The 71,134-nt window shown below is 40.3% G+C and overlaps 7 protein-coding genes across 7 annotated transcripts; 5 read left to right on the forward strand and 2 right to left on the reverse strand.

Annotated features, from left to right (window-relative positions):
* Positions 1 to 10,039: 10,039 nt before the first annotated feature.
* On the forward strand, positions 10,040 to 11,277 carry K441DRAFT_700596 (uncharacterized protein; the record flags this gene model as incomplete). Its single annotated transcript, XM_067653261.1, has 3 exons — positions 10,040 to 10,267; positions 10,502 to 10,895; positions 10,937 to 11,277. The coding sequence occupies 3 exons, from the start codon at positions 10,040 to 10,042 to the stop codon at positions 11,275 to 11,277; spliced, it is 963 nt and encodes a 320-aa protein (XP_067497937.1).
* Positions 11,278 to 12,673: 1,396 nt separating this feature from the next.
* K441DRAFT_313560 (uncharacterized protein) lies at positions 12,674 to 13,576 on the forward strand. Its single transcript, XM_067641119.1, has one exon. The coding sequence runs from the start codon at positions 12,827 to 12,829 to the stop codon at positions 13,553 to 13,555; it is 729 nt and encodes a 242-aa protein (XP_067497938.1). The 5' UTR covers positions 12,674 to 12,826; the 3' UTR covers positions 13,556 to 13,576.
* A 1,427-nt stretch (positions 13,577 to 15,003) lies between these two features.
* Positions 15,004 to 16,613, forward strand: K441DRAFT_708866 (PLP-dependent transferase). The gene is made up of 4 exons (XM_067653812.1): positions 15,004 to 15,459; positions 15,540 to 15,570; positions 15,619 to 15,680; positions 15,713 to 16,613. The coding sequence occupies exons 1-4, from the start codon at positions 15,136 to 15,138 to the stop codon at positions 16,421 to 16,423; spliced, it is 1,128 nt and encodes a 375-aa protein (XP_067497939.1). The 5' UTR covers positions 15,004 to 15,135; the 3' UTR covers positions 16,424 to 16,613.
* A 2,515-nt stretch (positions 16,614 to 19,128) lies between these two features.
* Positions 19,129 to 22,273, reverse strand: K441DRAFT_646873 (HET-domain-containing protein). Its single transcript, XM_067646833.1, has 2 exons — positions 21,966 to 22,273; positions 19,129 to 21,884 (listed from the first exon to the last, which is right to left on the reverse strand). Exons 1-2 carry the CDS (start codon positions 22,246 to 22,248, stop codon positions 19,444 to 19,446), a joined length of 2,724 nt encoding a protein of 907 aa, XP_067497940.1. The 5' UTR covers positions 22,249 to 22,273; the 3' UTR covers positions 19,129 to 19,443.
* Positions 22,274 to 25,557: 3,284 nt separating this feature from the next.
* On the reverse strand, positions 25,558 to 28,358 carry K441DRAFT_646876 (chloride channel-like protein 3). Its single transcript, XM_067646834.1, has 2 exons — positions 28,169 to 28,358; positions 25,558 to 28,110 (listed from the first exon to the last, which is right to left on the reverse strand). Exons 1-2 carry the CDS (start codon positions 28,238 to 28,240, stop codon positions 25,945 to 25,947), a joined length of 2,238 nt encoding a protein of 745 aa, XP_067497941.1. The 5' UTR covers positions 28,241 to 28,358; the 3' UTR covers positions 25,558 to 25,944.
* Positions 28,359 to 29,070: 712 nt separating this feature from the next.
* Positions 29,071 to 29,873, forward strand: K441DRAFT_313621 (uncharacterized protein). Its single transcript, XM_067641120.1, has 3 exons — positions 29,071 to 29,180; positions 29,237 to 29,689; positions 29,753 to 29,873. The coding sequence occupies exons 2-3, from the start codon at positions 29,237 to 29,239 to the stop codon at positions 29,816 to 29,818; spliced, it is 519 nt and encodes a 172-aa protein (XP_067497942.1). The 5' UTR covers positions 29,071 to 29,180; the 3' UTR covers positions 29,819 to 29,873.
* A 17,109-nt stretch (positions 29,874 to 46,982) lies between these two features.
* K441DRAFT_589049 (TPR-like protein) lies at positions 46,983 to 48,488 on the forward strand (the record flags this gene model as incomplete). Its single annotated transcript, XM_067644745.1, has 1 exon — positions 46,983 to 48,488. A coding segment is annotated over one exon (1,506 nt), but the record flags the coding sequence as incomplete, so codon positions are not given.
* Positions 48,489 to 71,134: the final 22,646 nt, after the last annotated feature.

A 71,134-nucleotide genomic window follows, 5' to 3' on the forward strand; every position in this document is an offset into this window, starting at 1 on the left:
TTAGGTAGAGCCTCGCGCAGAGCTTTAATAAAGCCTTATATAGAGCTTTAGTAGAGGCTTACGCAGAGCCCTACGCAGAGCTCCGCGTAGAGCTTCATGCAGAGCTTCTGCAGAGCTTCGTGCAGAGCTTCGTGCAGAGCTTCGTGCAGAGCTTCGTGCAGAGCTTCGTGCAGAGCTTCGTGCAGAGCTTCGTGCAGAGCTTTATGCAGAGCTTTATGCAGAGCCTCCGTACGCAGAGCTTCGTGCAGAGCTTTATGCAGAGCTTTATGCAGAGCTTTATGCAGAGCCTCCGTACGCAGAGCTTCGTGCAGAGCTTCATGCAGAGCTTTATGCAGAGCCTCCGTACGCAGAGCTTCGTGCAGAGCCCTCCGTACGCAGAGCTTCGTGCAGAGCCTCCGTACGCAGAGCTTCGTGTAGAGCTTCGTGCAGAGCTTCGTGCAGAGCCTTGTGTAGAGCTTTGAGGAGCTTTAAGCAGAGCTTTGAGTAGAGCTTCGAGTAGAGCTTTAAGTAGAGCTTTAAGCGGAGCTTTATGTAGAGCCTTGTATAAAACTTTGTATAGAGTCTTATATAGAACTTTATATAGAGCCTTATATAGAGCTTTATATAAATATATAGGCGTATAGATATATATTTTTATACTAGTAATTAATTATAGAATTTATAGAAATAATTATATAGGAAATTATATAGATATTTATTTATTTATAGTAAGGCTAATAATACTATACGGCTCCTAGATCTAGGGCCNAGGACTAGGTAGTAAGGTATTAATAAAAAGNTCCTTAGCNCTANTAGCTAAGCTATAAAACTAGTACCTATATAGAACTATAGGGGTTTATAAGAGAANACTACGCGCNATACTANAATATAAAGTNGTAGTTCTACTAGTANACTTATATATTAATATAACTACTATATAGAGAATAGTTATAGTATAAGGCTACCTAGTAAAAGAAAATATATGCTAAATACTAAAACGTATATAAGGAATAAGACGTATATAAGGATTGAGGACCCCTTAAAGAGGCAATACGCCTAATTATACTAGCTAGGAAGCCCTCTACCTATAAGTAGTAAAGAGAGAAAAGAAAATATAGAAACTATTAGCTTACTAGGCGGAGACCTAACGTCGTATTAATAGAGTACTACTATAGTAATAGAGGATAAGAAGCTATTAGTATAGATAAAGATCTACTATACTTATTATAAAATGGGTAGACCTTAAATAGAAGGAGGTAGTGAAAATATAAGACGTAGCTATATAGAATACCCTATAGTTAATACTAATACTCCTCCTATATAAAGGACTAATAAAGGTAAAATCTATAGCCGCCTTCCTACTATAGATAGAGATTTTAAGCCTAAATATATAGTTAGTGAGTATCTATATTCTAAATACTATACCTTAATACACTTATAGATAGCCTATTTAGTTAGTATACTATATACCACTTTTCTATAGCTACTACTTAGTAAGGTACTAGCTATTTACTAATATAGGTATAAATAATAGTTCTAAATAGTATATAAGATCTAATAGGAGGATACTAAAGGATATACCCCTTTTAGCCCCTTAGAGACTAAATACCGCCGCCTAGCTATAGGTAGTACGCTAATTAATTACCAGATACTCCTACTACCCCCCTAGATCTTTTAATATACCTAAAAAGTATAGTATATAAGGTAGACCTAAAGATATAAAGATATATTAGTTTAGTAAAGGTAGAATATATAAAACTAGCTAAAAGGAATTACCTAGGGTTTTCCCTTTATAGGAAAAGGCTCTATAAAGGGAAAACCCTAAGTATTTCTTTTTAGCTAGTTTTATATATTCTACCTTTACTAAACTAATATATCTTTATATCTTTAAGTCTACCTTATATACTATTTTTTTAGGTATATTAGAAGATTTAGGGGGGGGGTAGTAGAAGTATCTAGTAATTCGCTAGCGTACTACCTACGACTAGGTAGGGGTATTTAGTCTTTAAGGGGCTAGAAAAGGGCGTACCCTTTAGTATCCTCCTATTAGATCTTATATACTATTTAGAACTATTAAAGAACTTCTTAGTTTATAAGCTATCTTATTACTACCTATAGGCCTCTACTTATAGAGAGTATTTAGGTAATATTGTTTATACCTATACTAGTAAGTAGCTAGTCCCTTACTAAGCGGTAACTATAAAATAGTAATATATAGCGTACTAACTAAATAGGCCACCCGTATATATATTAAGGTAAGGTGTTTAAAATATAAATACTTATTAGCTATATATTTAGGCCTAAAACCTCTATCTATAGTAGAAAGGCAACTATAGATTTTACTTTTATTAGTATTAACTATAGGGTGTTCTTTATAGCTGCGTCTTATATTTTCGCTACCTCCTTCTATTATCGCTTCTATTTAAGATCTGCCTATCTTATAATTAGTGTAGTAGATTTCTATCTATATTAATAACCTTTTATCCTCTATTACCATTATAGCGCTTTACTAAAATAGCGTTAGGTCTCTACCTAGTAAGCTAATAGTTTCTATATTTCCTTTTCTCTCTTTATTATTTATAGGTAGTGGGCTTCCTAGCTAGTATATTTAGGCGTATTACCTCTTTAAGGGGCTATCGTTTTATATATATATCTCGTTCCTTATATATATTTTCTTCTACTAGGTAGCCTTATACTATAACTGCTCTCTATATAGTAGTTAAGTTAATATATAAGTCTAGTAGTAGAACTACTACTTCGCGTTCTAGTATGGCGCGTAGTATTCTTTTATAGGCCCCTATAGTTTTATATAGGTACTAGTTTTATAGCTTAGCTAGTAGCGCTAGGGAGATTTTTACTAATACCTTACTGCCTAGTCCTAAGCCCTAGATTTAGGAGCCGTATAGCACTATTAGCCTTACTACTACTATATATAATAGGCGTATATATTTAAAAGAGGGTCCTTATATTAAAGTAGTAATTTATAATACTACCAAAAATACTACTACTTCTCTATAAGTCGCCTATATAATATACTCGTTTTAGTTTAATCTAGAGTCTATCTAAACCCCTAGGACCTTAAGGGTAGCTTCTAGTTTTACTTCGCAGCTCTAGATATTTACTATTAAGGCTAGGTCGCTACTTACCCTTTTTTTCCTTATAAAGTAAATAAGCTAGTAATTATNTAGTACGAATTTAGCGCTATATTGTTTTGCTTATATAATATACCTATTATATGCCTAGTTTAGCCTAGTATAGTTTTCTACTACTATATTTCCCTATATAATTAGGTTTATATTATCTATAAATTCTAAGACTATTCTATCCTAGCTATTATTATTATTATTATTTATTTATTCTATTTATTGCCCAATTTAGTCCCTTTACTAGGTCTATATAGGCTTCTACCTTCTATTTATAGGAAAAATCCCTAATAAGGGAAAAACCTAGGTGTGTCCTTTTAGTTAGTCTTACGCGCACCGCCTACGCCTAGCCTATTTACCTTTATAATATATTTACCTTTTATACTATACTTTTAAGGTATCTTAGAAGGTCTAGGGGGTAGTNGGAGGATNTAGTAAGTCGCCTATAAGCCGCCTTTAGCTTAGTAGGGTTGTTTAGTCCCTAAGGGGCTAAAAAGGGGCATATCCCCCTATGTCCTCCTATTAGATCTTATACGCTATCTAAAACTACNAAAGAACTTCTTAATCTATAAACTATTATACTGTTTTATATAGGCCCCTACTTATAAATAGTATTTAGGTAATATNATTTATACCTACCNTAGTAAATAGCTAGTCTTTTACTATATAGTAGTTATAGAAGAGTATTATATAGCGTACTAACTATATAGGCTATTTANACGTATAGTATAGTATAGTATTTAGGATATAGATNCTTACTAGATATACGTTTAGNNNTAAGACCTCTATCTATAATAGAAAGGCGGCTATAAATTCTGCCTTTATCTATCCTTTATATAGGGAGAAAGTTAATATTACTTATAGGGTGCTCCACGTAGTTCCTCTCTACGCTATTACCGCCTTCTTTTAGTATCATTTCCACTTAATATCTACCTATCTTTCGATATATATAGTAGATCTCCACTTAAACTAGTAGCCCCCTATCTTCTATTATTATTATAGTACTTTACTAGCGTGGCGCTAAGTATTATAGTAGCTCTTATACTTCCTATTCTCTCTCTACCACTTATAGATAGAGGGCTTTTTAACTTATAAGCTTAGGCGTAATGCCTAATTTAGCAAAGGGTTAGTTTAGTTTTATTATTAGGCGATTATAGTTATAATAGGCATCCTGTACTTTATTTGGGTTAATATAGATAGCTGCTAGGTGCCGTATTATCTTATTAACAGATATAAATTAAATAGGGAAGTTATTCTTAAACTTGGCCGCTAAGTGCCGTTGGGCGTCCCTAGTAGTTTAACCAAAGATATAGAGCATTTTGGCTTCTTTAGAAAGGAAATGGTTATAGTTAACGCGGAGCTTTCCTTATACTTAAATCCTCTAATTCTTAAAGGTAGGGTCTATCCCGTTAGATAGTGGTAGGGGGTTAAAAAGCTTAACGGACTTTAATTGCTTTATTATTATATCTATACTCCCTAGTATATCGTATTTAGTAGAGTAAATAGGTTGGCTAGGGCTTTAAGAAGGGGAAGCTGGGCTATTTTATAGGGCCGTAAGGCTTTCTAGGATCTCTTATAGGGTCTCTTATATATTTCTTACTTTAAGACAATCAGCTTTTTAGCTAGCTGCAAGGGCGTAAATCTGCTTGCGTATGTCTACGACGTTATTATTATCTTCAATTTCTGATCCTAATTAGATCTTAGATTCCTCTTAGGTAAAGGCAGCTCTCTTAAATAAGCTTGCTTTAGGTGCCATTATTAGCTTCCTAAAGTTCGTTAGTATTATACGCTTTAGTTTTAATTCTGGGGGTATAGGTTTAGTCCTGTCTAGCTTATAAGGGGGGATATTATTTAGGCCTTCCCAGGTAATATAGAGTTGTTTTAGTATCTAAGTATAGCATGTTAATGCGTCATTGTAGATAAAGTTTCTTTGGGGTGGGATATTATTAAGGCCTTTTTAGGCAAGGTAGGGAGAGCTTAGTATAATGTTACGGCTCGTATAAATGCCTCTAAACCGAAGCTTATAGAATGCTGTATTACGAAGATACTAAGCTAAAGAGAAGGAAAAGGGGTCGCTAGGACCGATGTAAATAAATATATAGGGTAAGCCGCTAAGGCGCTAGCTTTAGGCGGGCTAATCGCAGGTCGGCAGAATATGGCAGAATTTGGCAGGTAATGTGCGATAGCGCCGTTATAGGTAGTAGCTTTTATACTTCTGCCGCTTCTTATATACGTTTTATAACTATCTTTTTTAAAAGCCTTTTTAGGGTTAATAGCTTTCTAAAATAGAGTAGTCTTTTTTATACCTTTTATAAGACGACTATAGTTATTACTTTAAAGTATTTAGGTAGTTCGCCTCTCTAAAGGTAGGTAGTTATAACATTAGCGAATAGTATTACTACCGCTTTTACTACGGCTTTAATTACCTTATTTAGGATCTTATTTAGCCTTAATGCTTTATTAATAAGGAGCTTTTATATAGCGTCCTTTATTTCTTTTACTAATATTATATAACTTATATTAATAGGTAAGAGGTAAAATTAGCTACTAATATTCTATAGGTCTGTTTAGCCCACGCCTAAAAAGAACTTCTACTAATATTTTAATATTTTCCTTATTATTATTTATATACTAGTCCTATTCTATCTAATAAAGTATAGGTAGGTAAAAGTCCCCTAGCGTCTCTTTAGTAGCTTGCCTATTTTACTTTAATATATACTAGAGTCCCTTATTATATAGTTTAGTAGGGTTTAAGGTAATTTCTTNTAGNAATTAGCGCTAGCTATTTCTACNCTCCTTTTATATTATCNTCTTAGNCCTATTCTTTAGGGCCTTATAGCTCTATTAGTAGTAGGCTTTANTTATTATACTATACTATTACCTTGCTCTTTTTGCGCCTATAAGTAGTTAGGCCGTTTCTAGCGACTATTTACNGTAGGCGTATTTTCTAGGCTAGGCCTTTAGGTAGTATTCTTTTAAGTAGTTACTTATAATCCTTTAGATGTTCTCTAGTAATACCTAAGGTATAGCTACTAGCCTATTAGTAACTTCCTAGGTATACTTTTTTAAGTTAAATTTCTTAGTAATGTATCTTTAGCGGGTTTATTACGCTAGTGTGGCGATATTAAGCGTTATCCGTATAGGTATATAGTCTAAGATAATTACTAGCTTATCTACTTTATAAGGAAAAAAAGGGTAAGTAGTAACCTAGCCTTAATAGTAAATATCTAAGGCTATAAAGTAAAACTAGAAGCTACCCTTAAGGTCTTAGGGGTTTAGGTAGACTCTAGGTTAAACTAAAATAAGTATATTATATAGACTACTTATAAGGGAGGAGTAGTACTTTTAGCAGTATTATAAATAACTACCTTAATATAAGGACCCTCTTTTAAATATATACGCCTACTATATATAGTAGTAATAAGGTTAATAATACTATACGGCTTTTAGATTAAGGGCCTAAGACTAAATAGCAAGGTACTAATAAAAAGCTCTTTAGCGCTACTAGCTAAGCTATAAAACTAGTGCCTATATAGAACTATAGGGGCCTATAGAAGAATACTACGCGCCATACTAGAACGCGAAGTAGTAGTTCTACTACTAGACTTATATATTAACTTAACTACTATATAAAGAGCAGTTATAGTGTAAGGCTACCTAGTAAAAGAAAATATATACTAAATACTAAAATATATATAAGGAACGAGATATATATAAGAAGCGATAACCCCTTAAAGAGGTAATATACCTAAATATACTAGCTAGGAAGCCCTCTACCTATAAATAATAGAGAGAAAAGGAAATATAGGAATTATTATCTTACTAGGTAAAGACTTAGCGCTATACTAGTAAAGCACTATAATAGTAATAGAGAATAGGAGGCTACTAATATAGATAGAGATTTACTATACTAATTATAAAATAGGTAGATTTTAAATAGAAGTAATAATAGAAAGAGGTAGTAAAAATATAAGACGCAGCTATATAGAATACCCTATAGTTAATACTAACTCTTCTTTTATATAAAGGACTAACAAAGATAAAATCTATAGCCGTCTTTCTGCTATAGATAAAGGTCCTAGGTCTAAATATATAGCTAATATCTATATTTTAAATATCTTACCTTAATATATAATAATAATTATTTATTACTTAACGTCTAATTTAAATCCCTATTAGGCCTATACAGACTACTTCTTAGTTACCTTAATATATATACCGGTGGCCTATTTAGTTAGTATATTATATATTACTATTCTATAGCTACCGCTTAGTAAGGGACTAGCTACTTGCTAGCGTAGGTATAAATAATATTACTTAGATACTCTCTATAAGTAGGGGCTTATAAATAGTAGTAAAATAGCTTATAGGCTAAGGAATTCTTTAGTAGTTCTAAATAGCATATAAGATCTAATAGGAGGACATTAAATAATACGCCCTATTCTAGCCCCTTAAGGACTAAATACCCCCGCCTAGCTATAGGCGGCTTACTAGCGAATTTCTAGACCCTTTTACTACTCCTTTTAGATTTTCTAATATACCTAGGAAGTATAGTATATAAGGTAGACTAGAAGATATAAAGATATACTAGCTAGGCGAAGGCGGAANNAATAGGACTAGCTAAAAGGAAATACTTAGGNGTTTCCCCTTATAGGGCNTTTTCCTATATAGACCTAAAAAGGGACTAAATTGGGCAATAAATAGAATTAATNATGGTAATTATATAGGCGGTTATATAGCTAATTANAGAACCTTCGTAGTATATTAGTGCTATATTAGTAGAGCTTTAAAGCTCTATATAAGGTTTTGAGTAGAGCTTCGAGCAGAGCCTTGTGCAGAGCTTCGTGCAGAGCTTCGTGCAGAGCTTCGAGCTTCGTGCAGAGCTTCGAGCAGAGCTTCGAGCAGAGCTTTGTGCAGAGCTTCGAGCAGAGCTTCGAGCAGAGCTTCGAGCAGAGCTTCGAGCAGAGCTTCGAGCAGAGGCTTCGAGCAGAGCTTCGAGCAGAGCTTCGAGCAGAGCCTTGTGCAGAGGCTTTGAGCCAGAGCCTCGTGTAGAGCTTCGAGCAGAGCTTCGAGCAGAGCTTCGGAGCAGAGCCTTGTGCAGAGCTTTGAGCAAGAGCCTCGTGTAGAGCTTCGAGCAGAGCTTCGAGCAGAGCTTCGAGCAGAGCCTTGGTGCAGAGCTTTGAGCAGAGCCTCGTGTAGAGCTTCGAGCAGAGCCTTCGAGCAGAGCTTCGAGCAGAGCTTCGTGCAGAGCTTCGTGCAGAGCTTCGTGCAGAGCTTCGTGGCAGAGCTTCGTGCAGAGCTTCGTGCAGAGCTTCGTGCAGAGCTTCGAGCAGAGCTTCAACAGAGCCTTCGACCACGGCTTTGACCAGAGCTTCGAGCGGAGCCTCGACCAGAGCTTCGAGCGGAGCCTCGACCAGAGCTTGACCGAGCCTTGACCAGAGCCTCGACCAGAGCCTCAAGCAGAGCTTCGGCCAGAGCTTCGACCAAGAGCTTCGACCGGAGCTTTAAGCAGAGCCTCGTGCAGAGCCTTGTCGCAGAGCTTTATATAGCAGTTTGTATTCGTGCAGGCGTTCGTGCAGACGTCGTGCAGGCTTCGTGCAGGCTTCGTGCAGGCTTTCGTGCAGGCGTTTATGCAGGTAGCGGAAGAGCAATAAAGCAGGTAATAAGGCCCAGAGTTAGTCTAGATACAATACATTAGCTATTTAGGTATTTATCTACTATAAATATTAATATAGAAGGTTAAATGTTAAGGATTAGTAATGGTTAATAGCTCTAGCTAAATATTTACTATTTTAGTGGTAATATTTAAGGTAAAATATAGCAGTAACTATAACGCCGTTTATAATAATTTTAGTAGCGTTAGAATCGCCTTATAAAGCTCTAGAATATAACATTGGCCAATTATCTATAAAGGCGTTAGTTTATTATTAATTAATAGTAGTAAAGTTTTAAGTAGAGCTTTAAAGGGGAGATTCGCTTATTTAAGGCGAAATATAGTAATAACCACCAGGCCGTTTGCAATAATTTTAGCAGCATTAAAATTGCCCTATAAAGTTCTAGAATATAACGTTAGCCAATTATTTATAAAGGCGTTAGTTCATTATTAATTAATAGCTAAATAATTTAGTATAGCGCGCGAGTTTATATAAGAATTATATATAAATTGGCGCGAGGGACTAATAAATTTCCGAACCGTGTACCAGACGACAACAACATAAGATGATTAATCTGTTATGTAAGCAGCTTATGATTGGTTGATCGTCTGGGACCGAGATAAGTCAAAACCCCATTAACCACGTTATTATAATAAATTGCTAATAATTTTTAAATACGAATTTTTAATTTTTAATTTTGGTGTTTTTTTATACTTATATTAAAAAGCATAGAATTATAGCTAAAAAGGCTGTGGTAATTAGTGCTTTTTTTTTAAAGGAAAGTACATAAATATTAAATATACATTATTGGAAATACATTGGAAATACTTAATAGTCTTATAATTTAATATATTAACTATAGCAATATTTAATAAATATACTAAAACTATTTTTTAAATGCCTTCTAAACTGTGAGGTGACAGGCTCCGCACCACCCAGCCACGGCACAAACCCTAAAAGGTAAGCGAGTGACTGGCAAGATGCCAGGCACGGCTGTGCGGAACAATACATATAGGCGAGGTGACTTCGTCACCTGACATAAACCTATTTAAAAAAATATATATATATAATTTAGCCTTTTTAGATTTTTTCCTACCTTTCCTACCTATAATTGGGGTTTTAGTATTATAGTATCTAAATTTAGATAGTTTAGACGCTGCTTTTAGAGGCTCTAACACCGCGTTAAACCCCGCAACTCCTTACCGCCCTTACCCCTAATTACTACCCTAATCTATAAAGATACGAGAACGAGTTGGGATTCGCATGGATTCTGATGGAGTTGATGCCTGGGAAGCCACTCGCGGATCGATAGAAAGTGGTGTCGCTGACTGCAAAGGAAGAGCTAGTGAAAAATCCGCTGGGTACGCTGCAAAACTCTATCGTAAGAAGTTTGGTATTATCGGGAATATCTACAACTCCCATGAAACCACAGGCATTGCACAAGCTAAAGCACTGAAACCGAGCCCAGAGGAGGAGATTGCAGTTCAGAGTGTAAGAAATACCCCACGAGATGGGGAAATTACCCTGGAACAAGGAAGTCACTAATGGAAACAGGTCGACGGTCAACTACTTGTGGAAAATACAGCGCCACTTTACGTGCGATTGAAAGTGCGGTTGATCCTAACGATCAAACGGTGCAATTTCCTACCGTATTTAAGTCGAATAATAGCTAAGGCAGACAGCGATACGTTAAAGAAGCTCTACACAATTAACATGCGCTTTCAGCTGGCCATGACCAGATCCTGTACTATACCACATGAGAGCCTACAAACTATGGAGCGAACGGAGATCGTCGATGGCAGGATCGTTGCACCTGAGTTCTTCATGGGAGGTCCTGGGAGCCAAGACATCTTAAAAGGCCATTTCAAATGTAGCCGGGAATGGCTTGTCGCGAAACTCAATATGGTACTGAATGACTGTTGTCGAGTTTGCCGCGAATCGAAGGAGGAAGATGATTTAGAAGAGGCAGAGCTGGTGCAGCAGGTCACCCTTAGATTGACCAAGGGATTACCGAAGCCGTTCGCAGAGAATGATAAGACTCACGAACCAACTGTGCTATTTCACGACGATCTGTCTGCTCGGAACATCCTGGCTGATAAAAATAGAGTAGTGGCTGCTGGTTAGACTGGGAGCTTGCTTCAGTCTTTCCACTATACAAAGCATGTCAGCTCCTCAAGTTCCTCGATGACACCAAACAAATGCAAATGCCCGCCCAGGAAGGATTTCGATGCGACAAAAACAGAGAGATAGGCGAGGAATTTTGGGAGTATATGCAGGACTACGAGAAAATCCAATTACGCCAGGTATTCTTGGAGGAAATGGAGCGGGTTGAGCCAGCCTGGGTTAAGGAATATCGTAGATCCACAGTGAAGGCAGACTTCGAGTCTGCAGTGGATATAGCAGACAGTGGGTGGTACAAGAAAGCGATCAATGGATGGCTGGACCAGTTGGACGCGGGCGGGGGGGTGGTGAGTCTGAGATGGACGCGGTTCAATGCGTGATTTAGTTAAGGCAGCAAAGGAAATAAATAGATGAAGCAAGAACTTGTGTAAGAGCATTGTAGGAGAGTCGGTATCATACCAAGTAATTAACTTTTCTCTGCATGTTGAAAGACGCTCTGGAGAGGGGTTTGGACCCTTAGATGGCAGAATGAGATACCCTTTTCACCCCTCTCCCAGAGAACGAAGCTCTTCCTCGACCTTACTCATCAAATTTCAATTCACACCAAAGTTAGCTGCTTGCTCTCGTAACTTGGGCAGGGAGGACCTGCGGTGGCCTATGCGATTCCTTCTCCACAATACGGAAACCCAGTGCCGAGAAGGATTTAATTTAATATCTACCGTGCGTAGCTAGGACAGGGAAGCCGTGTGTTTTTGCCGTGGATCTTGTGGTGTGTGTTGTAGTTGCACGAATAATTTGCGGCATAGCTTCCTTGCCAAGCTTGTTGGGAAACTCCACCATCAAACCTCGGCGGTTAGGGTTTGTCTCTCGTGACTGGGGTTTTAGCCTCATCACCTTGCTGCAGCCCTCGAGATACTTCCCCTGCGTCGGACTGTTAAAAAGGTTCAGAAACTATAGAGGGCAACGCAGCCATGCGGCTATGCAGGGGATCAAGAGCCGCAGTGCTCGGGGGTCCAGTACCATGCGCGTGGATGGCGTGATCGTTCGTCCCTTGTTGCATAAGCAAGCATCCCACTCTGAACACAGCCTCATTGCGCTCCGTCGCTTCGTCCTTCCTTCGCTCCAGTAATTTCCCAGGATTTAGTGCACGCGGCGCAGCCTTTGGGCTAAATTCGCTTCAGCTCAGGAGACGTGCAGCTCATCACATCTTTCCCGGCATCATCATGAATGTAATAAAGCGTGCCGAATTTGCATTGGGCCGCGCGCCTGATCTGATGCACCGAAAGGGAGGAATATTCTGCTTCTGGTCGTGGGCGTATGGAATGAGTCCGTGGGCGTCTCATACTTGTCCGAGCAAGCCCCCGGGCTGAAGCCCAGGCTTCGGATCGCGAGTCTTGTCATGTCTCTGCCACTGCCCCTTATAGGAGGCCGGTTTTGTCAACTCCTTTCCTATTCGTCAAAAAGCCCGTCTCCGTTTTTGTTCGTTCTGAAGCGGCTTGAGGCGTATGACTGCTCCCACGGCTTTTTAGTCGAGCCATCCACAAGCTCCAAGGCATCCTTGAGAGGCTGAGGTGAAGCTGGCTGGATTCATGACGCTTTTTTTGAGATTTCAAAATCGTCATGGCGGTCACTGCCGTCGGGCCGTGGGGTCTTAGACGTGCTTAGAGTATATGTTCCGCCTAATGCCCAGTCTCTTTTCTTCGTGGTTTCCAAGGCTTCTTTCCTCCTCTCTCTTATTACAGGCAATGAACGCGTCTTTCAGCTGTGTTGCGCAAATATTCTCGTATTCCAGTTTTGGTTGCCTTAGCCTCCACCTTCATTTAAGCCCTGACACAGTACCTACATACCAAGTGCAGACCAAATACAAGTATACAAGTACTTGCCAAGTTCCCGCATTCTAAGTACTCAAAGTCTTCCACCAGAGCCACAATGGCGCCTGTAGCAGCAGCAACCTCTTCTGCGGCCACTACCACTGCCTCTGCCTCTGCCACTTCAACAGCAACTCCCTCACATAGCGGTAATGACAACATTGCCAGCATTGTTGCGGGAGGAGTTTTCGGCGTCTTCCTTCTTGCTGCCATTGTAATGCTTATATTTTGGCTCATCAACCGTCGACGCGAACATAATAGCCTTCCGCCATCCCACCGACCCACCGCAACCTATCGGCCTTTCTTGAGGAGCAGCTCCGCAAACTCACAGTCAAAGAGCCTCCTTGCGAATGCGGAAACACCACAGCTAGACGATAAATCCTCCATGTTCAGCCGGGACCGCTCGTCCAGCTCAGCAACACTCGCCATTTATATCCCGAATGATGAGCAATCAGCCCGGCGGAAAAGCACCAACTCTCTCAACTTAGTTCCTTTGCAAATCACCCCGATCTCCGAGATTAGCAATCCTATAGACAGGGCTATGAGCAATGGAAGTCGAGGAAGTAGGGTGAGCCGAATAAGCAGCGGGAATGGTAGTGATGAGGAATCTGGAGAAGCCCAAGATCTTGGGGTTGCACGGACAAGGCCACGAAGCACATCCACGGCCAGCACGAGATATTACGACCCGAACCCAACGCCTGTAGTTCCCGAGGTTCCCACTCTCTGGCTAGGGGAACAGCGGTTGAGCGCTCTGAATGGGAGTGGAAGTTTTCAGCGTGTGCGATTATGACCGCGTCATCTTCAATTACTTTTTCTTTTATTTAGACCTATTTCACGGTTTTTCTTTGGTCTGCACTTCCCCAAAGTGGATATATGGTTGGACATATGGTCGTGGGCAGAACAGGAGAACGGCTATATTTCCCTTTCTGAAGGGGGATGCATCTGTTTTTATCGGCCGAGCATTACATTTCTCTTTTTGTTTGATTACAAGGGCTTGCTTTAAACGCATAGCGATGAATACCCACATACCCCCTGCGCAGTTTTGCAGCAGCGAGCGAGTAATAATAAAAAGTTAGGTCTGACGTTCGATTAATCCTAAATCCACTCTTATATTTTGGGTTAATTTCTGCCCGTGCCGCTGAAAATTGCAAAGAACCTCGGAAACACCCAAGGAGGAATACCCCTCACGACTCTCACGAGGCCCCTGCTCTGCGTCTTGCCCAAAGACAAAAAACCTAGCACTGCAAAGAACCCTAGACCACAAGAACGTCAAAAGTTGCCCAGTTCTACAGCTATATTAGGCCATAAAATATCCAACTAACCTAAAATTTTAAGTTGGTCTAAGATATTATACTGATATAATTATATTGTTAAATATCTTTAACATTGTTGTGTACAAACAAGACGACCATTTTGCAGTGCCACCTTTGTTGTTAACTGCTTGACATCCAGTAGAACCCGGTGCCACAGTATGTCTCACGATAATCACTAGTTATGATCATATCAGGCCCTGCATCCGTAATCTACCCGCTCACGCCACGCACACATAGCCAACCTAAAGTAAGCGTCATCGCACTTGAAGCCCCCTTCTACTAAGCCAACTAATCAAGCAGCGCTTCCCCGGATTTCAGAGTCCCAAGTACCTGGTATTCTGACCCCGAGTGGCCGGTACAGTCAGATTAGGCCGCCGGGAGCGGTAGGAGACAAAACTAGCGGCAGGGATGGGTGCACAGCCACTCGGTCGCCTATAGTTGGGGGTGTATGCGCAATGGTTCGCGGCTTACACGTTGCGGCGTTGCTTGCTACTGACGCATGAAATCCCGCAGCATGTCACCAAGAATAGAGGATAGCAAGATGCTGGAGGCCGCGAAACTCTGGGTTGGCTTTATGCTGGGAGCGTGGCGGGACGTCGGCCTTTCCTCGCAGTGGCGATTGGGGGCCAGGTCATTCTGCGAAAGACGTGTGCCCGCCACCAGCTAACTATAATTCAAACACTAGTAATAGATAAGGAATTGGAGATTGTGAGGACACGGGAAACTGGCTGCCCGTGGTTTGCCGACGCAAGTTTGCCGTCGGGAAACCGTCTTGGCTTTCCACTCCCCGCTTCTAGGCATTCTTATCCTTGCGGGGTGATGTCACGGAGACTCGATCCTATTAATTCTATTGGCCAGCTCCTATCGATAACAGTAAGACGAAATGTACCGGCGGAAGGGATACTCCAACATCGGCGCCGCCCAACTCCAAGCAGATGCTGAGTCCTCTTTACTCAACTACGGCACCAAACATCACCCAGAAATTATCACCCATGCTAAAGAGCACTACATCTACACGGCCACCGGGCACCGCATGCTAGACTAGACACTCGGACAGATGTCGTGCCTGATTGGGCATGGCCATCCTAAGACCGTAGAGACAATCACCCAGCACGCCGCTGGCCTGGACCACCTCTTCAGTGGAATGCTCTCCTCGCCCGTGATCCAATTGGGGGAGCGGTTGACAGACCTGCTCCCAAAAGGCCTGGATAAAGCGTTCTTCCTCAGCGCTGGCGGTGAAAGCAACGAGACTGCTATCAAGCTTGCGAAGTTTTACACAGGCAAGTTGGAGGTTGTGGGACTGGGCGGGAGCTGGCACGGCATGGCGGGCGCTGCGGTGGGCACGCAGTATCATTCTGGGAGGACGGGGTATGGTCCTTTGGTAAGCATCCCTTCTCCTCCCCTAAGATTCCCTACTCCTGCCGCTACGCGTAGAACAATAGCAATTGACACCCTCCCCAGATCCCCAGGACCCACCAGCTGCCCTGCCCGAGTGCCTACCGCTCGCCCATCTGCTACCCCGATGGCTCCTACGACTAAGCAACAGAAGTCGCGTACGGCTTCTCCGTGGTCGACCGCGCCTCCTGCGGCTCGCTGGCCGCCGTAATCCTCGAGCTGATCCTATCATCCGGCAGCATGATCGTGCTACGCCGGGCTACCTCAAAGCGCCGAAAGCGCACCGCGAAACCCGCAGCATGCTTCTGATCGTCGGCGAAGCGCACACGAGGGTCGGGCGCGCGGGCGACCTGTTCGCTTTCATACACGCGGACAACGACGTCGTGCCGGACGTGCCGACGCTCAGCAAGACGCTCGGGAACGGCCTGCCGCTCAGCGCGGTGGTCGCGAGCGATGCGATTGCGACCGTGTGTCGGGACCGCGGGCACCTCTTCTACACGATGCACGTCAACGACCCGCTGCCCGCGGCTGTCGGGCTGAAAGTCCTCGACGTTGTCGTGCGGGACGGCCTTGTCGAGCGGTCGCGCCGCCTCGGTGTGCGGCTGCAGGCTACGCTGCGTGAGTTGCAGACGCGGTATACGTGCGTGTGCGATGTGCGTGGGCGCGACTTGATGGCTGGCTTGGAGATCGTTGTGGACCGCGAGACGAAGGCTGAGGCGACCGAGTTAGGGTATATGATTGCAGCACGCATGACGGAGCTGGGGCTCTTGGCGCAGCTGAGCACCAACCTGAGCTTTGCGGGATGCTTTGGGATTGCACCGCCTATTACCATGACTGAGGAACAGTTGGAGGAAGGTTTGGCGATTATGGAGGAGGCGTTTCGGAGTACGGAGGGCACGATGCCATTGTATGGGGTGGATGAGAAGGCCGAGGCGAATTCGCAGGAATAAAGTCGACAGTGAGAGGTGTTTAGAAAGAATTGATGTAGGTATACCATACTTCCCATTTCGTTCTAGCTTGGACTTCATTGAAATCCTCTCATAAATACATACATTATCGTAATCAGTTAATCTAGATATGATCGGTATCCCTACGGTCACAGAGCCATGATCAATTTGTCAATCTCAAAATCAACCTCCCACGCGGTCCGAATTGAGCGTGATTCGTGATCAATTTAGATACTTTTAAGTCTCTTTTGATAGCAATTAAATACCCTTTTGGTAGACAATATAGATCAGTATGGTCACGAATCTAGTGCATATAGACTGCAGAGCTTCGATGCAGAACTCTCTGCTCAAGATCTGATACAATAGTTGATTGCGATTTTGTCGAACAAGACGATCAAGAATGAAAACCCCGGTTTATTGCGAGAGGCTCTGGAGCCTCATTAAATACACGAATTGGGTGGGTTAAGGGCACCCCTGAACTGGGCTTGATAGTAGTGATCGACGCCAGGCCGACAGATTTTAATTTGAAGCATTATATACTAAACATTTTGATCACCTGATAACCAAATCGCCGCGTAGTACAGTGGAATTAGTAAGTACCCAACCCCAATTCGATACGATACGCGCGCAAGAAGAGAACATATTAGATCGGACGGGATCCGGACAGTAACACTTGGCAGTAACTTTATTGTCCGAATCTTCTACCAAACTAGTGGGTACAGTCTGTACAGGCTCCAGTGTCCCCCTCCCTATGTGCGCGCGCAACACACACACAACAATTCCGCTCCATACGCACTAGAGAATTCCAAGTTTAACTCTTGTAATTAAGCTTAAAAAATTAAAGGCTTTGCTCCTTGCGGGTGCACAGCTCTTTTGGTAAGCGCACAGTACCTACGCTGGATGGTGCACTTGACTAGTGATTACCGAAATTACTGCGTGTTGCGCGCGCATACAGGGGGGGGACGCTGGAGCCTGTACAGACTGTAAGGGAAGCTAAGGCACTAGCCTCCCCCACCTACCCCTTGCCTAGAGTAGTTAAATTCAGCCCTTCTGCTTCTATCTTTGCCCCTGTCTCTGCTCCCTCCTGTGCTTTTATATGAGGATATAGGCAGAGACGTAAGTGAGTGGAGACGCATATAAACAGAGACGCGAGCAGAGGCGCGAGCAGAGACGTGAATGAAGACGCAAGTCAGTGATTAATTGGACTGGGGTCTATTTGGAGCTCCAGTGTGGATTCAAGTTCGATGTGGATTTGGATTAAGCCTTCTGATTGGTGGGTTGGAGTGGTCCTTGGCTAATTTGACTCCTGGAGCTCCAGATCTATACCCAATTCGCACTGCGGCTGAGGAGGAATAGAGCGCTAAGGAGTTAGTGCACAATATAAAGCCAATCGGCAACTCTCTCGACTCTAGCCATAGAATTTAGGACACCTAGTCATCCTGCCCCTGCTACTATCGCTTCACCACCCTGGCGCATCAGGTTGAAAGCGCGTGTTGATCACGCTAATCAAAATGCATAGATTTATACCTAAAAAGGGTAAAAATACGTTGAAATGGCCGTGTGTATTACTTTAAAAGGTATAAACTCTGCCGTTTGATCACCAAGATCAACACGCGCTTTCAACCGGATGCGCCAGGGTGGTCTATATTTAGTGCTATATTTAACTTTCCTACCTCTACTACCCAACGACATCATCCTTGCCCTAAAATCAATTAATTTAAAAGGCAATACCAGATGCTGCAGCGGAGGCACCTCAGAGGGAGCCAGTGAGCCGGGGGAGCCAGGTGGGCCGCATGAGCCAGTGGTAATAGAGTCATGATGGGGGTGCATATGCTGCCCTTAACATGCGATTAAGGTAGAAGATTACGAAGCTTCTTATATGGAAGCTTTGTAGTTTGGGGTTAATTTAGTACGTCCTTCCTTACCTTTTTCCTTACCTTCTACCAAGACTTACTATTTATAGTACATATCTGATCTGGAGCCATGTTAGAGTCCTGGAGCTCCACCGCCTCCCCAGCGTATGGAGTGGATTTGGGGGTCAAATCCACTCCAATCCAATCCAATAAGATCACTGACGCAAGTAGAGACGCGAACAGAGACGCGAGCAGAGACGCAAGCAGAGACACCGGCAGAGACACCGGCAGAAGTAGAAAGGGGAACGTTAAAGCTTAAGCACTGTTCACCCAGACCTACCTTCCTACTTCTCTGCTCCTCCTCCCATACCTCCTGCTTCCCCCCTATCTCTGCCTGTGTCTCTGCTCGTGCCTCTACTTATATCTCTACTTATATCTCCTTACGTGTTTCTTTACACGTCTTATTAGGTAGCAATGTAGAGACGTAGAAACGCAGAGACGTAGAGACGTAGAGACGTAGATGTAGGCTAGAGGTATGGAGGCGTAGTGGTAGGGAGGCGGGGAGGCAGAGGCGTATAGAGAACACTAAAAAAATAAGCTCTACGCCACTGATTTTACACCGGCAGAATTGAACTTGGCAGAAGGTTCGGACAATAAAGTTACTGCCAAGTGTTACTATCCAGATCCTGTCCGGAAAGGATTTAGGAACTCGGGGACTCGAGGAATATAATATGACTACTAGCTTAGAGCATTTTGCCTGAGCCCCGGTCTTGCATGTAGTTGGGATTGATATCCTTCAGTGGTTTTAGTATGCATAGAGAATATGATAGTCTGCCAAAAGGATTTACGGGTTGCGTTGAGACGAAGATGGTCGATGTGAATTAGTCACCTATGGCCAAGACTAAATGACGCCGAAGGAGAATAGCAGTTCTGCCAGACTTCCTGAAGATCAAGGATATAGAATGAAAGAAAACTTCCGCCACGTATGCGTATACAGTTCGATGACCAAGAGAAGAGTAGCGTGATGGAAGGATGAAGTAGTGACAGAACCCACCATATGCAATGCTAAGAGTTCACAACTGAAAATGCACTCGTCTAGAAAATGGCCTCCAAAAGAGTGGTTAAACATCAATAGATCCCTGAGAAGTTCCCCTCAGCCAACCCTACAACTCAAACAATCTCAACTCTAATAATCTTCGATTCCCTCGTGAACACCTCCTTATTCTTAACCCAATGCTCAATATACTGTGTCCATCGCCCGATCCTTTCAAACGCTCCCGGTACCCTAGACGACGGCCTCAGTATCAGACCCCTATGTCTCAGCTGCGGGTTTTCGTCTTCGTCGTCGAATGTCTCGGTGAATGTGCCGATGTAAAGGCAGTACACAGTTCCGCCCTCTACATCTTTAGCTGTCTCGATGGCGTGCTGGTCTTCGACAGTATCGTAGCTTAGGCGCAGCGAATTGAACACGTTGTAAGGCTCGGCGGTAACGTAGGATTGAATAGAGGAGGAGATGCTTGTGGTTGAGCGGGAGGATTGAGACGATCGGGGTCGGGATCGGGATCGAGCTCGGCTTAAGAGGTCTAGGATGAGCGGTTTATGGAGGGGTGAGGTGAGGTAGGAGGAGACGCTTGAGGAACGGCTGGAGCGGCTGGAGGATGGGCTGGAGGATACAGAAGAAGATGTCGGGCTTTGAGGCTTTATGATTGGAGATGGAAGAGTGGAGGAGAGTGTGGATGAAGTGAGAGGAGCTAGCATCTTATTTGGCGCGATCATAGCTTGAGGCCTGTTGGGTGGAGAAAGGAGATAGGGAGAAATGTTGGTGGACATTGGGACGCTTGGAGCCTTCGGGGGTATAGATGGAGGAATGTGGATTTCAGCGCTGCTATGCTCTTCGTCTGAGTCAGAGGAGTACGGAGCATAGGAAACCCATTGACTCGTATCAGCGTTTCCTGTTTCTCTGTAATCATCTCTTATATCTTCATCTGAGTCTTCATCTGAGTCCTCATACGACTCCTTATCAGATTCTTCATCATCGTCATTATCCTCATTCTCAGCGTCATATTTTGCATCATCCTCTTCAACAGCAGTGTACCATTCTTCGCTACTCGAGTCACTTTCGTCGTCAGATTCTGTATCATATTCTGCATCAAAATGGTCCTTCGAAAAACCTATTTTCACAACGGCGCAAACAGCTCCTTCCAGAACAATACTCCCACCAGAAATCGCGCCATATATGTTGCCTTTATCAACCGTACTAGAAGCACTGATGATAGACAAACGAGAGTCTTGCTCATAGGTCACCGTGGGTGCCCAGCTTGTTGGTTTTGGTTTCGATTCAGCTTCCCAGTCCATTCCAGATGCGTTACACCCCCAAGTCAACGCCGCCCATGACCAGGAGGGAACACCAAATGCTTTCGAAAGCTTCTGGCGCATAGGACCAGCGGCTTGCTTGTTGTCTCCGGCCGCCCACAGGAGACCTCGCGGCAAGTCACTTTCCCACACACCGGCCAAGTACCTCTCTTGCTGAGGAAAGTTATTCGCGAATCTGCTCGCAAGTCCGAAAAGTGAGGGAAGCCTATCAGACTCGTACGTCAGATTTAAGAGACTATGTTCCTCTACGATTGTTCTCCATAGCCCGTGAAGTTCTTGCTTGGTAGTCAATTCGCCAAGACTAGCAACCCGATTTTTGAAGGCACTCCAACTATCCTTACCGGGAGGTTTTCCGTCCAGAGTTTTGCATTCACAGAGCTGCTCAACCTTGCAGACCCAGACCATCTCGTTGGCATGCAAGTGAACTGTTCGTGGGGAGAGAGCTTGCTCTTGATAAACCCATGCCCGTTGCAGCAAAGGCGCTGTTTCTTTATGCTTTCGGTCCCATCGCGCTGTTCCCACAACTTCATGGGAGGAGTCGAGAGCTAGGCGGATTCTTATAGCCTGACTTGTCCTTCTACTATTGGTAGGTACCCGGAACGATCTAACTTCACACTTTCTGATCCTAGATATCGTTTCCTTGGTCAGCGGGTCCGTCTCTTTCGTAACTGTGTCAGCCCACTCTAGCGTATCTCGTGAAGTCCACCTCGCGCCTAGACACCCTTCAAATGCATTAAGAGACCGTGTCGTTGCTATGTTGAGGTAACATCCTGAATAGATATCAGCCATCGCGGCAGATTGCTGTTCCCAGTCGAGCTTGTCACCCTGAACAATACACAGTGAATCTATCCAGAGATAACGTATACCAAGCCAGCGGGTAATATTGACAGCGTCTCGGAATGTTTGCGGAAGATCTTGGAAATCTATCCCTCGCATTCTCTCGAAAAGTGTGTCTTTTGTCGTGGTGAGAAGTTCCTCTTTACCCCAGCTGTGACTAAGCGCCACATAATGTCCTATCCTACCAGAGGATTCGGCGAGGAGGATCCTGTTATCGGATAAGTCAAGGACCCGCTTCGGCAAAGGTCCGGCTTGATTTGGTGGTCTGCTTGTCTGACAGAGTTTGTGGTTCCTGTCACAATTATCGAGCCACGATCTTATTTTCTGGGCGCACTCCTCTCCTCTCGGTTTCGTTGGCACTTCTCCTGCCGGACCAATCGCTGACCACGAGGCTGAACGGGCTGGTATTAGACAATTTGATCAGCAATGTTACGGTGACAAATAAAGAGGCTCAAAGAATGGTAAGTCGAGGAGTAACATACCGCCAGGTGGCGTAAATAGTTCAACATCGAATTCCTCCATGAAACCCCTCCCTTGACTATCCCAGTATCCACCATCCACACTGCATCTCAGCTTCAGACGCAGACTTTGAGATCCAACCCTGCCTTTCCGTCCTTCCTTTTTCTCTTTCCCGCAAGCATCGTGATTCTCGTTATCTAGAATTGCTATCTGATACTCTAGCTCCCGGGCTTTAGGGGGTTGTATTGATCCCATATCCGTCAGGCCACCCTGACTTATCAAGGTGTCTATTGCATCCCTGAGCATACGACATGTCCGGCATCCTCTACCATGTTTGGCTTTGACAGCGGATGAGCGGAGTTCCTGTGACCTGATCCAATAGCGCGGTACTTGGCCGATGGAATATGCGTAAGGATCTTTGTAAAGTTTCGGGAGCTTTTCGAGTTTAAGATCGTAACATAATAAGCAAGATTGCAAGAACGGCATGATGGCGCAAAGAGGGATCGGGTGAATTCGAGTACGAGAAGGGAAATAAATTAAAGAATGATTTTAGGGTAAGCGAATAGTAGGAAGTTATTTCATAGACATGATGAGCGCAAGATTACAATAAGTTAACAACGTCTATCGTAGAAACCAAATTATTTAGGGGCAGAATTAAAATTATGAACAGCGAAAGGACGAACTTGACTGAAAACCAACGTTATCGCCACGAACATCACCGACCTATCGTGAAAAGGGCAGGTAAAGTTGAAGTTGCAGACGTTGAACGGCTGGCTTGGCAGCGACACGCCTGAGAGTCACATGCCGCATGCGTTGGCATTGCATACCAACTGCTATGCGTTCCATTCTTCCATAAACCACAATATTAGATATCGTGGTCCAATACAGAACTGGGCCTGTCCAGCTCGTGATCGTGGGGGTCTTCCGCATCTGATTCTTCAATCTCAGCTACGTGGATTAGCGAGCAAGATTGGAAGCCCCCAAATCTCCATACTCTGGGGATTCTAAATACCAATAGGGCCCCCCAAACGAGGCACCATAAACGAGACAATCGCCCCAGTTGAATTGGACCACGAACTCAATATCCAAAAGCAGGATTTCTACAAATCCGCTGAGGGCATCAAGAAGACCACGAGGATGATGGACTCCTCAACCCGTCCGATTGGGTCTCTTTACCGCGGTGTTCCTTGTCGATGGAGGCCGTCTACCTTTTATCAGACACTGTGAATATTCATACAGCGAAGTTAGCGCCGCTATGCTTCTCGTCGGATTCCATGCACTGTCCAGCCTCGGAACGGGCTTCGAAGGCCGACGTAGCACGGTGCAAGGATAGCACGGCGCAAGGACAGCAGTGCGTATACAAGTCAGTAGGGGAAGTGCACTAACGGCTTCTAAGAAGAAGTAATGACGCCGCAGCATGAATAGCGCTCGACTGAGGCGAACAGAGCCAGTGAAAGAGGTTACGTGAAAAGACACCTCCGGGGGATAAGCTGAAGACCATGAACTAATCTTGAAGTGACTACCGTTCCAGCAGATGCAGCCATGTATCGTTCGTTTCCTGTTCCGCCTGTGCGCAAATATAGCGCACTGCGCGTGCTTACTCTGGATCCTTTCGTTTTCTGCGCTAACGGATACTGAATATGTGTTCATGATCACCATATCCCTGCTCGTGAGAAGTTTGCCAAAACAATACTGCAACAATTCAGATAACTGTTATCTCCACCAAAATCCAAACATAGAAGCCTATCTCAATGTGTCGAAAGCCAAATAGGGCCTAGTTCAGGGGTTCTATAAGGGGGTCTCTCCACTCCACATAAATAGCCTAGATCCTCATCAATTTAATCCTCACACGAGTTCTAACACAATGTGTCTGGAGCACACGAGCGAAGTTCAAAGCTGTCGGTCGAGGAGTACAGCGGCTAACTTCACCTGGATCTAAACTCTAAACTCGCAGGCCAAATCCACCTTAGCAACTCCGTAAACTTCCACAATGAAGCCCAAAAGGGGATTAAAACGGACTAGCGGCAATAGCACCGGAAATCCACCTGGCTAAGATGAGGACGAGAACAAAACCCAAATAAATATAGGTGAAACTTGTAAGAGACAAGGACAAGATAAAGGAATTGACCTCACCAAGCCTTCTTGAAAAATCGGCTCCGTTTAGATCGACTTGTCGTTAGCCTCTTTGATAGGAAGTTCTGCGGTGAAGATGACAAGAGCCGAAAACGTTTCACCGAACTCTTTGCCATACTCTCCGTTCTCGTAGACATATTGGCCACCGGCTTCTCCAACTCGTCAGACAAAGAGAACTGGAGGGTCAATTTCTCTTCTCCTGATGCCACCGCATCACCGCCCGTGAGTTGATCGGCAACCCTAAGCAGCGTCGACGTAGTTAGCCTACTGCTCTCCTCAATGATAACAGTGGCACAGCTCCAACGGCACAAAGTGAGGAAACAATTCTTTTCAAAAGGTTCACAACAATTGGTTCAAAGACTCCGTTATGCCGTATCCGCCGTGCCAATTTCTGAAGCCGCAGGTATCACCAGAACGAACTAACTTGCAAGTCAAATCATTCAGACCCCTCAACAACACCTGTTCTGCAGGAGATCAGGAGAGCGGAAAGGGACATGTCAACATGGTAAAGCATTGACGGTGATCCAGACGCACCGCACACTGGCCAAGACACCACTCTGCAGTCCTGAAGCCCAAGGAAGAGATGCAAACGCATGTTCCGCTAAGTAGGAGGTCCGCCAGCTTCAGTCGAGCGAGCACGGATGTGTTACTGTGCACAGATACCGATTAGGCCTGCTCCCGCAAAGGCAGCTTAAGAATGAAGCACGGCCGTCACGCCTTGTCCTTTTTGGAGCTTAACTATTGCCGGACGGCAATAGTATGAGGGATGAAATAAGAGAATGTGAAAACGACACTCCAGGAAAAGGGCTTTGGAGGTGCTCCGGAACTGTTTCTTGTTCCTACCAGTTATGCAGTACTCGTCAGTAGCTTAGGATGATTATGCTGTAGAATGTCAGGCCGGAATGCTGATTGGATCACAAGGCAAAATCTACGATCTACGCGTAGTGTCGTACTTTTCGGCTCATTTGACCCCATAGATTTCCGGCATTTGTATCTGAAAACCAAGAAGCATGAGTATTTTATTGTATGAAGGGTCTAAAAGACCAAGGGTCTAGCATAATAAATTCACTATAGCTAACCTAAATAAAGGGCGGCATCATTAGATCATAATGGTGCGGCTCCTCCTGTATTGACGTGGCCGATATCGAGCTGAGTCCTTTCATGGTGGTGATGCGTTTTGGCTGGCGGTATAGCCCAGCTTATAGGGATTGCGTAGAAAGAATACGTGTTGACTCTGAATATCATTATCCAGAAGGCCTTCTTGGTTGCATTGTGGTCATGCTCACCCAGCGGTCAGGGCTGAGGATTGTTATTAGGTACTGACTTGATGCACTTGACCTTGTTGCTGCTCCCATCCTATATGACACACAGCAGCTAATTTAATTTCTGCACGTCTCAGAATCCACACTCGGGCTGAACGTTCATTGGTAATAGACGCACGACTTACCCAGAGTATCAGCCAATCAATAGCACTCATTAACGTGATGATACTACACCTTCCAATTCTAGAAAGCGACGGGTACAACCTAGGTTTAACGCGAAAGTGGAGCGGAAGTAAAGCAAAGAAAAGAAAATGCGAACACTGCAGACGCAAACCTAGACTAAAATGCACGTTTTACTACCAAGAAAGAAGTCATTATATGTAACTCTGCGTGACGAAATCAACACTCCTGCAATAGCCTTTCAGAGCAGGGAGAAGCAGCAACAAGTACTTTGCCAGTAGCCTCGCATGGTCTTATATCCCTTCCAGCCGCTCAGCACCACGCATTCGCTGAAGAAGCTCAACGATACCCGAACCACAACCACACCCAAAACGTCGCTCTAACCATCATAGACCCCAAACGCCAGCATCGCAAATTCCCCAACCCCCTACTTCTCCTCCTTCAACCGCTCCAAAAAGCTCACCAACCGCTTCTTAATAACGACGCCAACCAGCCTCCCCGTCCCCTCCTCCGTAACGCACAGATGCCTCAGCCCGAGCTTCCCAAACAACTCAACCGCATACTCCAGCGGCGCCTTCACACACACACTCAGCGGCGTGCGGTCCACGAACCCGGAGAGATCGAACTCGCCCTCCGCCTGCGCGTCGCCCAGCAGCCGCACCTCAGCGTCCGCCGCATAGATGGCCCCGAGCTGCGTGAGCCCGAACTCGAGCTCGCCCTCCGCGATGTAGCCTTGCAGCATCCCCCGGCCGGCGGCACTGCTGCTGTCGGGACTGCAGAGATCCTGCACGAGCACGAGCCCTGCATCCATGAGCCCGCGGCGCCTGAGCTGCTCCAATTTCTGCTCCAGCAGCCTGCGCGGGACGCAGTTCGACGCAGGAACGCACACCGTGATCTCGTCCATGGTGCGCTTCGGCGGGACCAGCGCCTCGACGAGCAGGTTGTGCTTGCGCACGATCGCGAGCGCGTGGTCCGGGTTCAGGAACGGGTGACCGAGGATCGTCTGCGCGAGGTCGTAGACGCCCTCGGCCGAGAAGGCGTCGGCGGTCCATTTCGCGACCATGATCGCGACCATGTGCGGCACGACGTATTCGAGCGCGCCGGTGAGCTCGAACATGATGACGCAGATGGAGAGCGTCATGCGTGAGACGCCGGCGAGGAAGGCGGCAGCGCCGACCATGGCGAAGATGCCGGGGGAGATGGACGGGATGAGCTGGCCTAGGAGGCGCCCGAAGAGCGCACCGGCGTCTAGCGCGGGGATGATAACGCCCGAGGGGACTTTGCAGCCGAAGGTGATGATGGTGAGGAGTAGTTTCACGACGGTCCCGTAAGTGAGCCAGGCAATGTAGGACCCGTTGACGCTGCCGTCGGGGCTGCGGGCCTCGTTCTGACATACCCAGGTGCTGGCCGAGGCCTCGCTACGGCAGTCGACGAGCAAGTTCTTAATGATGATGTCGCCGGGCTCGCGGGTCAGCGGGTTCGGGAACTGGAGCAGCGTAGTGGCGAGCACAACGAGGGAGACTTCGAACACGGGGTGGTTTTTGATAAGGGGATAGGCGCGGAACCATTTCGACCACTTGAAGTTGGCTTGGCAGAAGACGCCGCCGAAGACGCCACCTGCGATACCCAACACGACGAAGACAGCGTAATGCACTGGCTGGTACGAGGTTCCGTAGTTTGTTTCGAACAGCACGAGTTTGCCGGTCCCGGTCGGGTTGAGCTGCTTGAGCACCATGGCCGCGAAGAGCGAGCATAAGAAGGCACGCCAGAGCACCTTGCGTGGGAAGTAGGTGCTGATTTCCTCGTAACTAAACAGCACGCCGCCGATGGGTGCGCCAAAGGCTACGCTGAGGCCAGATGCGCAGGCCGCGGAAAGCAGTTCTCGCAGCTTGCCCTCGTTCTCGCGATATTTGGGGAACCACATGCCCACGATGTAGCCGACGCATGTCGAGATGTGCACGAAGGGGCCTTCTTTGCCGAGACACATGCCCGTGGCCACGGCGAAGATAGCCCCGAAGGCTTTTACGAGCAGCACTTTAAAATCGAGGAAGTTCGGGATCACGAAGCCGGAGAGGATAGTTTTGATCTCAGGGATGCCAGAGCCGGCGGCCATGTACATCGATTTACCTGATACTGGCGGCTGCAAGGGTGCATCCACATCTTGGACTTTGCCTTTATCCCCCTGGCCGGGAGCTATAGCGGGTAAGGAGCGTTTCGTGAGCATGGTCGCGCTGGAGCTGATAATGCCAAATGCGAGCGCCCACGCGACGTAGATGGCGAACGAGCCCCAGTAGCTGCCCGTCCAGACCTTGAAGTTTTCGCAGCCATCAGCGATCTCGGACCGCATGCGCAGCAGCGGCGTCTTGTGCTGGCAGCATGCCTCGCGGTTGAGCAGCGGGTTAGTGATGCAGAACCCGAGCTTCCAGTCTGATACAGTTGCTTCGGTGATGTCGACGACAAAGGCCACGCACGCCGTCAAGGTTCCAATAATGGCAGCGGCGATCCAGCCCGAGCATGCTTCGAAAATGGATATCAGTCTGTAGCGCAGGCCCTTGCGCGAGTTGATGTAGCGGAAGCGGTACGAGTCTTTGACCTTTCCACACCCGTTAGTAAGCGCAAGCACACATACAAATTTGTCCTGCAGGGCGCACCAGGTCGTGAAGCCAGTCAATGGTCGTGTAGTCGTTATATGGCAGCCGCTCGCCCACCGTGCTCCCTGACATATGCTGCTCGTCCTTAGTCACGGCCGTACTGATGATCGACCGTGCTTCCTCGTCCTGCTGCTGCAGTTGGCTCAACCGCCGCTTGTTGGCGACGTGGTAGAGCAACCGAGTCCGCTCATTCGCGGCGTCGGGATGTTGCGGCATGTTGGCAATTGACTGTAGGCACGCGAGCTGGGCCCGTGGGCTGAAGATGAGAGAAGTTCTGAAGGCATGGCGGGGAGAGAATCTGGGGTACTGAGATAGATCTGAGCCCGGCGGTGACGCACTACTGCAGCTGCAGCTTGCTTGCTTTATGCTAATCGAGATATGGATTGGGAGAAGCTTATCGCGCCGCGGAAATGGATGTTTCCACTTTGATGTGAACAATGAGGTTGGGAGAGATAAGGAACGCCACAAAACGTGACTTGGCGTTGGGATCAAGGGTATTTGGGGAATGCTTGAGCATGGCTATTATTCGAGCTTATAACTTACAAGATTTACAGAGATGAATACATTTTATGTGTCTTCAGTGATATAGAACTAATTAGGCACCCAAATATCTCATAATCATTTAACCGAACTCAGTTAGATCAGCACGTGCTTGGTTATGGGGCTCTACCAACCTTCGTGTTTTGTGGCGAAAACGCCTCTGTCCGAACTTTCTCTCTTAATCAGGGCAAAAGCAGTTTACAAGGGTATAGTCGGAGCGGGTCGGCCGCCCTCCCTGCTAATGCCGGATAAAATGGGAGCTTGAGATGGTTTTATGTACGCATCGTTACTAGATATTTCTGCGACTCAAACGCGAATAGTATCCCACCTCTCGCCGCAATTAACGGCGCAACCATTAGCCGCCTTGTATTCTCAGCCTCGTTGACCTGAAAAATGGACCACAACACTCTCTGCAACTCAGGCAAAGAGCCCTACCAGATGCCGTTCGCATTCTCAACGCCATCTTGTTAATGCAAGTATTTTTCTTTCCATATTTAGTACTCGAGCTTCAAGGCTTACCACGATAAGATGGCGGAAGCTTTAGCCGTAGTCGGCATTGTTGCCAATATAATCCAGGTCGTTGACTCTGGATCCCGGGTCTTAAAACGTCTTGAAGAGTATCAGTCCAAGCTAGGAGAGATTCCGGAAGCCTTCCGCCACATCAAAGCTGAGCTGCCCGTGCTGCTAGACGCACTTCAGCAGACGAAAGCGGCGATCGATACCGGATCTCTACGAGATGAGACTAAAAATGCTCTCCTTCCTGCTGTCAAAGGGTGTGGGTTACAGATAAAGACGCTAGATAATGTGATTGCGGAGGTACTACCCGCATTAGATGACTCTTGGGCTAGGAGAAGTAAGAAGGCATTCCAGAGCCTTCGGCATGACGCAAAGGTGAAGAAGATAACAGGAGTGGTCCGGGGGTATATCCAGACGCTGACATACCACGCCGCCACTTCATCCTCACTTCTTAAAGACCCCTTGGCAGGTATGACGCTCGCGTGGTCTAGGTCATGTATCTACATTCTGACAGTCTGTTGTTATTAGACCAAACACAGCCTCGTCCGGCCCCATCCTCCACCGTCCCGTTCCGGCGTGATCCACACTTTATAGATCGTAAGATCCTTACCGAAATTAAATGCAAGAGCCAGCAGTCTGCGTCTAGAGCAGCACTTGTTGGCCTTGGAGGCGTTGGGTAGACACCAAGCATTGCAGGTTTGCACCGATCGGTGGCTGACCCTCCGAACAGGAAGTCCCAGATTGCCATCGAGTATGCCTACCAGGTGCGGGACGAGTCGCTGACAACGTGGGTGTTCTGGGTGCACGCAGGCACGCAAGCGAGATTCGAGGAGGGGTACCGGAGAATCGCTGAGACGACGAGGGTGGAAGGGTGGGACAATCCCAAAGCGGATATTCTCCGGCTCGTTCGTAACTGGTTGTGCGACGAGTTGAATGGGCGATGGGTGATGATCGTCGACAATGCTGACGACTCGGGCGTTGTTGAAATGTAATGTATTGCTTCAATTGCTTGATTCATCTATCTAGGAAAGGCTAGTGGCTATATAGTATAATATCGAGGAGGCTGGCTTTACCAGCCTCCTTACGCCACCAGAAGGCCGATTCTTAACACTCCCGCTCGAACTAATGGTGTAAGAATAGACAGCTCCCGCTTGATCCTTTGTATAAGTTTTGTAGATAGATAAATAGTAAAAAGGGACTTCCCCTTTTAGGCCTTATTAAACCTTAAAAACTCTTTATGAGGAAAATAGGGAAAGAGTGCCTAAGGGAGGTCCCATTTGTGTCGTGGTACGTAATTGCAGTCGCCGCCTTTAATTAAGCCAATAGTGATTTTCTATGCCCGGCATGGAAAATCCTAATTGGCCTATTTCAATATTTATGCGTTTTTAACCCTAATGCGTTCCTAAAGGCAATAAATTTGTCTTTTAGTAGAGCTTTAGTAAGCCCATCTGCCACCTATTTTTCCGTTGGAATGTACTATAGGTTTATATCCCCTTCGGCCTGTCTTTCTTGTACGTAGTGGTGTTAAATTAAGATGTGCTTTATCCTAGAGTGGAATTGGGGGTTCTTAGCTAGGGCTATAGCTCCTTAGTTATCTCCGTAGATTATAGTCGCTATAGGCTCTTTTTCTATCTTAAGTAGTTCTAATAAGAGGTTTCTAAGCCAGACGGCTTCCTTAGTAGCCTATATTTTTCCTATATATTCTGCCTTATAGGATAATAGGGCAACAATAGGCTGCCTTTTTAATGACTAGCTGATTGCTCCACTTCCAATGTTAAAGACGTACCCTACAGTAGAGCGTCTGGTTGTAATATCTCCCGCCTAGTCTAAGTCGGTATATCTAACCAGTTCTTCTAAGAAACTAAAGTAGGTTAACTCTAGGTTAATAGTACCTTAAAGGTATCGGAAGAGGCGTTTTATGGCTTTAATATAAGGTTCTTCTGGGTTGGCTATATAACGGCTATAGGCTAACACCGCGTATGTAATATCTAGTCTGGTTCCTAGTATAGCGTATATTAGTAACCCAATTGCCCTAGCGTACTAGTTCTGGTCTATTTCTGTAGCTATAAATGTTGGGAATGAGGCAAGTTGCCGCCACGTACGGCAAACTGCCGTCACGTAATGGCAAGTTGCTATCACGTGTCGCCGTGGTACTAGCGTGGCGAGGAGCCTTAAGTTCCTCGCCCTCCCTTATTCCAATCAATAAGCTTTATTAACCAACATTACTGTAACCCTACTCGAGTAGTCGTTATTGGTGAGTCACCCTATGTGACTAATACTGATTAGTGGTTGAATACACAGTTAACTATAGAGCAGCTAGGTTTTTGAATAGAAGAGATAGTCTCGTGTAGGGGTGCCATATGCGCTTATATGGAATGGATCCTGGCGATACTGTACTACCTTAGACTTACGAAAAACTAGTAATAGAAGTGTTACTAAGTACTAGGAGATACTAAGTTGTGTCTATTATATAGAACAACCGCGTTTACGAAGATTTGGTTAAGTACTTTAGGTTAAAAGTGTTACTAAACCTAGGGTCCTAAGTTAACGTCTAAAACGCGTTAAATAATATCTTAAATTGCCTACCTCTTGATAGCAAACCTACGAGATCCTATAAAACCGAAAATCCTACCTACCTTCGACGTATAATACCCCGTTAATCTTCTTACTTACTATAGCGTTAACCTACCTAAAGAAGTATAAGGAAGATATTAACCTAAAGATATAGAATAAAGCCATAATTAACCTTGCAAACGCTAATAAACAAGACTTAAATGGATTTTTATTATACTATATAGCATATTATAAGGACAGTAAATATAACAATACCGCGCTATAGGAATGTATAAAGGAGGACTTTATTAAATAGATAAAGGAAATATAGGCCCCCGTAAATAAGGATATCGTATAGGACTTCTATAACTTCCTTTAGGAGAATAGAGTATTTGTCCCTAAGGACGGGGGTACTATTAAAGATAATATTTAGGAGTAGGTTATTAACGTAAAAGAAGAGCATAAATGGACTCTATAAGAGATTAAGCACTAACTACGCACTATAAGGAAGCTTAACTTACGATAGAACCTAAGTAATATACCTTTAGAGACAAACCTACCTCCGCCTTTAACTCCTCTGTATCCAATTTAACCCGTAACCTTAATGTTAGATACTATACCCTAATAAGAGTAGGCATAGGATCCTATTGCTTCGCGATTTAACGACCTTTAGACTCCACTAACTAGACCTACGTCCCTACTACAGCCTGCAATATAACTCCCACCTCCTCTACCTTAATCTTAAATCGGAGGTAGTTTAAAATTGCTTATAGAGCTTGTGAAGCTCTACTTAGATTAGGAGAAGAAGTTTAGCGGGGAATTATATAATGTTCTCAATTCAAAACTACGTATCTTCTACGACTATTGCTAGAAGGTAGGAATAGAGTCTAATTAATACCACAACGCCTATTCCGTTATGCTTAAGGGCTAAGCTAGTACCTTCTATTATAATTATTTAGCAGGAAAAGAATATAATTTTAACCGTATAATATATATGTTAAGATACTACTTTAAAATAAAAGAGAATAAGTAGTAGTATATATTAGAATGGAGAGAGACTACCTTTTTAAGGATTATTGCTATAAACCTAGGTATCCCTCGGCTTAATTATCTTTAAAAGCTCTTTAATTAACTTTAGATAATTTAGCGTGGTTTATCCAAATTATATTAAGAGGATTTCAGCCTATATAATTAAGTTATTAGCGTATGCTAAGGCGTTAAAGAATATAACCTTACTCTCTTTAATTCTGCAAATACTTATAAAGGAGTGTATACTTAATTAAGATCTTCTATTAGCACCGCTCTACGCTCTTAAGAAGTATAATAATTTAACGCCTAACTTTAACCTACTTTAATCAACCCGCCCGGCCAATATAATTATAATTGGACTAATTAAATATATAGTGGCCGTGGTGGGTAATATAGTAGAGGGTATAATTAACGACTATAAGGTAAAGGTAGAGGTCCTTATGGAGGTTTATTTCGAAGTAATTACTAGAAAAAGTGCTATATTTATAAGAAACTAAATTACTAGTTAACTAGGTATTCTCTTAATAAGTAAAAGGAGGTATATAATAAGTTTCGCCGGAGTATAAGAAACGTTGGAAATTGTAAGGCTACTACGGCTTACTTTTAAAGCTTTCTGGTTTAATACAAAGGCGTAAAAGATTTTAAGGGTAAGGTTAATAAGGCTAAATAGCTCCTTATAAATATAGAAATTAAGGACTACTCTCCTAACCAATACTTTACTAAGTATAGTAAGGTAAATGGTATATAAACCGTTACTATTCTTAATAACTAATCTACGCTCCATTCTATTACAAAGTTAAATATCTTTAACGAGCTAAGGGAGAGTTCCGCGTTCTCCTTTAATAATAGATACTTAGCGAACGTCTTCTATAGTATTATGCCAGATACTAGAGCCGCAGAAGTATCTATAGTAGGAGAACCTTAAGTTTAAGCCCTTTAGCAGCTTAATAGCTCTATCTAGATTAACTATTTAACGGTAGGCTAATACACGATTTATTTTAGTAAGGGCACTACAATCTCTTTTAGCATAATTAGGGTCTAAACCCCCCTAGGGTATATTACTTTCCATATTATCCTTATAAATACCCCGTTTCTATTTTACATTAGAGATATAAATAAATTAGGCGTTAAGCTTAATAACCTTAAGAATATACTTATTTAGGGAGATAATCGGGTACCCGTTATACGTAAGTAGGGTTACCCCTAGTTGCTTCTTTATTAACTAGAAAAAAGTATTGCTTAAAGCCACCTAACTAAGTTAGAGTTACGTTAACTACACCGTTGTTTTAGTCACCTATCTGTTTATTAATTGCTTAGGGTTCTTTAGCAAGTAGGCTATAAAGTTAAGGTTAAGGCAATTAAGNANNTTATAAANTACTNCTANNACTACTAAATNAANNANANGTCCCCTNGCCGATTTAAGTTTACCCTTAAAGATAACTATAACTTTAACTTCTATATTATCGTTAACGTTATATATCTTAGCAACAAGCTAGTACTCTAAGTTATTAACTTCTTAACCTCCTTCTAAGCCGTACGTTTCTTAAAGGATATATTAGCTAGGAATATATAGGATACCCTTTAACTATACTGGATTAATATCTACCTAGGACCCCCCGATTAAATCGTCTATAATATAAAAAAGAACTTCTTATCTATAGAGTTTCAACAACAAATAAAGGTAATGGTAATTAAGGTTAAGGAAGTCCCTATTAAGGCATATAATAGTATTAGAAAAGTAGAACGATATTACGCGCCATTATACCGCGTATATAAGATTATCTCTTTAAAACTAGAGGACGCTAGCGAAGAACTTATCTTATAAATAGCTATTAAAGCCATTAACAATTCTACTGGCCTAGATAGACTTGTACCTACGTTACTAGTCTTTAGCGCCTACCCTTAAATAACTAATAATTCTCTACTATCTCCCTTCGTTATATAATAAGCTAAGGCTATTTACAAGGTAATAAAGGAGGTATAACGTCTCTACGCTATACGCTAGGTTAACAACGCACTAGAAATAAGAAATGGCCTAAATACCTTAACTACGCTTAACCTGCTACTCTAGTCTAAGGTACACATATAGCATAAAAAAGAAGGATAGTTAGGCCTATATTAACTTATTATAATTAATAGTTAAACTTATATTATTTAGATACCTTACGGACCCACTTAATTCCGTTTAACCGTTATTAAGCCTTATTATAAAGATAACAGTTCTAAGCCTTTATAGAATACCACAGAAAATACCCTAGAGGAGAGCTATAATTAACGTGCTCTAGAAGGCGATAATAATTCTAATATAATTATAGTAGATACGCCGCAACTATAACGCGGTAGAGGTCGCCTAAAGGGATTATAAAACTGCCAATATCTTATTAATTTTAAAGAGCAATTTATTGCCGCTATTAAGAATAGAATTAAGCTGTTAATGGCCTTTATAATAACTAAGGAAAAGGCTAACTTTAAGCTCGCAAAATAGCTCTAAAAGGAAGGTCATATTATAACTCTAGGAGCTCCTTTCTAAACATCTAATAAGTAGGAGATCGATGGTTTTATTACGAGAGGAGTCTTTAAATTTAAGAAGTATGACTATACTAAGTTTAATGGAGTTCGCATCTTTAAGTTAAGAATAGTTAACGAGATTAAGGGTAAAGCTACTAACGCCCTATTTAAGAAATTAAGGCTTATTATCTAAGGCTACAACGATAATAGTAAGAAGGTAATCCTTATACAATCTCCTATAATTTAACGAGCTAGTTAGCAAGTTATTATTGTACTAGCTCCCTCCTTAATAAAGAATAGAATGGCGGTTTATTTATAAGATATTACTTAGGCCTATACCTAATTAGAGACGCACCTTTAGCGCTTAATATTAGTATACCTTCTAGAGTAAATTCGCCACTAATATCCTAAGGATATAATTATAGTTGTGCTTAAGCCATTATATAGAATCGCAGAGGCAGGAACCTATTAGTAGGCTACCTACAGCAAGCACTATAAAGAGAAACTTTTAATAACTACTTCTACATTTAATTTATGCTTCCTTATTATAACTATAGAAACCCTATTCGGAATTGTCGGCATATAAACTAATAATATAATTATCTTAGGAGACGACCGATTCTTAGCCCTTAAAGAAGATAAGCTAGTAAGGGCAAATCTTATAGTAAAGCCAAAGGAAAAGCTTAATTTAATAACACTATTACTTTTTAATAGATGCATCCTCTCCCTAAATAAGGATTTTATTGCTTTACGCCAGAAGGGTTAAGGTAAGAAGATTAACGTTATTAATATTAATTCCCTAAAGTAAGGATACGTGGAGTAACGCGCTCGCGGAGCTTATATTGCTTCTATCTGTCAACCTAAGGCTTTATTTAATCTCTCTGTTACCGCCTAACACTAAAAACTAACTAAGGATAACGTTCTTGCCCTAAATAAACGTTTTTTCTAGTAAATAAACCATCTTAATTGGGGACTACTCTATATACTTATTAGTCTTCCTACTGCTAAGCTCTTTATATTTATTAATGGATTATTTATAAATAATAAAGATTTTAGCTCCTAGTTAGGATATAAGATTATTATCGCGAATAAATCTACTAGAGAAAACAACTTTATAATCTACAGCAACCTTATTTATTAGAGCTTAACCAAAAGTAAGCGCGTTACTTAAAGCGTTCTGGCGTTAGAGATATATAAAATAGTTAGCGAAGTTAATATAGTAATTATAATTGGAACTACCCTAAAGATAATTATAGATTAACTCGAACTTCCTATTATCCCTATAATCGTATATACTAACTTATACTCCCTCTATAAGTGTTTAGTTAAGCTTAGTACTATAAAGGAGAAGCGCCTTATAATCAATATTATAGCACTTTATTAATTCTACGAATATTAAAAACTCTTTAAGATTTAATGGATTAATAGCTAAGATAACCTAGTAGATGCGATAATAAAGGCAAACCCAAATAAGGCACTAGAGACGTTTATTAATACAAATACTCTACGTGTACGAGTTAAAGGTTAGGTAAAAAGGGAGTCTCTAAAAATATCTTAGTTATATAAGGCCTTAAGATATCTAGGAACTTTAACCGGCGGTCGAAGTTGTTTAATTAGTTAGATTCTACAGACCCTAACTTAAACTAGCCAATTAGGATTTTCTATCCCTAGGATAAAAAATCGCTATTAGCTCGCTTATAGCTAGCGCCTTAGCGGCCCTAATGGCCCTAATACAATATCTACCTATAACTCCTTAGCAAGAAAGCACCGCGTGCTAAGAGGCAAATTTTGGGATAGCGAGACTTATACTACAATGGCAATAGTAAGTAAGGAGGGTTTATATTTATTATAATAGTTAAGCAGTATTTGTATATAGATGGCAACTATAAAAGAAGAGTTACCAGTGTTGGGAATAAGGTAAGTTGCCGCCATATATAGTAAACTGCCGTCATATAATAGTAAGTTGCCATTATATGTTGCCGCGGTACTAGTGTGGCGAGGAGCCTTAAGTTCCTTGCCCTCCCTCATTCCAATTAATAAGCTTTATTAACCAACATCACTGTAACCCTACTCGAGTAGTCGTTATTAGTGAGTCACCCTATGTGACCAACAATAAAGCCTTCCTTAGAGGGTTTTAGTTTATTAGTATCTATAGGGGTTATAACTAGTTTATATTCCTATATATTAAATTCCTATAGTACTTTTTTAATATACCCTTTTTAGTAAAGCTAAAGGGAGTAGGTTAGTCGGTCTCTGCGTACTAATATCCCTAAGTAGTAGATATAAGGCCCTAGGTCGGTTATCTAGAACCTTTTATTAAGGGCGTCTTTAATCTTTTATATTTCGCTTTTATTAGGGCCTACTATTAGTAGGTTGTCTATATAGACTACTAGGTAAATATAACCTTTAGCAAATACGCCAAGGTTGGATAAGAGAGGTAAAAAGCCTAGACCTTTTAGGAAGAGGGCGAGAGTGCGATACTAAATTTATAGTAATTGTTTAAGTCTATAGAGTGCCTTATTTAGTTAATAAACTCTTTTTATCCTATCTTCTAGCCCTACAGGTTACTTAATATATATTTCTTCGTCAATTGCTCTATAGAGGAAGGCTGTCTTAATATCCATTTATTTAATTTTAAGGTTAAGGGCTATGGCAATAGCGAAGATTATCTTATAGCTTATTGGTTTAAGTACTGATGCAAATATCTTATTATAGTCCACGCCTTCTTATTATTTAAATCCGCGTATAACCCAGCGGGCTTTATACCGTAGTATTTCACCATTTAGTCCTCTTTTAAGTTTATAAACCCATTTCCCTCGTAAGACGCGTCTATTTAAAGGGGGGTCCACTAGAATCCACGTGACATTATCAAGTAGGGACTTATGTTTGTCCTTTATAGCCGCGAGCCATTGTTTCCATAAGATATCGGCCCTGGCTTATAGTAGTGTTTTTGGTTCAAAAGGTTCTATTACAGTTTTTACCGCTCCTAGGAGTGCTATAACAAACATATATCTCCTTATTAAATCTTCAGAGTATTGGCCTTTAGTTACTCTTATTAATATTTATAGCTTAGGGTAGCTTTAGAGTGTCTTACCAGGCACTAAGTATACGTTTTCTATTTTAGATGGTGGTTCCCTGCTATTAGGGTTGGTGTTAGTTTGGTTTAATAATTCACCCATTTATAGGTCCAATTCGTCGTTTCTTTCTGGCGTTCTACTACTAGCAGTAGTTAAGGGGCTTACGCCGCCCTCCCTTTCGGGTAATATCTCGCTAGTATTTTCCCCTTTAAAGGTTTTAGAAGATTCGAGGTTTTATAGCTAAGCTAGTAACTTATTATCTACTATATTTCCATCTTCCCTATTAATAGGGTATAAATCTTCCATATAAGGCACTCTTAGTTGTTTAGAAGCCCTGCTAGGACCTATAGGGTCTTTAGCTGGTCGCTTATTTAACTGTTTTTGTATCTCCCCTTTAGTACTTAGGGCGCCTAAATAAGGTCTTTTTTCCATAAATATAACATTTACGGAGCGAGTAATTATGCCATTTTCTATTAGAATACGATAGTTCTAACTTCCTTTAAAGCCAAGGAGTTTGCATAGTATTATTTTTATATTAGTAAGTTTTCGCCGTTTCTTTTCGGGTTTTAGTACTAGGTAGTTATATCCTAGTACTTAGATAAAGGATAAGTCTGGCTTCTTACCATACCAGGCTTTATAAGGTGTTTTGCCAATATAAGCGCTAGGGCTATAGTTACGGATTTTTATAATAGAGATAAGTATCTCTAGCCACTATTTCTTATATAGATTTGCGTTTAGCAGTGTAGGATAAAGCTTATCCATTAGGATTCTGTTTAGGTGTTTAGCGGCTCCATTCTATTGGTGCTGTTCTATAGCTATAACTTTAATATTAATTTCTCTATCTACACAGAAGATATAAAATTCGTCTAAGCGGTTTTCTCCTCCCTAGTTAAGTCTAACGCGTTAACAACGGCGTTTAGGTTAGGAGTACTTTTTTATAAAACGTTGGAAATAATAGAAGAACTCGCTTTTCTTAGTAATAGGGTAGGCTTTAGCTATTTGCGTATAGTTATTAAGAAACATAACCCAGTACTAGTTTTAGTTGTAGCCTATAATAGGGAAAGGGCTAGTAATATTAGTGTGGATAAATTCGAGCAGGTAAGTTCCTGGTTTGAACTTCCTTTTATATAGTTTCTCTTTTATTTATCCTTGGACGCATAGGACGCATACGCAGTTATCTAAAGGTAGGTCCATTCCAGTTAATATTATTTTAAATCTTTATAGATTTTGCTCCCCTAGGTGGCCTATTCTTTTATACCAAATTTTATGCCATACAGTAGTAACCGTATAGGCGGTTAGTTCTAGGGGTAGTTCTAACTATTAGATGTTAAAAGCGTATAGTTTATAGAGTAAGGATGCTTTAAATTTTATTCCTTTTATGGTGACAGTTATATTATTATTGTTATTAAAGCCTATTTTTGCTCCTTTCGCCCATAGTTTTAACATAGAGATTAGATTAACACCCCTATTTGGGATATAGAGAGTATTATATAGGTATAGGTCTATGTTTTTATTATTAATAATATAAAATAGTTTTATAGTCCTAATTGCTTCTAGTATTACTCGCGCTCCTGTAAAGCCCCTAAGTGGTCTACTGGCGTAGCTCCGTAGTTCCATAAAGTCTTTTTTCCAGTAGCTAGAGTAGTGGGAGCAGCCGGAGTTAAGGAAAAAGGTTGCTGTAAGGTTTATATCTATATCGGCTGCCATAAGGTAAATGGTTTCTATGCTATCTAATATAGAATAGCTTAGTCCTACTATTAGTTCAATTTTGGTTTCTTCCATAGATTCATTATTCTTACCCTTAGGTTTCTTGTTTTCCTTATTATAGGAGTTACTTCGTCTCCTTTTCCTTTCCCTATACTTTTCCTTACGGTACTTCCTTCTAAGGTCTAGGTGTAGGTGCTAATATTTATCCTTTATATGGTGAGGTTTGTGGCAGTATTTATAACCCCTTATTGTCTTTTAGGTATTTCGGGAGATTGCTAGTAGGGCAGTCTTATTATCTTCTCGTCCCTTTATATTCTGTTCTTCCCTTTCTGCCGCTTAGATAGCTTCGTTAAATATTACAGCTGCTTTTATAATCTTATTCTTTTTATTTCATTCTAGAAGAAGGGAGTATTTTTAGTAAAAAGCGGTTAGGAATATATTATAGTCTAGGCCAAGTCCTATTAGGAATTTGCTAACTAAGGAGATTTTACTAATTATATAGTTGGGGTTAAGCTCTATAATCTCTGTTCATGCTTTCCGTAGTTTTTCTATATAGTTTATTACCCCTTTATAAGTGTCTAGGGTAACCTCCTAGTAACGTCTTTTAAGGCATTAGTAGACTGCACTTCCTATTAAACGAAAGCGTTTTTGTAGCTTGGTAAGGATCTTATCTATATTTTTAATTTCTTTAACTTCCCTTGTAGCGTTATAGCCAAGTCTACTTCGGATAATACTGTATACTTATTCCTGTTTATTAAGCCAGGTGTCTAACTTAGTTTTATAGGTTGCCTCTGATAGGGCCCCTTATTTTAGTCTTTTTACGTTTTGTTTAAGCAGATCTCCATATCTATTTATTAATAGGTAGAGGCGCATCTACTTAATAAACTCTATCCATCCTATAGTGGATTCTAGTTTCTTTATCTTGTCTAGCCCTTTAGTCCCTTTTTTAGTTATAAGGCTTATCTTCGCCTTAACTATAGGTATTTTTGGTAAGACTAATAGAGAGTTCTTAGGCTCGTTAGGGACAGGTTTAATTATCGAGGCTTAGGGGATTTAGGACGTTTGGGGGAGACGGGTAAAAGTAAGACGTTTATAGTATTAGGTTTAGAGTCTTTAGCGGTAGTAGAGCTTTAAGGTTCTAGCGTCTCTACTCCTTTAAGTTTAATAGATTCGTATATGGTTTTAGAGGCTTAAAAGAGTTCTTTGTTTATTTTAGAGGTCTCTGGAGTATCTAATAGGATAGGTATAACTAAGGTTTTACGGGGCAGTTAAAGAGGGGTTCGGACTTTAAGGCCGAAGAGTTTAGTTAAGCTGGCTACAGAGAGGGTACTGTTAGAGGCTAAGGAGCTATCTAAATCACTAAAGTAGTTAGGTATAGTGCTAGGGTCAAAGTTGTTGTCTTTAGGGTCCTCTATAAAGATATTCCTAGTATTTTTCTTAAAATTTTTAACTATATAAGGGTAGAGGAAGATATTAAGGAAGCGGTAAAACTGTGCTGGTTATAGAGGTCGTGGCCTTAGTTAGTATAGAATTGGTTTTCTAGGCCTTTAGTGTGACCGTTAAGGTATTAATTTCTTTATTACTATAGTGGATTTAACAGAGTATATAACTATTTTGGGTTTAGATATACGGTTACCTTGTAAAGTAAACGGGCTGGTATAGGGGTTTAGAGGAAAAAATTTAGAAGGTTGGGTTTTAGCGTCTTAGCGCCTAGCTACCTTGCTAAGTCTCCTTAGACCCCTTTTTCTATGCCTTTTTATAATTTGTTAAATGCGTATATATTTTAGAGGTATGTAGCGGAAACAGCTAATAAGGCTGTAAAGTTTTACTAAAATATATCTTTTAGTGGGTTATCTATTATTCACACGCTTGCGGAGAAGAGGATTAATTAATCTAATTGGTAGGTACGGGCTTAAAGGCATCAATTAAGAATGGGTATATTCGCAAGGCCATTTATAGGGGATTACCCTGCCTTAACTAAACGTAATGCCTATAGACCCGTGCGCAAGCATATTGCTATAGTATCTATTTATAAAGCCCAAAATATGCAACTAAAGAAAAAGGTATAGGTGGGAGGGAAAGCAAGCAAGCAAGGCTCAATTTTGTAAATGTTAATAATATTAGTATTACTAAAATGCAGGGGTGCTACTACAGTGCTCGCTTAGCTATATAGACATATCTATCTATTATTTATACGCTTACGGAGAAGAGGATTAATTAATTTAATTAGTAGGTACGGGCTTAAAGGCATTAATTAAGAATAGGTATATTCATAAGGCCATTTATAGGGGATTATCTTGCCTTAACTAAACGTAATACCTATAGACCTAGAAGCGCAGCGCCCGTACTATATAAGGTAGAGTAAGGGGAAGAAAAAATAAAAAATAAAAAAGGGGGGGAAAGGAGAGATTTAAGTTAATGTATTAGAGTGCCAAAATAGGCACTCCTGCACGCTGTTATGCCTAAATACCTTCGCCTATTATATCTANGGCNAGTAATAATAAGAANGGTATTNGCNTTNTATATTANAAGTTTANACTTAGCTAAAATAGGTNTTTTAGGGATAATAAATAGTAAAGCTAAAACGCTTATAAGGACCACCGGCCTAGTTACTGTATTTAGCTATCCGTAAAACCGTTATCTTAAGTATATTAAGCAGCACCTTTCTAAAACAAGTGTCTATTATAGAGCTTAGAGTAGAGGCCGAAAGCGGTAACTCTATACTTTAGCTTATTCCTAACCGCGTAGCTTATAAAGGCCGATCTCTTAAAGTAAAAGAGAGGGGCGTTTTTAGGTTGGGGGTTATTTTTAAATAGGTATTTTATAGCTTAAACTGCGTATTTAGGTTGCCCTAAAGCGGCAATTATAATTAAGACTCCCTAGTAATTAACGTCCGTTTTACTACGCTTTAGATATAATATTATATAGTCCTCTACCAGCATTATGTTATTTCTAGTATATTTTATAGTAAAGAAGGTATAGCTATCTTTCTAAGCCTTAATATAGGTAATCTTGCCTAAATAAAGGAATCCCGTAAAGGCCGTAGTAACGGCAGTGTTAAAGTTAAGATCCTTAACGGATTAGGTATTTAGGGTAACTAATTAGGTAAGGATGTCTTTAGTAATTAGCAATCTTTTAGCCGTAGTAGAGGGATTTATAGATGTTGCACTGTCTAGAATCCTCTTAATAATAGGATTATTAAAGATGGAGGTATTATAATTAGCGTTAATATAGTAAGATCAAATTGCGGAGACGTAGGCTTTAACTATAGTAGGCTTAATACAGCTTATTCCTAGACTAGTATTACTAAAGATCTATTAGGTAATCTATTCTCCTAGGTAGTAGAGGGGCGCTAGGTACTTTACTGCTCTATAAAGGTTATAGTAGCCCTTCTAACTCTTAATTATGGGATAGTATAAATCTCTCGTTTTATTAAAAAGGCTATACTATAATAGTTGGCCGAAGCATTCTAAGGGGGCTTTTACCTTAATCTAGAAATTAGGTAGGGGGTCTTTAAGAGGGACTAGGTCTCCTATTTTAGCGTTAGATTAAATATAATAAAGAAGTATATAGTAACGGTAAATTAGAAGTATCCTAATACGGGTATAGTAATAACACCCTATTATAATTAAAATAAGATAGAGTATTAGCTAGCCCGTTTTCTATAAAGGAAACCCACTCTATATAGAGTGTAATATTATAGGCTACGGCTAGTTAAAGGATCTTATAGAGCGGGTAATTACCTAATCCTTTTACCACCGTATTCTAGAATTCTAAGAGTGCTACTATGTTATCTATATAGATATAGACTAAGCTATACTCTTACTGTATTGCCTAGAGCTAGAATAAGGTTATAATTGCTTAGACCTCCCACTTATTAATTAGGGCAAGGCGGTATTCTATATTAGGGTAGCAGCTTAAAGAATTATCTTAGGGTAGAGATACCGAATAAGGCGGCTATATTATCCCTTAAGAATCCTTAAGAAAGAAGAAGGCCCTATAACTAAGAATCCTAAATACGTCTAAGAAGAGATAGAATTATTTTTAATCCGTATTATTAAAGAAGAGGATACTATTTAAAAGGGTAAGAGCATCCCTTTACTATAACAAGTCTTAGCGAAGTTTAGCTATTAGCCGTTGGCGAGGATAACTACCTACCTTTATAAAAGTGGAGATAAACTCCTAGATAGAGCGGTTATATAAACGCCTAAGCCTAATTACCTGGGCGCTCTAAGTAAGTCTACTAGCCAGTTTTTGACTCTAAACTAGCGTTAGGGATCTACCACTTAACGCTTTATTAATCTCCTTAATTATAGTAGCCTATTTTAAAGAAGAAAGACGTAGCTTAAACTTTAGAGTATCTATAATATAACCTAGGACTTTAGCCGTAGTGCCTTTAATATTCTTTAATTTGTTTTATAGGATGCCTAATTTATTACTTAATTAGTTATATATACTAAGTAATTAAGGGAGAATAGAAGCGTTAGAGAGTATAAAGATAAAGTTATCTAGATAGTGCTTTAAGGCGGCGTTTGGGATATATTAAATAAGTATCTAGTAGAATCCCTTTGTAAAAAGATTAAATAAAAAGGGTGCAGTTTAAAGGCCAAATAAGAGGCAATATTTAAAATATATTATACCCTTCTAGGAGAACCCTATAAGGCGTTAAGCTTTAATAGAAAGTAGGATATTCTAAAAGGCGTCCTTAATATCCCTCTTAATAATTATATAACTACGGCCTGTATATATAACGTGTTGGAGAACCTAATTAACTATTAAATATTATAGTGTGGCGAATACTATAGGGATTAAGTCGTTAACAGATCGGCTAAATAGTAAGGATAAGTTGTAAATACGGCACTATCCCCTATCCGCTTTAGGTACTAAACCTAGTAGTAAGGATATAATAGGAGACGTTACTATTATAATCCTGCCTATATCTAGATTGGCGCTAATCTTCTTTAAGATTAGGACCATATTTACGGCTATTAAGGCTTAGTTCTTCTAGAAGAGGAGCTTAATTTCTAGGTCTACCCTAATCTAGTATCCAAACTTTAAGATACTAATAATATTATATTAGAGGTTACTAGGGTATAGGGATAGATAACACCCCCACACTTAAATAATTAAGGGGGAGGGAGAGTCCTGTAAAGGAAAGGAGGGTAGGAAAACTGGAAATAATAGTATAGTATTTAGCCTACCTATACTATAAGGATAGAGCACGGTTTTGGCGAAGTATAGGTATAGCTTAATAAAATCCTCTTCCTCCTTTTTCTTTTCCTTATTAACACTTTCCTCTAGTAATTACTACTTATAATTTCTCGTAGTATACGGGCTACTGTACTTACTATAGGTATATAGGAACTTGCAATCCTTGCCTAGGTTATACTTCTCTCTATTAAAGCTATAATAGGTCCTTAAGATATTAGTACTTACTTGCGCGCGTTTTAAGATAGATACGGATTTATAAGTACTAGGATTATAATAGATATTTAGGAAGTTACTAAAGATCTTCTAATTAGCTAGCTTTAACTAGTTCTTTTAAATAACTATAAAGTGGTGCTCTAAGGCTATAGTCATTAAGGGAGCAATTTGGTAAGTAGTAGATAGCTAGATAACTTAATTATAAAAGGTAAGTATTTAGGGAATAAGATCTACCGAAAGATTCTTATATATAACAATTAAAATTATTATATAGTTAAAGAAGCCTTTTACCCATACTTTAACGAATAGGTAGTCCTTTATTATCCCTTCTTTTAGTCTTATAAAAAGGACGCTGTTAACAATAAGGATATTATTTTAAGGCTTAAACTAGAGCTAGTATATCCAGAGGTAAGAGAGGTTATTAGGTAAGAAAGTACCCTAAAATACCTTAAGTATCTCTTTATTTAGGACGCTAGGGAGAAAGGTATTTAGGATATTAGCTATAGATGGGAGCAACTTACCTAGTTTATTAATTGGGGTTAAGGATAATACTACTATAGCTAATCTTGCTATTACCGTAACAAGGCTTAATATATAGAGTTTAGTCGCCTAATCTTCCTATTCTTTTTAGATGTATAGCATTTTAGTACGGTCCTCCTGTTTCTAAAGGAGTCTTATTTTCTAGTTAATTGCCTAGTCCTTAACCTCCTTTACCTAAGCTCTTTTAATCCTTAGGTCCTCCTTATATAGTTACTAAAGCCATTCTTTAGCTTTTTTAGTGGCTAAAGTCTCGCGTTAAGCCGTGGAGAGAGGCGCCATTATAGAGGATAGAGACTATAACGCTGGCGTATCGCCTAAAGGTATAGGGGAAGGTAAGGAAGACTAGTAGGTAACCTCTAAGGAGTTTAGCTCGTTAAGTATATTATTATTAGTTAAGTTTTTAAGGTTTTTATAGATAATTTATAAAGGTTTAGACGAGCGTATAGGTTATTAAGTTATTAACAGTAATAATTAATTATTAGAAATTAAGTAAATAAGGCATTGGCTCTTAAATAAGACTAATATGGAAAGCAAGCAAGTAAGGCTTAATTTTGTAAATGTTAATGATGTTGGTGTTACTAAGATGCAGGGGTGCTGCTGCAGTGCTCGCTTAGCCACATAGACATGTCCATATAGTTAATTATTAGGTGTAGTAAAACTTAGCTAATTTAATTTATATAACCCGGGCTTATAACCTGTTGAAATGTAATATATTGCTTTAATTACTTAATTTATCTATCTAGGAAAGGCTAGTGGCTATATAGTATAATATTGAGGAGGCTGGCTTTACTAGCCTCCTTACGCCACTAGAAGGCCGATTCTTAACAGGCGTCTTCTTCCCTCCACTTGATAGAACGCAAGTTATCGGAGTTGATAAACCGGGTTAAGCAGCAGAGTCGCTGTTAGAATTCCTACCTTAATCGCCAAACGGGTCGATCCTCATTACCTCTCGGAGCCGAGATGTAGCTTACAGGCTGACGGGAAGCCACCCTTACATCACGGAGGTCAAGCCAATGGACGAGGGCGACGCGCTGGCTCTCCTCCAGAAGAAGCTTAGCTTTGATGCTGATGAGCATAACGCGATCAAACTGCTACAAGCTCTCGACTACATGCCCCTCGCCATTACGCAGGCGGCGGCTTACATCGAGCAGAGAGCACCGCGTATGACCATCTCGCGATACCTAGATGAGATTTACAGAAGCGACCATGACCGAGCTCGTCTGCTTAAGAAGGACATAGGAGACAGTCGCAGGGACGGCAGAGCATCCAACTCAATTATCGCGACCTGGCAGATCTCGTTTGAACATATTCGGAAAAATATACCGACAGCTGCTCGGCTACTCTCGCTAATGAGTCTTTTTGATAGGCAGGGGATCCCAGAATCGCTTCTCCATAATCGATACCAGCGAGACGAGGATAAGGAAGCCGACTTTGAAGAGGATATTCACACATTAATCAGCTATTCCCTGGTTGAGATGAACGAGGAAGGGAACGAATTTGAAATGCATCGACTGGTGCAGTTCTCGACGAAGAAATGGCTGGAGCTGTATGACGAGCTAGATAAATGGAAGGGGACGTATGTGACGCTTATGGATGACAGTTACCCAGTAGGACTGCATGAGAATTGGACGGTGTGTCAAGCGCTGTTTCCTCACGCTCAAGCAGCAGTAGCGTATCGGCCAACTGATATAAAGCCGCTGGAAGCGTGGGCGTCGGTTCTTTTCAAGGCTGCGTGGTATACCAGCGAGATAGGAAACTACCAGGCAGCACAGGAGATGGGTCTTAGTGCTTTAAAGGCAAGGGAGGCTACTTTAGGAGCGGAGCACCCAGACACGCTGAATAGCATCAACGGTCTTGGCTTAGTGTTGTGGTGGCAAGGCAAGTACAAAGAGGCTGAGACAATGCACCGACGGGCGCTAGAAGCAAAAGAGAGGGTGATTGGGGCGGAGCATCCAGACACGCTGACCAGCATGGCCAGCCTGGCGTCGACGTACAGGAATCAAGGACGGTGGAAGGAGGCAGAAGAGCTAGGCGTGCAAGTGACGGAGATGAGAAAGAGGGTGCTTGGGGCGGAGCATCCAAACACGCTAACCAGCATGGGCAACCTGGCGTCGACGTACAGGAATCAAGGGCGGTGGAAGGAGGCCGAAGAGCTGGACGTGCAAGTAATAGAGACGAGTTCGAGGGTGCTTGGGGCGGAGCATCCGGACACGCTAACCAGCATTGGCAACCTGGCGTCAACGTACAGGAATCAAGGGCGGTGGAAGGAGGCCGAAGAGCTAGAGGTGCAAGTGATGGAGACGAGAAAGAGGGTGCTTGGGGCGGAGCATCCAGATACGCTGACTAGCATAAACAACCTCGCATTTACGTTGAGGTCCCAAAACCATACTGAAGAGGCCATTTTACTAATGGAAAAATGCTTCTAGATACGGAAACAGATCCTTGGCCTTCAGCATCCTTACACAGAGACATCACTTAAAACTCTAAATAAGTGGCAGATGGAGAACATGGTAATAGGACTTTAAAGCGACTTTACATTGTGGGTTTCATTTTCATAATTCTCCTAAGCGTAGCTGAGAAGAGATTATTTATTTAGCGAGGACCTAGAAAACCTTTCTTATGCCTGGAGCGATAAGTTTAGACTGTGAAACTAGTGCAAATGTAGAACAATTGAGCTGCGTAAGCATGCTTACGAGTGATATGTAACGGTAATTAGAGTAATTTAGCACCAGCCACACCCTTGTTACGAGCGAGTTTTGTGGGCAAGTTTTGCCGTATGCTTGAGAACATGCCGAGAAATGCTAAGCGTGTTGTCATTACGTGCCCCGCGTACCTCCGCGTCCCCAGCAAGCTCGGACTTACCTCAGTAGGCTCAGACGTGATTCCGTTAGTGCGGATCTTCTTACCTTAGAAGCTTAGACTAAGAAATCGATTGTGCGGATATAGGAATATCCGCACCGTCCGCTAAGCTGATTTAGGACGGCAATCGTTTTCTTAGTCTGAGGGACTTTGGCGAGATTTGTAGAAAACCTAAATACCGTTTATCTATCTATCGTAGTTACGTAAGGGGAAATTGATTTTAACCGTATAATTAGGAGACGCAGGGCTATAAGGTCACTCTAGGGCTAGTTCTTAGCGGTTTTGCTAGTACCTAGCACTTAAATCTNCTAAGGATTTGCCCTAAAGTNACNAGATNTCCCNNACCGCAAGCCTATNGCTGNAAAACTATCTAACTGTAGTAGTCGCACTAAGGCGGGTTCTTAGCGGTTTTGCTAGTTCCTAGCACCTACTAAAGAATTGCCTTAAAGCGCTATCTATATATAATGCATATTGAGTATAAGGGATAGCGGGTAAGAAAAGCGAATTAGCCATATAGTGACTGCGTTTAATATTCGCGAATATTATAGAAGGTCTTAGTATTATATGTTACTAAGATGGACACTGCTAAGCAATATATAGATGCTAGTATCTATCTATCGCAGTTATGTGAGGGGAAATTGATTTTAACCGTATAATTAGGAGACGTAGGGCTATAAGGTCACTCTAGGGCTAGTTCTTAGTAGTTTTGCTAGTACCTAGCACTTAAATCTGCTAAGGATTTACCCTAAAGTAACTAGATGTCCCTAAGCGAAGCTCCTACGCCCAATAAGACATTACCGTATTCTGCTGTATTCTGCTATATTCTGCCATATTCTGCTATATTGCCGCATTCTGCCATATTCTACTATATTGCCGCATTTTACCATATTCTGCCGCATTCTGCCATATTCTGCCATATTATTGCATTCTGCTATATTCTATAGACCCTAACTTATAAGCTAATCAATTAGGATTTTCTATACCTGGTATAGAAAATCGCTATTAGCTTACTTACTACTAGCGCCTTAGCGGAAATATTAATATCTAGCTAGCGATCTTTACGCTAAAAGCAGTATACTATGCTAGAAGTAAGAGTTAAGGCAATAGAGGTTAGTGGTCTTAGTCCTAATATATAGGCGAAAGGCTTCTAATAACCACTAACCTAGTTACTAAATTTGCTAATATAAACACCCTAAATCTTTAGCGAACTGGGCAGCGCCCTAGCGGAAGGAGTAGTTTAAGTAGCTACTTAGGTTAATTCTAGCGGCTACTAGGTAAGAGAAAAGGATCTTATAAACCCCTAAAGAGGTAAAGGGTTTTCTATTAAGACTAAATAAGGGGGAGTTAAGGGGTTAGGGGTCCCTATTAAACAGCTTTATTATAGCAGCGACTGGGCATAATAAACCGCCTACTACCGCAATGGCGATATTAACGCCCTAGTGTTACTTATTGGCTTTACTCTATTTAAGGCGGAATGTTATCCTACTAGGCGTAAAGGTAATATCGCGTCGGGTGGCCTTTTTCGCTAGGAAAGTTGTTTAGTTCTTAAGTTCCGCCGTAGTATATATAATCTCGCCCATCTATAGAAATCTAGCAAATACGAGGGTAAATGCGGCATTAGTATTAATATCTAGTAGTAATAGGCCGTGTGTTACTACCTGGGCTAGAATATCCCTAGTAATGGGCTGCTTATCCTTCTTTACTAAGGGAGAGATAGCGGCTGCTTTGGTAAGTAATTAGTGTACTATAGGATCCTTAAATGCTGTAATTAAGATGCTATAATCTACGTGGCGAGAGCGAATTGCGAAGACGTAGGCTTATAAGGTTTTGGCTTTAAGTCTACCTATCTATGGCTAGGAGGTACCAAACGCGCGGCGGGTAATCTATTTGCCTAGTTTACGCGGCTTAGCTAGGTAGGGAGAGACTCCTTTAAGTGTATAGTATAACTCCTAGCTATTAACTGCTAAGAAATAGTTCCTACGGGTTGCTGGCGTAAGGCCGTGCCAGAAAAGGAGCGCGTAAAGGTTGGATAGCGCGTTAATAATATCCTTAAAGTTTATAGGCGGTTATAAGTAGTCCGTTAGGTTTATAGCACCTAGTTAAAAACTTATTAGCTTTAGTAGTAGTAAATTAAGGGCCTAGTATGGGCAAAACTAATAGATAGTCGCGGCCTAGAATTAAGATAGTGTATTAGCTAAGCTATTTAAATTACCTAAGATCTACTTTATAGATAATATAATATTGTGAGCTATAGCAGCTAGCAAGATCTTATAGAGTGATTTATTTGCTACGCCGCGGATAACAGTCTTCTTAATACTATAGTAAACCACTATACTATTAGTGTAAATGGATAGCGCGCTATACTACTAGTTAGTAGACTATAGATTAAATACGTAAGCAATAGCGTGCATCTCCTTTAGATTAATATAGTCTACTTATTAACTAGGCTTAGGTAATATACTAAACGCCTAAGATTAAGGGAGGTTGGCGGTATACCACTACTAGTTATCCTTATGTTTAAGTTCCTTAAAGAAGTAAAAGCTACTAAACCCAAACCGGGTAGAGGCGTTAGTAAAGAGATAAATACGGGCACGCTTAATGTTGTTAAAGAATAATACCCTATTACTTATAGTTAGTAGGTCAAGCTAGATATATAAGTTACTTCGCAACTTAGTGCTGAATCGCCTAGGTTTATGCTTATTTGCTAGAGTCTTTAGCTAAGTAGTAATAAAGATCTAGAGAGATCTAGAGTAAGATTAACTAAGCTTAATTACGTGGGTATACTATGCGAGGTAGCCCATAAGCTGCTAGGCTTAAAGGAACGATAATAAGCCGTATTGGAGCGCGGTAGTGACCTCTTTAATAGCGCGTAATTATTTCTGTAGTAATAATCGAGTTTGTATTTATATAGTATTAATAGTGTATCCTAGAACCTTAATAACAGTTCCTACTATATCTTTAAAGTCATTTTAAGGGATACCTAGGGAGTTAGTAATAGAGATGTAGGTCTAGGTAATAGCCGCTAAGTTATTTAGGTTAGTAAGGATAAAGATAAAGTTATCTAGGTAGTGTTCTACCTTATAAGGTAGTTGTAAATAGAGTATCTAGTATAGGCCTTCCGCGAAGAGGTTAAATATAAGTGGCGCAGTTTAAAGACTAAAGGATAGGTAGTATTCCTAGTAGGTAACGCCTTCCTAGGAGAAGCCTATTAATGTTCTTACCCTATAGGATAGGGGGACTATATAGAACGCATCTTTAATATCTCTCTTAAGTAGTAGATATTTACGGCCTATAGAAATAATATAGGCCTAAATGGCGGTAACTATAGTGTATACTAGTGCTCCATATTCTTCTAGGATTACGTTATTAACTAAAAATGCTAGTAGGAAGGAGAGATTATAAATTCGGCGGTATCCTCTATCTGATTTTGGCACTAGGCTAAGAGGTAAAACTATAATAGGCTCTATCGCGATTCTAATATGTCCTTTTATAAGGTTTAATGTTATTTTCTTAAAGATAAGGTCGGCGTTATCCTAAGAGGAGTTGTGGTTCTTATAAGATCTTAGGGTAGAGATAGATTCAGCTCCTATCTTACAGCTATAGGTTAGAATGCCTACTAAAATAGCTAGTAGATTACCCGGGTAGTTAGATAGAAGGGAGTACCACGCTAAGATCCTTAGGGGCGATAGAGAGTAGTAGAGAGCCTTCGCCTTTATAAAGGTAGGGAATAGTAGTAACGTATTAGGCCTAGGTCCTAGGCGTATAATTAAAGTTAGTGTTATAGTTAGGCTAGACCCTACTTTATAAGGTTCGCCTTACTATTCCTAGGCGCAAGATTTAGATAATACGGTGTAATCTTTACTATACTTTAAGCACTTATATAGGTATTTGCAAGGTATATTATTACAGCCTCTGCTATTAAACCTATGGTAGGTATTAGAGGTATAGGAGGTATCTAACCTAGGTCTCTTTAAGGCGGCGAAGCCGATAGTACTAGATATTATAAGGTATGGCGCTATATACTAGGCTAGCATTTGCTAATTAGCGGGCTTTAGTTAGCCATTAGTTATTATAAAGGTATAATAGTTAAGTGCTAGATTAAGTATGCAACTTACCTAGATATACTAGGTTGATAAGGTACAAATTATGTTTATCTAAAGAAGTATACTAGTAATAAGGTCCGGCGGGTATGTATAAAGGGTGCTAGTGATAACTATATAGTTTATAAAACCTTTAAACCAGACGCCTTTCTCTATAAATAGCTTCCTATCTACCTTTGCCTTCCTTATAACTAAAGTGCTATTCTTAATCTATATCTTATTAGCAATCTTAATCTAAGCGGTATAAACTTAAAGGCGGGCGAGGTTTACTGGATTAAAGGTACCCTTAAAAATATCCAGGTAATCCCTTTTTATAACGCTAGGAAGGCGGAGTTTAAGCGACTTTACGCTAGGAGGGAGAGGCTTACTAAGGTTATTAGCTGTAGTAGCTGTTGCGGTAGCTTATAAGGCTGAAGCGGCTAAGCCTAGCTATAATTAAGCTATTCGAGCCTGGTGGTATTCGTGCTGGTAAGCCTCCTCCGCTAGGCGGGCTTTACGCTCTTCCTTATACTTCTGAATCTCCCTTTTATCTTAGGCTTGTTCCCTTTACTCTTTAGCAATTTTACGCTCTTCTGCGGTAGTAGCGTGTATATTGGCTTCGGACGGCATTATAGGACTAATAAAGGAGGGTGTAACGGTTATAGATAATGGTGTAGTTAAGGTAGGTCGTTCGGATGGGTTTACTTATTAGGATTATGCACGCGTACGGATATCCTAGTTAGTTATAAGCGGTAATAGCGTTATAAAATAATTCTCGAACGAATAAATAATGAATATTAATAAGTTTAATAATATTAAAAAGTGAATTAGCCATGTAGTGACTGCGTTTGATATTCGCGAATATTGTAGGAGGTCTCAGCATTATATGTTGCTGAGATGGACACTGTCAAGCAATATATAGACGCTAGTATATGAGAAGACCTTATTAACTTTAACGAAATTAATCTACCCTTCTACAATACCTATTAATATAAAAATTACACCAAATTATAGAGAAAAGCCTACCCTATAAGTTATGAGATCTTTAGCTCCTTATACACGCGCAATATTAAGAGGAGTTCGTTGTCGCAGAGGCTCCAATTCCACTACCCTACTAAGGCGCGTAGTAAACACACTTACGCCTACGCCACCAGCCCTCTTCGTAACCAGTGGGTATTCCATCTACCATATACCTATTTAATTTATTTACTTTATAGCCCTTTACAGGTTATAGTGTAGGCCCTAATAGAGTTGTAGGCTCCGCGTCTGTGTAGAGCTATAGAGCTTTGCGAGAGCTCTGCAGAACGAAGCTTAGGGGGAGACCTGCACGGAGCTCTGCACGGAGCTCCACTAAGGCTCTGCGGAGGCTCTGCACGAAGCTCCGTACGAAGCCCTGTAAAAGCTCTACTNGAAGCTCTGCTCGAAGCTCTGCTTGAGGCTCTGCTTGAGGCTCTGCTCGAGGCTCTGCTCGAAGCTCTACTCGAGGCTCTGCTCGAAGCCCTATATAGAGCTCCAAAGCTCTACTAACACGTAGCACTAATATACCAGGAAGGTTCTACAATCGCCCGTATGAACGCCCGTATGAACGCCCATACAATCGTCTCTACAAAGGTCTCTGCAATTGATCGCCCGTACGAACGTCTGCACGTCTGCACGTCTGCACATCTACACGTCTGCACGCCTGCACGTGGCTCTGCACGAAGCTCTGCATTAAGCTCTGCACGAAGCTCTGCTCGAAGCTCTGCTCGAAGCTCTGCTCGAGGCTCTGCTCAAAGCTCTGCTCAAAGCTCGAAGCTCTGCCCGAAGCCCTATATAGAGCCCCAAAGCTCTACTAACACGCAGCACTAATATACTAGGAAGGTTCTACAATCGCCCGTACAAACGCCCGTACGAACGCCTATACAATTGTCTCTACAAACGTCTCTGTAATTGATCGCCCGTACGAACGTCTGCACATCTGCACATCTGCACATCTACACATCTACACGTCCGCACGCCTGCACGAAGGTCTGCACGAAGGTCTACTAAGGCTCTGCACGAGGCTCTGCCCAAATCTTACCCCCTAGTAGTAGCAGAGGCTCTCCGGCTAAGGGAGGATATTTTTAAGAAAGGACCCAACTATAGCGCCTACTAGGTGTTGCAATAACTTTAAGTAGAGGATATCTATGTATCTATATAGTTTTATTAATATTAGTAGACTATTTAATAAGATACAATACGTGCTTAGGCTTTTAACAACGCGTTTTTTAACTTTAACGAAATTAATGTTAGGACTAAGCAATAGCCGTATTATAAAATTCATACCATTTAGAAGCCCTAAGTCTTAAAAATAATGTATGGATTTTAGGTAATAATAACGCGTTATATGAATAAATGAATTAGATATCCGCAATCTCCGTTTTACGGATTTTGCTTAGGATTTTAACAAAACTCGCCAAACCCTCTCAGACGTGATTTTGCAATTCGGAAGACGGCGTAGGTTATTCCGATGCTAGCTAAAAAATCGCGTCTGAGCTCGCTGAGGTAACGGATCTTCTTACCTCAGTGGACTCATACTAAGAAATCGATTGCGCTGGCGCGCTAAACTCCTTCGGATATTTGATCGATTTCTTGGTCTGAGGGACTTTGGCGAGATTTGTATGGAAGCATAAGCTTTTTTTGTAAGGAAAACTGTCGACCGTTGAGGTCACTCTCAAGTACCACCTTATGACTCAACACCTTGTTCTCGTATGTCTTACTACTGTCTCGGTCAACGACTCGGTCAACGACACGGTCTACGACTCGGTCTACGACCCGGTCAGCAAAGTAGTCTACTACCTATTTTCCTTATGTATTTATAGAGGCTCTAGAGCCACATTCAATAGACAGAGTTCTTCTCAGTGACTTGTCCGTCCGACAAAAACTTATAAACCCAATAAAATTAATTAATCTCCCCACAACGTATTTTAAGGTAAAAATTATATTAAATTACTTAGGAGATCTAGCTCTATAAATTATGAGATTTTAGGCTTTTTATACCTTATGTGGGCCCGTATATAAGGGTACGTAAAAATGCTTATGCTTTTAACAACGGGAATTTTAACTTTAACGAAATTAATCTCAGATTCAGGAGGGGATATTATAATTCTAAAGCTGTTAGTATATAAAGTAGCCACCTAAGATATATCTATGAACTTTTNAAGACTTTATTTTATTANGTTNTAGAGGAAATCCCCGTACAAAATTGCTAAAACTAAGATTTTTGCTTATGCTTTTAACAAAACTCGCCAAAGCCTCTCAGACGTGATTTTGCAATTCGGAAGACGGCGTAGGTTATTCCGACGCTAGCTAAAAAATCACGTCTGAGCTCGCTGAGGTAACGGATCTTCAATCGGTCCGCAAGCTGACTAACCCCCAGGGAGCCACGTCACTCGAATATTGGATACGAGAGCGTAGAGAAACCGTGAAGCGCTCTTTTGTGACTCCATATGAAAGTCCGCAGTCGATCAACCAAAACGTGTTTGGAGCGCCACCGCAAGTCGTGAGAAGGTCAAATTTCACCTGACGATCATGTTCTACTCTACGGCCGGCGATGGGATCCCCCCAACGGGGGAATGCAGTACTGGTACAACGATGAGTGAGGTTGACTCTTTTCAGTGAGGGCGTTTAAGCGATAAGCTGATAATTGATACTCAATAGATACGGAGTTGGCGAGGTTGACGAGGGAGATTAATCGTCTAAGCGGCGAAGTTGACAGGTTATAGAAGACAAGTGGAGTCATAGGGACGGAAGTGGAAGCTACAAGTGGAGGATTAAATGGGGGATCGAATACGGATTGGCCTCGCCCTACTGGGCAAGGGTGTTGGAGTTTGGAGATTGCGAGGGAGGTGGCTCTAAGTAATACGTCTGGACAGCTTGGGCTTTTGTCCATGTGGCAGATCGACTTACTTGGTGAAAAAGACCTGCAAGATTTAGACCACTCGTTGATGGCGATTTGTCGGCGTTGGAGGTATGCTGGACGGCTGACACTCGATACTGCTCCGGAGAATTTTACGATCGAGGAACTGCGGTCACTCTTTGGAGTGGTAGGTTTACCGGATCGGACTCATTTGAATCAAGAAGTCGAGACTAAGGATTGTCCGAGGTTGATGTACAATTATGTGGCATATTCGTTCCGACAGAAAGGGCGCTGGGAGTGGTTTAATTGGGGAGAGATTGCGGAGACGTTTGTTGAGGTTTGTCGATACCGAGGGATTTTTCAACGAACTAATGTAGTTACACATTAGGCTATTATGTTGTTGTTGTTGTTGATGTTGGTTTTTGTGACTGGGATTTGAGTTAACCTCTTGTATTGGTTGTGCGTCAATTAGGGTGTTCGTATAGGATAGGGGGTTCGTCGCTGGTGATGGAGTCTGTGATGGACGTGGCTTGGAGGGTAGAGCCCCCTATGTACCTGGCCAGCTGTACAATACAGCGTACTTGATACAGTCGTTTACGAAATATCTGTAAAAATTCGCCAAGCTAAAAAATTCGCATCGCACCTCACCAAAATTTTGCGGAGGGAGTATAATTTCAATTTTACCACTACAATCGTTATAATTATGGGCTGCTGCTTTCTAGATAAAGTTGTTTATAGAATTAGGCTTCGTGTTAAAGCTAATAAAAGTATAGCAGCTATTGTAGAGGCAGTAAAGGTGTCTAAGAAGACAATATATAAGCAGCGGTTAAACCTTAATATTTAGGGCGAGACGTACATACTACGCACTATTACTCTTAGCCAATATAGATATCTACTGCCTTACTAAGAAATAGTAATATATAATATTATAGTGTTAAGTCTTCTGCTAACTTATTATATAGAAGCTTTTTAAGTTTTTAAAGACTAGTTAACTGTGTATTTAGATAAGATATATACCTTCTTATTTAACGAATTTAATACCCTACTTTCTCTTATAAGTATATACCGCGCTTTTAAGAGAGCTTGCTAGTTATAGAAGGTAGTTAAAGCTTAGGCGGCTAAGAGGAGCACCACCCTCTATAATGCCTAAATTAGTATTAAAAAGAGCTAAATAGTAAATTAGCTAGTATTTCTTAATAAGTTGGCGGCGAATAAGACGACTAGTAATAGAAAGTACGGCTAGTTACCTAAAGGAACTAACTGCGGAGTAGCACGCCTACTTAAGAGATTAGAGAAGTGGAGTTTTCTACTAGCGCTATTAGTAGATAGATATTTAAGCTATATTGTCTTCTAAGGCTTTATTACCTTTATAATATTTAAATCCTTTATAGAAGAGTAAGTGCTTTATTATTATTTACTATATCTAGAGCCGCGCTTAGTCCTTATTTTTAATAACGTATTAATTTATAAGTTAGTATAACTCCGCGAGCTCTATAAGTAGTATAGTATTAAACTAAGATTTCTATTATTATATTTGCCGGATTATAATTTAATTAAAGTATAGATTAGAAGGAACTAGTAGCTAGTTAAGGAGTTTAAGAGCTTTAACGCCTTTCTATATTTTACTATTAATTAAGTATATAGAAGGTATATAGGGCAATACTTTTAAGAGGTAGGATATATTATAGATTAATAAATAGCTACTATTTAAATTGCTTAAAGGCTAAGATCTTACTCCTAATTTAAGCTAGTGTGCTAACCTTAAAGTTATAGCGCTTCTATATATTTAACGTTACACCTTTACCTAGCTTCTTTATATTTAGTATAATAATATTTTACTCTTCTTCTACTAACTTACCTTTAATTAGCTTTAAAATTACCTTCTACTACTTACTATAAAAGCTTAGCTTATATGCTAGCCACTTAAAGAACTAGCTAAGTAGCTTAATATTATAACCTTGCGCTACCTATATAATAGGTATAGGCTAAAGAGCTTATAAGGCATTTTAACTAGCGGTCCGTCTAGTTATGGGATACTACTACTACCTTTTTAGTGGTTTGTATGGTTAAGTAGGTTAGGCTTAGGTATAATACTTAATTAGGTCTATTTCTAACTAAATAGGGCTAGAGTTTTAGGGCGGCTTAACGTCTATATATAGCGAAGAGTAGGGGTAATAAGGCTAAAATGGTAGGTAATTAGCTAGCCTAAAGTAAGACGCTATAGAGGCCTTAAAAAGATCATTTATTAATAGTATAAAATCTTTCTTTCCTACTACCTACTCCTTATAACTCCCCTAGCTTCTCTTCTTCTAGTTTACTAAGTTAATAATAATATTTTATAATAGCTGCTTAACTATAAACGCGCTATTAAGTAGCTCTTTATTCTACTATAGAAAGTTATCTATACTAATAGGATAACAATTAATTACTAAATTAGGCGAGTTAGGCGACTTCTTATTCTACTAATAAGTCTTACTCTTATTAAAATAGTAAGCGTTTATATAAGGCCACTAATTAGTTATTACGGGTATTTAATTACTAAAGGCTTCCTTAGTAGTAAATATACTGGGTAAAGTAGTAAGTTAAGCCTATATACTTATTCTTTTACCTATAGACCTCTTACCTAATTACTAACTTTAAGTAGTAGTGTGGGAGGGTACGACCTCTCTTAGACAGGAAGTTACGGTGTAGTTAGTTAGTTAGGCAGTTGTAATTAGCTAATAGAAAAGCAATTAGTAAGGAGGAAAGAAAAAAGTATATTAAAGGAAAACTGTTAGTCTGTTAGTCCTATATAAGTTATTAAAGACTCTAGGGCTTTAAACCGATCTATATAAATACAGAAGGCCTAGGCTCTTCTAAAGCTATACCCAATCTAGGTATTAAATCTAGAAGGCCAAATTATACTACTATATACCTCCCTTACCTAAGTTATTGTCCCCTAACAACCTCTAAAACTCCTTACTTCTCCCTATTTTCAAAATAATAGTATAGCTAGTAACTGTATACGTTCCTTGCCCTTACTGTAAACCTAAGATAGTAAATAAGGGGACTCTGTTCTAGCTAAATAAGACCGCTCTTATCTACCTAGTAGGGTAGTATAAAAGGTATTAAACTAATAGCTCTTTTACGTCCTTCTAGCTGCTTAATTCTGTCCTATAATTCTTTAGGTAACTCTATATAACTCTGCCCTTCTATAATAATAGGAGGCACCCTACTTAGATCTACCGCAACAGTTAAAGGATTAATTCTATTGTTAATATAGTTGAAGTATAAGCGGCTATTAAAGCGCTCTATTTTAGCTGCGCGTATTAGCTAAAACGCATCCTTATAGTTTTTAATAGCCCAAAGTGGTAGGAATGCATCTATCTCCTAACTTTGTTCCCGTTGCTATTAAAAAAAAGGTTATAATCTTAAATTACCGCTAGAGAATCCCATCGTCACTTACCTAAAAAGGCGTTAAATAAGGCGCTAGTAGTAGTAAGCTTAACTACAGTAGGGAAGCGATATGGAATTGCGCTATAAAGATTAGTATATCTGGGTAGTATATAGGGCGGTACTTTTAAGTCTTAGTAAGTATCTACCAGCTCTACCTAGGTCCCTCCTTCTATAACCTTAAAGTTATTATAATTGTCCTAGTTAAAGGTCCTTTCGCTCTATAAGGAAGGTAAGGTATAGTTATACGTATATTTCCTTTCTTATATAGCTAAGTTACCTAGTTAATTGCATACTTTTTTATATCTTTAGTAGTCTAGTCTTAGTTAGAGATCTTATAAATAAATCTATTGCCTTTAGTTAATCCTTGCGCCTTAAGATGCTCTTATTATAATTTTAGGTAGTAATATATACTAGGTAAAATAATTATATAATTACCCTTAGTCTTATTATCTAGAGAAACGCTTCCTTAGATTATATTAGCACCGCATCCACTCTCTAGAAGAGAGGGAATATTAACGTTAATATAGCGGAAAGCTGTAGTCTCCCTTAATAGCGAATTTTGTATAATAAGGGTAGGAGATAAGTTGCTACTAGCTATTAGGCCTAAAAGCGTAATAAAGACGGTAATACTAAGAATCCTACCTTATTAGCTACTAGTAGAGACTATAGACCATTGTTTTTAACTAGCCGTAACTTAGCCGCCCATTAATTAAACGCTAATAATAGCGGTATATACGCCTTTATTTATTAATTATTACTAAGATGCTAAAATCCTACTACTATTTAAACACGCTTAAAACCACGGATCCTTCTTACTTCTATATATCTTAGTTATTTAATAGTAGTATCTAATTAAGCAAAGTCTCTTAGTTATAGAAAAACCTTAGTGCCGAGTTATAAATAAACTTATATAGTCCTAAGGAGTTAGACGGAACTAGAGGTCTATAAGCCTTTCTAAACTAGGAATACGTAGTAGGATCTATCTTTATAGTACTAAGGTAGTTACGAGCGTAATATATTAAGTGGAGTCCATAATATAGTATAGTATAATTTAGACCCTTTTGTAATAGGACTGGCCTAGGAACGTCTTAGTAAAATACTCAACAGATAAATTCTAACGCTTTAACTAAATTCTGCTGAATTCTGCTAGCTTAATCGATTTCTGCCGAGTTCTACTAAATTAATTAAATTCTACCGAAGTCCGTCAAAGACCGCGTATGTATATACGCACGTATCGACTACCAAGACCCCTAACTATTTAATTATAAGATTCTCTTGTTATTCCTTTCTCTTCTTTACGCAACGTCTTGTTCTCTATAAGAGCTATACCCCTAAATTTAGATAGAATATATTTTATTCCTTTAAATCTGCTCTAAAGCCTCTTTAAACCCTTATACCTTTATCGCCAAACCTACATATCCGTCTATTACTTATATATATATTTAGTAGATCTTATATATCTTTAGATTTAAACTAGCCGCCCTATACTAACTACGTAGAAGCTTTATTACCTTAGTTTGTTTAATTTTAGTAGTTTAGTTTAGGGACGCCTTAAGATAAGTAGGTATATTATCCTTATTATTAGGTGAAACCTAAGTAAATAGTTATATAGCCGCAAGGTACGGGCGACCCTAGGGCAACCCAGGGGTGACTTGCCCGTAAGGCACGTGCGCTATACATACCTAGGAAACCCTTCCTACCTCGCACACAGACTCCTCCTTTTCCCTTAAGGATTTGTCTCTATCTATACAATATACCTATTATTCTATCATTAGACCCCCTATCCATATCCTTATTTTATACGGAGTACCGCTATAGTATTTATAGCCTCCTTAATATACTGTATATTATCTTCTAGCTTAATAATATTTTTATTAAATATTAATTCTACTTCTAGCCCTCCTACTTCTAGGTAAGTAATTATTAGCCCTCTTTTTAAATTCCTTTTTAATAAAGATACTATGTCACGGCACTAACCTAACGCATACTGTTTTATACTATCTCGTACTATTTCCTACTATTAGCTAGCCCACCACTAGCGACTTAGCAGCCGGCCCTACTATTTATATACAATACCCCCTTTCTACCTTCTTCCCCTCTTTATACTACAACGTAGTTATTTAGTCTACTTTATTANAGCACTNTAACAGTTTATNGTATCTTTAATTTNCGCCCTATNNNNATNACTAATTCCCTATACCCTAGTTAATTAACCTCTACCCTAAAGCAATCGCGACCTACGCGCGCCTCTACTAAAACTAATATATCCCTAGCACAGTCCTAGAACGATCCTTAGTTTTTACCTAGCGCCTAAATAGGCAACACTAATAATGCCGAAATAGCTAAAACCTAAAACCCCTATAACGTTTTTATAGACCTCTTTATAGAGATATACCCTAATATTACATAGATAATCTGCCGCTCCCCACTATACCTTAAGACCTTTAAGCCTACCTTACCCTTATCAACTATACTAATAAGTTCCTTAGTAATATTAAAGTAGGACTATAGTATATATATAACACAAATACCGCTAATAAAAAAGCTAACAAAAACCTTAATGCCCTTATTACTTCCTAAATAGGAACTATTAACTCCTAGGTAAAAACTATTACCGTTCTAAAATAATTAACCCCTATAACAACGGTAGTAACCTAGTAGAAAAAACGGAGATTTAAAGACCCGCCAATATTCAGCGGAAAAGGCACCCCGCTAAAATAATAAGCTAATTTTAAGACCTAGTACATTAAGATTAAGGGAGTCTTCGACCGGGACTAGGACTACTTTAACACAATTTAGTCACAGATCCTTTATATCTCAGACTTACTAGAAAATAAGGCCTATAAGTTTATTAAGTAGGGCCTAGAGCTTATATATAAGAACCTAAACAATATATCTACGTAAAAATGGCCTACTAAGGAAGATATACTTAAAGACCTTACTACCTACTATAAGGTCCTTAATATAACCTAGGTCGTAAAGAATAAGCTTAACTATTTCCCCTAGGGTGAGCGTAATTACTAGTCCTAGAAGGGAGAGCTTAATAAGCTAATAGTCCGCGCCAAGAAGATAGATAAATAAAAGGTAAACCTACTTTAAAAGTTTATCTCTCTAAAGATAGAAGAGCTAGTACTTAGACTTACCTATAAAATTAATAATAGTAACTATATAGGTTAGAGTAAGTAGATAGATATATTTGCTAAAAACCTCGCGAACTATACACACTAAGCCAACCTTAAGAAGAACACTAACTACCGCCTACCTACCCAAGCCCCTGCCCTTATATTAACCCCAACCCTAATAGTAACTAAAAAACCTATAGACCTTAATAGAATCTTAGATATAAAGCGTAAGCGCTATATTAATAATAAACTATACCTTACCTATAGCCTGCCTGGCTACTAAAAGGATGCCTATAACCCTATTAAGATAGCAAATCTAGTCCTAATACTACCCTATTAAATAATATAAACTAATAACCGCGGATACGGCAACTATAAAGTCTATTATAGACGCGGTAACCATAGAGCCTATTATAGCCGCGGCGGATAACCCCCCCCTTTAACCCTACGGCTTAGTTACTCTAAACTATACCCTATATAGGAGCCTAACCCGTTAATAACGCCTAGTATTAGTAACTTCGCGCTAGCGAATACGAACACAGCCACGTTATTAGCGAGGTATTATTTTCCTATACCCTAACTAAAACTAAAACTGACACCACTAGCCAGACGGACACTAGACCGCCCCGTTAAGACAGCCTTATACCCTAATTATTAAAAGGTAAACCCTTAGACTAAGTTGCGTCTAAGGGTCTAAACTATATAAGAAGGAAGGTGGGGGGGTGAGCAACGGGCGCCCCCTGATGACTACAGTAGTAGAGTAAAGTTTGCAATACTAGCGCGTCCGTAGGCTTGTTACGGCAGCAGTGGTTCCCAAGGAGGTCAAAAAGTAAGGTAGTAGGAGCACTATAGGTGACTTGCAGGCGCCTCGCAGGCGCCTTGTAGGCGAGTCCTAAAAGGCAGGGAGATGGATTACGGGGTTTTCTCAAATAGAGTTTTCTCCCTATATGTACATAAGGAGTAGTCCGCGTGGGCCTAATAGGGATCCGAATCGGACGTTAAGCAATGAATTATTATTATATAAGGAGGAAGACGAGAAGATTAGGTCCCTATTACTAGATTAATTAGTCCTTTCTATTAGTAAACTACCACTTAATCTTAGATTAGAAAATAATAATAAGAAAACAATCCTTATTTAAACCTAACTCTCCTTATTACATAACCTATACCCCTAAGTTTATATTAATACAGTAAGCCTAGTAGACTCCGGTAGTACTATAATAGCATTTACTAACGCAGAGTCTATTATAAAAAAGTATAATATTATAACTAAAAAGCTGCTAGTACCTAGGCCACTACGCCTTATTAACAACATCCTAACTTTACTTATTACGGACTACTTTACCGCCTAAATATTAATCGGCCTCTATACTAAAGCTATACTCTTTTTTATTACTAAACTCTTACCCACTACTCTAATTATTCTAGGTATACCCTAGCTTTAGAAGCATAAACCCCGTCCTAGCTTTAGGAAACTCAAAATCCGCTTTAACTTAGACTACTACTTTAGGCACTACCTCCCATAGGGGATAACCGACATTAGTAGGGACGCCCTATATAGATACTTAATACTACTAAGCCTAGTGCCTAGGACTATATATAAAGCCCTAATAGTAGAAGATATTCCTAATAAAGGGGAGCCTATATAGCTGTAAAGAAATAAAATAGTAGAAGACTAAACTACCCTAGCACTTAAGACTAAAATAATAGGCTAGCTAGCCCTACCAAGACTAAGAAAGAAGGTCCGCTTTACGCCACTACTACTAAGAATCTAACCCTAACCCAAGCACTATTTAAACCCCAGCCGTCTAGTCTAACACCTAAAACTAAGCTATATACCATATACGCACACTACAGCTTATATTATAATAAGGACTGGCTATAAAACTACTAAGACCCAGATAATAAAAACCGCGTCACCGTAACGCCTAACCTCACACCTATCTCCCGCGCGTACTGTATAGGGCCACCGCCTTATTTCCGCCCCCCTAGGCTAACTAAGCCGTGCTAGCCTAGCTATAGCACTAAAGAACTAAACACGCCCTAACCTAAACAATATTAAATACACTTATACTATTAATTTTACCTAGTTCTATAAACAAAAGGACGTAAAGGTAATAAGGATTTATATAGCGGAGCTAGTAGAACTAGTTAAATAAGATAAACACTAATAACTGCTTAAAAAGCCACCTATAGGCCTAATAGAAGTACTAAACCTATTAAAAAGGTCTTTCTGCCGGCTAGTAAAAGGCAACTATATAATAAAGGAAGCCTATAAAGTGCTCCCCCCCTATTTCTATAACTTCCTTAAGACAAATCTAAAAACTAAACCCAAGCTTTTATATCGGAAGATAGTCGACACTAATATTAAAAAATTCCTAAAAGGTAAACTAGGATTAACCCGTAAAGACATTCTACAATACTTACTAAAGGAGTTTAGTAAATATATTAAGCACTTCCTCCCTAAAAATATAGATAAGCTACCCCCTTACCGACTATAGAACTATAAAATTAAGATTACTCCCGGAAACTAGGCCCTATACTATAAAAATAGACTACTCTTACCTACTAAACTTAGGTATGTAAAGAAGTAGATTAATAAGATACTAGATAAGGGTTTTATCTATAAATTAACCTTACTAGCTACCGCACCACTCCTCCTTACTACTAAGCCCAGCGGCGGTATGCGAATCTACTATAATTACTAAGGCCTAAACACAGTTACTATTAAAAATTAATACCTACTACTACTAATCCGTGAGATACTTAACGCACTTTATAGTGCTAAGTACTTTACTAAACTTAATATAATTACTATGTTTAACTAGATCCGGATTACGGAGGGCTATAAGTAATTTATAGCATTTATTACCCGGTTCGGACTCTATAAAATACTAATTATACTATTTAGCCTCTATAACGCACCCGCTATATTTTAAAACTATATTAACTATATTCTACACAACGCCCTTAACGACTACTACAATACCTACCTTAATAACGTCCTTATCTTTTCTAAAACACGCGTTAAGTATATTAAGTATATAAATAAAGTCATATAAAGACTTAGTAATGCTGGACTTTAGATTAATATTAATAAGTTTAAGTTCTACTCTACTAAAACAAAATACCTCAGCTTAATTATCTTAACTAATAGTATAACTATGGACCCTAAAAAGGTATAGGCCTTATAGGAATAAAAGGACCCAATATTAATTAAAGAACTATAATAATTTCTTAGCTTCGCGAACTTCTACTAATAATTTATCTAAGGCTACTCTACTATTGCTACACCTATAACAAAACTCCTAAAGAAGGATATTAAATAGCTATAAGGACTAAAATAAGCCAAATCGTTTAAGGCCCTTAAAGGAGCCTTTACTTTAGCACCAGTATTAGCATACTATAACTATATAAAGAAAACAGTGGTAAAGATAGACGTATTAAATTAGGCTTCTAGCGGAGTTCTTTCCCAGTATAACAATAACGGAAAATTAAAACTAGTCGCATTCTTCTCCATAAAGCACTCTACACTAAAGTATAACTATAAGATCTATAATAAAGAACTCTTAGCTATTATTAAGGCTTTAGAGGAATAGTGTCCTAAGCTATAAGAGACTAAGGAGCCGTTTAAAATTATTACCGACTATAAGAACCTATAGACGTTTATAACTACTAAGTAGCTAAACTAGCGCTAAGTCTAGTGGGTAGAGTTCCTTTTATAGTTTAACTTTATAATTATATATAGACCCGGCAGCAAAGCTACGCTCCCTAACGCCCTAAGCTGGCTACTAGAAATAAGGCCTAAGGACGCTAATAATAAACGCCTCCACTACTAAGCCTAAGTCGTTATACCGCCCTAAAAAGTTAACCCTATAATCTTAGAAGAATTACTATATAAGTCCTATAACTCTAATAACGCAAAGTTTATAGCCACTCTAGACCCTAAAATAGCCAAAAAGTCACTAGATAAGTTAATCTAGCTAGGATACTAAGAGAATAAACTCGTAAGAGATATAGTAGCAGCCCTATATAATTGGAAAGCTCGCTGTTAGCCAAAAAATTAGGAAATTACTTTATTACAATAAGTTAGAATATAGTATCGTTAATAAATAGATCTACTTCCGCTAATATCTCTTTATCCCTAACGCCCTAAACCTCCACCTAAAAGTTACCTATCGCTCTTATAGCAGCGGCCCCACTAGTTACCCTAACTAGGTTAAGACTTTTAACCTCCTAAACCAAATATACTAGTGGCTAGGAATCTCCCAGTTTACGGCTACCTTCGTTAAAGACTATACATTATACTTTCGCACTAAAACCCCCTATTTTACCCCACCTAGTTTTCTAAAGCTATTAAAATTACCTACTTACCTATGGACCAATATCTTAATTAACTATATTATAACGCTGCTAGTATACTAACACTACGGTAAGGTATATAAATATATCCTTATTATTATAGACCGCCTAACTAAAATGTAATACCTTATTTTAGTAATAGGACTCTTAATAGAGGAGCTAGTTAATAGCTTTATTAATAATGTATATAAGCTCCACAATATACTAAGTATAATTATCTCTAATTACGGTATATAATTTATTAGTAACTTCTAGCTATAACTAAGTAAACGCCTTAAGATAACCTTACAACTAAGCTTAGCCTAATACCTAGAAACGGACAGCTAAACTAAAATTATTAACACTACTATAAATAAATACCTCTGTGCTTTTATTAGCTTTATATAGGACAACTAGGTTAACTACCTACCGCTTATTAAGTTTACTATAAATAACTAAGTTAATAAGAGTATAGGCATCTCCCCATTTTTTATAAACTATAGCTTTAACCCTCGCCTTAGAATTAAGCCTACTAGCCCCCACCTACTAATACTATTAGCATAAGCAAAGAAGGAGTTCTTCCGCACAGACTCTATAGCTAACCGCTTTAAGCGGATATTAATATAGCTTAAGGCCCTAGCCTAGATTTTATAGTAANGCTATAAAGATAATNCTAATACCNNTAGGGNNNANAGCGCGTTATTCTANAAAGGNNATATAGTTATAGTTAGCTTAGAAAATATAAAGATAAATAGACCTAAGAAGAGATAGGACGATAAATAGGACGGCCTATACCCCGTACTTATAGTATACTAAGGGGTAGTTATAATAGACCTTCTAGACTATATCTAAGTAAACAAATCCTTTTATATATTTAAGGTCCGCCTCTAGGCTACTAAAGAGATCCCTAGCTAAGCAAATATTAATACTATAGAGCGCTATAATATATAAGGATAAGTAGCAGAGAGAGATAATAACGGCAATATAGAAGATAAATAGGAGTTTAAGAAAATCCTTAATATATATAACGAAGACCCCTAGGGCCTAACTTATAAGATTAAATAGAAATATTATAAGGATATAACCTAGCAGCTAGAGGAAGATCTAAAGGGTTATAAATAAGCTATACAGCGCTTTTATAAGTAATACCCTAAAAAGCTAAAACCCCTAGACTGGGTATAAGATAAGAAAAAGTCACGCTAAGGTTACGGCCAACCACCGTATTAAAATTTGTAGTAGTTAAGATATTATAGAACTTTAACTAGCGGTTAAAGTTATCTAATTAGCCAAATTCTTACTAAGAAACGCCACATAAATTAATTTAGGTAGTGGTATAGAGTTCTACTAACCTTACTTACTAAACTAACCAATTAGGATTTTCTATGCCCGGCATAGAAAATCGCCATTAGCTTAGTTAAGGGCGGTAAGTAGAACTAATATCTTTATAATAAAAAATAGGCAACCCTATATACTACCTATTTTTAAGTTATCTATTTAGTTTAGGGACCAAACTATCTAGGGGAGAGAAGTACTATTACGGCACTGACCTAGCGCATACTATTTTATACTATCTCGTACTATTTCCTACTATTAGCTAGCCCACCACTAGCGACTTAGCGGCCGGCCCTACTATTTATATACAATACCCCCTTTCTACCTTCTTCCCCTCTTTATACCATAACGTAGTTATTTAGTCTACTTTATTACAGTACTATGATATACTAGTAGCTATAGGGGCGAGCTAATATACGTTCTAGCTACGAGAATACTCTTATTTATAAATAATAAAGGCGAGTTAACTAATATAGGTAATCTTTATTAGGACGGGCTTAGTATAATACTAACGCCTCCTCCTTAAATATTAGTGACTTAGTCAATCGAGGCACGAGTACGGCAAAAGGGTCGCGCAAGCCTATATAATTGGTAGTCTATAAATAAGGATCTAAAGCTAGAAAAAGGAAAGGAGACAAAGGGCGGCGCCGCTCGACATTATATACAATCCTCTAGTTACGTAATAGTAATCGTCTAAAACTGTCTAAAACTGTCTATAACTATCCGCTATAATCTACTAATATCTACTAACTATAATCTACTAGTTTCCACCAGCGCCGTAATATTACCCCCCCTTTAAAAAAGCCTACCCTTAGGCTTTATATATCCGTATTATATCTATAGGGTATTCTTATCTTTATACTTAGTAGGCAGCTTATTATCTTTACTATTTTAGCACTTTATCTACTTATTAAGGTACTTTAGAGGTCTAGGTTTATTAGGGTAACGGCTATAAAACTTCTAAAGCTTATAGGGACTACTTATAAAGTTCTATATAGGGTACTAAGTAGGGTCTAGGTTGTATCCCTTCTAGCTAATATAATATTTTAACGTTCCCCTTACAAGCTTATAGGCTAGTATTTCTTTAATTTTCTATTTATTATTACTATTAACTTAGATTAGTAGGGGAGGTTTATTCTTTTATACTAGTAATAGGTTATTTATAGCTTTCTATAGCTTATCTAAAGAGAAAATAGGGTAAACCTTAATTAAATCTAGGAGCTTTACTTTATATAAGTTACCTATTTTCTTAAGGACCTTATATAGTCCTACTATCTAATAGTCTAGTTTATAGCTAGGTTGTTCCGTCTTTTAGTTCCTTATTATAACCTAGACTATATCTCCTACGGTAAAGTTAGGCTCTCGCCTATGCTTATTTGCTTACTATTCTATTAATTTCTAGGCCTTTTTTAAATTTGTATAGGTTACCGTCTAGGCTTCTTCTAAGCGCTTAGTATACTGCTAGGCTTCCTTATAAGATAGTTTTTCGCGTATAGTTTAGGGTCCTTCTAGTTTTTTCTAGTTAAAGCTTATATAGGGTAAGTAGCCTATTTCTAGTTAAATAGGGGCAAATCCTGTAGAGTTGTGGGGTAGGGTTGCTTAGGCGTAGTTTATTAGGGGTAGTAGTTTAGCCTAGTTATATTAGAAGTAGTTAATAAAGGGCTGAAGTCTTTAGTCTAAGTATTAATTTATAATTTCTGTTTAACCATCTATTTAGAGGTGGTATACTATAAAAAGCTTTAGCTTAATGCCTAAGATCTAGGTAAACTTATTCTAGTAAGCCAATATAAATTGCGGCCTATAATTAGATATAATAGTATCTAGTAGTCCGTAGATTTGGTAGATATAGTAGATATATAGTTAGGCTGCTTCTTTAGTATTAATATTCTTATAATAGGGGATTAAGAACGGGCGCTTGCTAAAGCGGTTAACTAGGATTATAACTATATTGTATCTATTACGGTCTATAGGTAGCTTATAGAAGTCTATAAAGATATACTGCTAGGGGCATTCGGGTATTAGAAGTA

This window comes from Cenococcum geophilum (assembly GCF_001692895.1).
Source record: "Cenococcum geophilum 1.58 unplaced genomic scaffold K441scaffold_68, whole genome shotgun sequence".
Classification (NCBI taxonomy): Eukaryota; Fungi; Ascomycota; class Dothideomycetes; order Gloniales; family Gloniaceae; genus Cenococcum; species Cenococcum geophilum.

What these genes read in the sequence shown, in the direction of transcription:
- K441DRAFT_313560 (XM_067641119.1), top strand. Translation starts at nt 12,827, where the DNA reads ATGGCGCCTGTAGCAGCAGCAACCTCTTCTGCGGCCACTACCACTGCC.
- K441DRAFT_708866 (XM_067653812.1), top strand. Translation starts at nt 15,136, where the DNA reads ATGTCGTGCCTGATTGGGCATGGCCATCCTAAGACCGTAGAGACAATC. An exon ending in GGACGGGGTATGGTCCTTTG is followed by an intron (nt 15,460 to 15,539) that starts GTAAGCATCCCT and finishes CACCCTCCCCAG; the next exon opens with ATCCCCAGGACCCACCAGCT. An exon ending in CCTGCGGCTCGCTGGCCGCC is followed by an intron (nt 15,681 to 15,712) that starts GTAATCCTCGAG and finishes ATCATCCGGCAG; the next exon opens with CATGATCGTGCTACGCCGGG.
- K441DRAFT_646873 (XM_067646833.1), bottom strand. Translation starts at nt 22,248, where the DNA reads ATGCTCAGGGATGCAATAGACACCTTGATAAGTCAGGGTGGCCTGACG. An exon ending in ACTATTTACGCCACCTGGCG is followed by an intron (nt 21,885 to 21,965) that starts GTATGTTACTCC and finishes GTCTAATACCAG; the next exon opens with CCCGTTCAGCCTCGTGGTCA.
- K441DRAFT_646876 (XM_067646834.1), bottom strand. Translation starts at nt 28,240, where the DNA reads ATGTCAGGGAGCACGGTGGGCGAGCGGCTGCCATATAACGACTACACG. An exon ending in TTGACTGGCTTCACGACCTG is followed by an intron (nt 28,111 to 28,168) that starts GTGCGCCCTGCA and finishes GGGTGTGGAAAG; the next exon opens with GTCAAAGACTCGTACCGCTT.
- K441DRAFT_313621 (XM_067641120.1), top strand. Translation starts at nt 29,237, where the DNA reads ATGGCGGAAGCTTTAGCCGTAGTCGGCATTGTTGCCAATATAATCCAG. An exon ending in CACTTCTTAAAGACCCCTTG is followed by an intron (nt 29,690 to 29,752) that starts GCAGGTATGACG and finishes TGTTGTTATTAG; the next exon opens with ACCAAACACAGCCTCGTCCG.